The sequence below is a fragment of the Peromyscus eremicus genome, chromosome 19 (genome assembly GCF_949786415.1).
Source record: "Peromyscus eremicus chromosome 19, PerEre_H2_v1, whole genome shotgun sequence".
NCBI classification, from domain to species: Eukaryota; Metazoa; Chordata; class Mammalia; order Rodentia; family Cricetidae; genus Peromyscus; species Peromyscus eremicus.
The window spans coordinates 21,647,891-21,719,979 of NC_081435.1; the positions used below are offsets into that span (position 1 = coordinate 21,647,891).

At 47.4% G+C, this 72,089-nt stretch overlaps 1 protein-coding gene across 1 annotated transcript; it reads right to left on the reverse strand.

Moving 5' to 3' along the window:
- Positions 1–14,129: 14,129 nt before the first annotated feature.
- Positions 14,130–57,848, reverse strand: Gypc (glycophorin C (Gerbich blood group)). Its single transcript, XM_059246241.1, has 3 exons — positions 57,596–57,848; positions 18,110–18,160; positions 14,130–15,054 (listed from the first exon to the last, which is right to left on the reverse strand). The coding sequence occupies exons 1-3, from the start codon at positions 57,633–57,635 to the stop codon at positions 14,858–14,860; spliced, it is 288 nt and encodes a 95-aa protein (XP_059102224.1). The 5' UTR covers positions 57,636–57,848; the 3' UTR covers positions 14,130–14,857.
- Positions 57,849–72,089: the final 14,241 nt, after the last annotated feature.

The window sequence follows — 72,089 nt, forward strand, 5'->3', positions numbered from 1 at the left end:
GGAGGCAGAGGCAGGCGGATCTCTGTGAGTTCAAGGCCAGCCTGGTCTACAAAATGAGTTCCAGGAAAGGCACAAAACAAGAAACCCTGTCTTGAAAACAACGAACAAACAAACAAACAACAACAAAAAAGAAAATGTCCTACAGCTGGATCTTCTGGAGGCATTTCCTCAATTAAGGTTCCCTCCTTTCAGATAACTCTAGCTTGTGCCAAGTTGACATAAAACTCTGCAGCACACATTGGTATCTGAGATGCCATATTGGATATCTTATTTTTATCTCCCCTTGGGGATTCTAGTCATTTCTTCTGTCCCAGAGGAGCTGCTTGTGCATGTAGGCCAGTGATTCTCAACCTGTGGGTTGTGATACCTTTTGGGGGTCAAATGACCCTTTCACAGGGGTCACCTAAGGCCATCGGAAAACATAGATATTTATATTATGATTTGTAACAGTAGCAAAATTACAGTTATGTTTTTGTTGTGTATCAATGAAAATAATTTTGTGGTTGGGGTCACCACAACCTGAGGAACTGTACTAAAGGGTCAAAGCATTAGGAAGGTTGAGAACCACTGATCTATGTGATCACAAAGAACTTGACTCGCTTTATATAGGATTTAGTGTCAAAGGAACAGTCTTTGTTCAACCCACAAAGTTCATTTTTATCTTTTGCCCTGAGGGTTGTAGTGATCTGCATATGTGGTGCCTAGCAGCTGATAGAGATTCAAGTGGATTCTTGGTCCTGCATCCATCTGATACACTTCCAATAAGGTGTTTCACATCTGCCCAAGAGCAAGCCAGTTAAGAAGTCCAGCTCAGCATGGAGAGGCTCCTGAGGCTCCACCCTTAGCTGAGGGGCTATTGGCACTTAGTGGATGGCTGCTGGGGAAGAGATAGTCACTTTTCTTTGGGAGGTGGCTACTGGTAGATTGCTCACGTGCCTATAGGTGACTCAACACCCATGAGTATATATTGGCGGCACTAGTTGGACTCAATGGGTGTGGTGAGTTTTAATGAAAATGGCCCTCATAAGCTCATATGTTTGGATGCTTGCACCCAGTTGGTGGAACTGTTTGGGAAGGATTTGGAGGTGTGACATTATTGGAAGAGGTATAGCCTTCTTGGAGGAAGTGTGTCACGGGGGTGGGCTTTAACGTCTCAAAAGTCCATATCATTTAATTTGACTCTTTCCCTGCTTTGTGGTTGTTAGCTCAACATATAAGCTCTCAGCTGCTGCTCCAGTACCATGCCTGCTGCCTGATGCCAAGTTTCCCACCATGACAGTCACAGACTCCACTCTGAAACTGTAAGCAATTCCCCAATAAACTCTTTTCTTTAACAAGTTGTCTTGGTCATGATGTCTCTTCACACCCAAACAAAAGTAACTAAGACAATAAGCTGTTGTAGAATATTATTTTAAGGTGTGTTACATGTGTTTATGCTCTGGAATATTTATTTAATGATGCGAAGATGTGTTGCATTCTTTTATGTTGCATTTGTTTAACTCTGTGAAGCTGTGTTACTGTGCCTGTCTAAAATACCTGATGGTCTAATAAAGAGCTGAATGGACAATAGTGAGGCAGGAGAAAGGATAGGTAGGGCTGGCAGGCAGAGAGAATAAATAGAAGGAGAAATCTGGGAGGAAAAGAAGAAAGAGCAAGAGAACAAGGAGAGGAGGATGCTAGGGGCCAGCCACCCAGCTACACAGCCAGTCACGGAGTAAGAGTGAAAGTAAGATTACAGAAATAAGAAAAGGAAAAAGCCCAGAGGCAAAAGGTAGATGGGATAATTTAAGAAAAGCTGGCAAGAAACAAGCCAAGCTAAGGCCGGGCATTCATAAGTAAGAAAAAGCCTCTCTGTGTATTTATTTGGGAGCTGAGTGGTGAGTCACCCCAGAGAGCAAAGAACAAACAAAAACAAACAGCAGCAATAGGCTATTCAAAAAAGAAAAGGACATGAAGTTGGGAGTGAGATATATTGGGAGAGTCCAGAGGGAAACTGGAGGGAAAAAGTCAGGCATAAATATGATGTATGTATGCATAAACATGGATATGTATACATGCATAAACATTTTCAAAGAATAAAATAGTAAGGTGTATTTGGGCCTGAATAACTTCCACTCTGTCTTTCCAAGTACAGCTTCTAACTCATCTTCAGCATCAGCTGCCAAAGTGATTTGGCACACTTGTCCTCTGACATAGACTCCACCCCTGGTCTTAGAAAGGGTTTCTATTGCTGTGAAGGGACACTATGACCACGGTAATGTTTATAAAGGAAAACATTTAATTTGGGCTGGCTTACAGTTTCACAGGCTTAGTCCATTATCATCATGGTGAGAAGCATGGCAGCGTGCAGGCAGACATAATGCTGGAGATGTAGCTGAGAGTTCTACATGCTGATCCACAGGCAACAGGAGGTGAATTGTCCCACTGGGCTTGGCTTGAGTATATATGAGCCCTCAAAGTCCACCTCCACACTGACACACTTTCTCCAACAAGACAATATCTACTCCAACAAGGCCACAGATCCTAATAGTGCCACCCCCTATGGGCCAAGCATTCAAACACATGAGTCTATGGGGGACATACCTATTCAAACCACCACACCCTTCAAGGACTCAATACCTGTGAGACAATATTCAAGATCCCCAACATGGAGGCCCAGGCCCTGATGATCTGGTTCTTTGTGGTCTCTGGCTTCAGCCCATCCTTAGTCACTTCCATGTATGCCTCACATGATGGTTGGTTTTAATGTCAGCTGCCACTAATTAGGATCACCTGAGCAGGGAGTCTTCATTGCTTTCATTGGTCTATGAAGAGCCTTCTCAAACATGGGCAGTGCCTTCTTGTGGCAGCCTGGATGAGAGGGCGTAGCAGAAGGAAGACTATTCACCATCTGCGTGCGTGGCTTCCTTGGCTTTCCTTCTTGCCACTGAGTTGATTTATGCTGCTGCTACTGCTGGTTCCTTTGATGACGTCAGACCCAGTGTTTCCAGCCTTCTACTCACTGAAGACCAGGGCTCTCTAGGAAACCTCCAGGCCTTTGGTGCCAGATTGGAACTGCTGAGCCACCCAGCCTCATGGATTGGGCAACTACTGCCCTCCTGCCTAGTGTGAGGCAGCCCAGTGAGAGGACTCTGACCGCTGAGGGAGCTAGCCGCAAGGACAGAGCAGCTACAAGGTTCTCAGCCTCTCACGTGTGCTTCAGCTGTTGTGACTGTTTCTCTCCAGTGGGTGTGTTCCTCACTCTAGACTCTAGAGTCCAGAGAACCCTGACACACCTCATGTCCTGGGAAGAACAGCGCAATGTCAACTTCCAGCCTCACACCCACTTCTCTGCATTCAACATTCTCTCCTAATATAACTCATACAGAACTCGGCTTAGAAATTCCTCTTCAGGGGTGCCTGAGCTGGCCTAGCCAGGTGATCAGATTGGTGAATACCCTGTCATCATAGAGCCTTCATCCAGTAACTGATGGAAGCAGATGCAAAGGTCCACAATCAATCTACAGGATGAGCTCCAGAAGTCTAGTCGAAGAGAGGGAAGAGGAATTCTATGAGCAAGGGGCATCAAGATCATAATGGGGAAACCTACAGAGACAACCAACCCAAACTAGTGGGAACACATGAACTTTAGACCAGCAGCTGTGGAGCCTGCATGGGAGTGGACTAGGCCTTCTGCACAAGCAAGACAGTTGTGTAGCTTGATCTGCTTAAGGGACCCTCTGGCAGTAGGATCAGGATCTATCCCTGGTGCATGAGCTGGCTTTCTGGAGCCCATTCCCTATGGTGGGACACCTCACACAACCTTGATACAGGGGAAGGGGCTTGGACCCGCCTCAATTGAGTGTACCAGTCTTTGCCGACATGCTATGGGAGGCCTTACCCTTTTGGAGGAGGGATTCGGGGGGGTGGGTGGATGGGAAGGCTAGAGGGGGAGCGGGAGGAGGGAAGAGAGGGGGATCTGTGGTTGGTATGTAAAATGAATAAAAAATTTCTTAATAAAGAAAAAAAAAAGAAATCCCTCTTCAAACATCCTCCCCTGCCCTTCTCAGGATGTTGGGTTCTCTTGGCCCCCAGCATTGCAGCCATTTTAGCGCATTAACTACCGTAGTGAATACTCTTCAGCTACCATGCTTGCCACACAGCGTAAACTCGGACCGCAGATACAGAATGAATGATAGAGTTTCACTGTGTGGGTACATATTCACCATCCTTTTATCCTACCATCCCCCTATCATTTAAAAAACATACAGCTTATCTTAACAGCTCTAAGTTTGTGGCCCTTCTGGGGATGAGGGAGAATACTGGGCATCTGCAGACTGAGGGGGCTTGATCTTAAAAGGACTGAGTGTAAAAATACTTCCTAAGTGCCACTTCAAAAAAGTACCTGTCTTTGTATGGGAATGAAGAGTTTATTTGGGGTTACTTAAAAGTGTATGGGTAAGGAGCTCTTCAGAGAAGCGTGGGTAATTTACCCCTCTTTATCCCCTAGTAACCCTTAACTACCAGTGAATACTCAGGAAGGGGTTGACCTTGCGAGACCGTCCCCCTCACTACGAATGTTGATGAGTAAATCTTACACAAGTCTTGAGCAGGCAATCACAGCTGTTGGGAGCCCAGGAGTGCAACAGGCACGCCGTGCCTGGAAGACAGCTTCCTGCAGACCCTCACCCCTTCCTCAGACTCTCATGGTCTTTCCACGCCCCCTCTTCTGCTGAGTTCCCTGAGCCGTGGAGGGAGTTATATGAATGCCTACTTTAGGGCTGGCCATGACTCAGAGAGAAAAAGAATCATAATTTCAGCTACTTGAAAACAGGAGTCGGCCCGAGGGTTCAGTTTTAAGTTGAAGTCCAGGGAATCTGAGTGTGAAGTATGGCTCTTTCTCTCAACCACAAGGTGATCTCAGACACAGAGGCTGGCAGGGTATTCTCAGCTTCACTGGGATCTATGGATCCATGCAGGGGCTGGCATTTCTGCCTGCTTCCATGTGTTCCAGTGATAGCAAACCTGTCAAAGCAACTGAAAGCATGGCCATATTCCTCACATACTAGCAAGAGAATGGAGAAAGCTTTCTCCTTGAAAACACCCCGTGGGGCTTACAAATCAGATGTTTTGGTTTTCCAATGAAGAGGCTGAGGACTGTCACCTAGTTATTTATAATACTGTAGGGCTCACCATATGTGCTGTCTTCACCAGATATGAAGCACTTACAGGGTATCATCAGGCACTGGGTAAGGTGGTGCCTGCTTTGTTGGGAGGGCATTCTTCATGAATCTCACATTTTTGACATCTGAAGCAGGAAGGACACTTTTTTCTGGCCCATCTTTCACATTTGCATATATTCATATTTGCATAATCTTTATATATGCACACACATACACGTGTGTGTGTGTGTGTGTGTGTGTGTGTTCATGCACTTAGATGAGCATGCAAGATTGTGTTGCTGCACGCCTGTACATATGTGTGGGTAGATCAGCAGTCAGCCTTGGGTGTCATTCCTCAGGCACTCTATACTATAGTGATATTTTATTTGTATTAAAATGTTATTTGTATGTTAATAAATAAAGTTGCCCGGGGGTCAGAGCTATTAGCAAGCCATAGGAAAGCAGGGCAGTGGTGGTGTACACTTGTAATCCCAGCACTTGGTAGGCAGAGCTAGGTAAGTCTCTGTGTGTTCAGGGATACAGCCATTATTGGACACACATGCCTTTAATCTCAATACCAAGCATGGAAAACCTGGAGGCCTATACAGATAGGCTGTGACGAGGCGGTCATGTGGTTGGGTTTACAACCAATGAGAAGGCAGAACAGGAACTCTATATAAAGACTTTAACACAGGGGTGGTTCTAGTTCGGAGAGGTAGGACCACTGCAGGAGGAAGGGTAAGGTTTTAGCTCTTAGCTCTGACCTCTTGGCTTTCTTCTTTGCATTGGTTCTGTGTTTCTTATTTAATAAGAAGGTTGGTTACATCTACAGTATACATTGTCTTTTTTTCCTGAAACAAGGTCTTACTGTAGTTTTGAGTGGCCTGGAACTTGGTAGGTAGACTGGGCTAGCCTTGAACTTACAGACATCTGCATGTCTCCGCCTCCCCAGTGCTGGGATCAAAGATGTGTGCCACCATACCCAATTCTACCTTGTTTTTTTCAGTGTGTCTCACTGGCCTATAGTTCTGCAGATGGGCTAGGCTGGCTGTTCACAAAGTCCCAGGTTCTCCTTTTTCTGAATCCTCCATGCTAGGACTACAGGCATGCACCACCATATACAGAGGATTTTTTTTTTTAAATAGAAATTGAACTCGGGTGTTATGCTGGTGTCGCAAGTGCTTACTGACTGAGCTTTCTCCCCAGCCCTCCAACATGGAAGGCAGAGACAGTGCTTCCTCAAGGACAAAGGGCAGATATGCTTCCAGCCCAACACACAGGAGTCTACCTTTCATAGTATCACGTTTCTCTTCTCATCCTCCTGTGTGGGAAAGCATGGTCTGGCACCAGTTACACCAGCCACACGGGATCTCTGAGCTCAGTCTGCTGATGCTCTACTGTTCACTGGGCTGGTAGTCAACTCTTACCTTTGTCTGGAATCTCCTGTCATCTACCTGTGTCCATGCAACTGTTATGGGATAACTGTAAAAGTTGCCCGGAAAACAGGTAAAATTCCAAGCTCTTCACAACTCTTGACGCACATCTTGACACAAAGACACGTTAGGCTGGGGACATATCTCAGTCTATAAAAATATTTTCTGTGCAGGCACGAGGACCTGAATTTGGTCCCCATCATCCGTATAACAAGCTGGGCATGGTGACATACCTTTTTAATTTCAGTGCTGGTGAGGTGGAGGGTCCTAGGCAGACAGCCTACCGTAATTGGTGAACCTCAAGCCAAAGACAAACTCCGTCTTAGCAAAGCAAGGTGTATGGCCCGTGAGGAAGGACATCCAAGGTTGTCTGTCCTCTGATCTCCACACATACCTGCACCCTTGGTCATGCATCTTCCCACACATGTGCACTTCACCCCTACTTCCCCCATGAAATAAAGTTCCAACATGTTGATTTGTTCTTGAGAACCTGGAGTGTGGAGGAGTCCGCTAACTCCCCCTAAGTTGTAGAGAGTCAGAGCTTGAGGTGAGGTTTCTGTCTGAGTCTAGCCTACTTCAGAACAGTTCTCCTGCATGAAGCTTTAACACTACATCGATATGCTAAGCTGCAAACTTGCAGTTGTCTGCAGGTCTATCCCTGGCACTGAGCCAGCTAAAATCTGGTTGGCCCCAAGGCATTCCGATGCTCTGATGAGAAAATGTTCAGGAAAGAAATGGAAAACAATCGAGCCGTTTAAATAAGATAAAAGTGTCAGGAGTTCTTTCCAAGGAGATAAAGTTCTCCTCTGGGATTTACACAGTGCTTGGCTCTGAGCCCTGACCCACTGCCCCGCCTTCTGGAGAGCCTCAAGTCTACACCTCACTTGACAGGATGGATGAATACTGTGGAATCCAGCCCCACCAATGGGATCATGGGAGCAGAGTGTGAGCCTTGTTCAGCCTCTCTCTCTCTCTCTCTCTCTCTCTCTCTCTCTCTCTCTCTCTCTCTCTCTCTCTCTGTAAGTGTAAGTACATGGCATGAGTGTGTGGGGTCAGGGGTGAACCTGCAGTGTCTTGTTTCTTCAGCGTTTAGTTTTAAACTCCTTTATAACTCTCCTCTACACAGGCAAGGAGGAGAAAGAGAACCAATAGTGACTGCTCTTTGGAAAGTTGACTGGTTCAGTTCTGTGTGGGCTCCACTTCCCCAGGCAACGTCTACATAAGCCTGGCGGCATAGTTCTGGACTCTCCTGTGTCTAGGTTCAAGAGTAGATGTCCTCCTGCCTTTCAGGGATGAGGTGGTGGTGAGGGAAGGTGAAGGAGAATGCATTGTCTGGGGCTGTTAGGAAGAGCCGGCTGAGTTCAGCTTTCCTGCAGTTTTAGTTAATGCCTTTGCTTTTAGCGTGGACCTCACTCCTTGTCTGTGGGATTCGCACACTCCAAAGCTGGGTCTTTCTAGGGTCCACAAGGCCACAGCTGTGGTTTTACAACAGCGTCTTCCCTCGCAGGCCCTCCTCTCCATGATTTACCTCATCTATCAGGTCTGTCCTTAGCCCTAACTCTGACCTCTGTCTTTAAAGACCTCTTGAAATCTCTCGATAGCAGTGGATTGAGCACACAGAGCCATTTCTTCTCTGCCCTGGAATCTCACCTCCCAAATATAAATTTAGGGGTGAGAAAGGATGAGCTACAGAGAGAAATAAGACACCACACCTTGTGTTTTTGAGACTGACTCTCTTTCTAGCTTACCACTCAGGCTGGCCTAGGGGTCTATCTGTTTCCACCTCCCGACCCTTAGGACCACAAGTGTGCTCACTATTATGTCTGGCTTTGCTTTTTAAAATGTATTTTTATTTATTCTTTGAAAATTGCATTTACATATACAAGGCATTTTGATTGCACCCAACTTTATGTTCTCTCTTTTCTTTAGACTCAGCCCTGAGTTCAAGTCCAGCAGCCTGTATATGCGTAGGGTGTGAGCCCACCCACAGGAACATAGGCAGCTTACCTGGGAGTGGGGGGGGGCCTTATCCTTGAAAAAGCCTGACTCTCCCTCCCCCAGCAGCCTTCAACTAGGAACAGCTCCTCAGCTTGGGCAGGGCCTCAGGAGTCCCTCCCCAGCCAGCGCTACAAAGCTGACTGGCTGGATCTTACGCAGGCTTTGTTCAGACAGCTACAGAAGCCGCTACAGAGGGTGTTCAGAAGATACTATGTCACAGTCGTCTTCTCTGAACACTGTCTCTTTTTCTTTTCATTTTATTTTTTATTATTAAGAAATTTTCTATTCATTTTACATACCAACCACAGATTCCCCCTCCTTCTTCCCACCCCCCAGCCTTCCCTCACAACCCACCCCCCCCATTCCCACCTCCTCCAAGTCAAGGTCTCCCATGGGGAGTCAGCAGAGCCTGGCACATTCAGCTGAGGCAGGTCCAAGCCCCTCCCCTCTGCACCAAGGCTGCACAAGGTGTCACACCTTAGGCACTGGGCTCCAAAAAGCCTGCTCATGTACCAGGGATGGATCCCGATCCCCCTGCCTGGGGGCCCCCCAAACAGTTCAAGCTAAACAACTGTCTCACATATTCAGAGGGCCTAGTTCAGTCCTATGGGAGCTCCACAGCTATTGGTCCAGAGTTCATGGATTTCCACTAGAGTGGCTGGTTGTCTCTGTACGTTTTCCCATCATGATCTCGATGTAGAATCCAATCGATGAACACAATCTCTTACAGTCTTTCACCCCATCTTTCTACCACATTCTTTGAGCCCCGGGGATTGGGGAGTATGGCACACATGCTTCATTTCAGGGCTGCACAACAAAGCTTCATCCAGCCTTTTACCTGGATTCTGGAGGTCGAACTTCAGTCTATGCTTGCAAGGCAAGTATTTCACTGACTGAGCTATTTTCCCAACCCCCTGCCCTCTGTAGATTTCCACGGTCTATTCTGAGTCCTATGTGATCTGGTCACTGCCTTTACCTTATGATAGATGTCGCCCGTTATTTCAGTGGCTCCTGATTCACGTGTGAGAAACTCCAGTTTTCTTAGCTTGAGGCCTCGGCTCCTCTACGGCCCAGCTCTTACCTACTGTTCTACTGACCCAATCTCCTTCCTCTCCGGGGCTCTTCCTAAGTCTGCCTTAGTCTTAGATTAAACTGTCTCTCTCTCTCTCTCTTTTTTTTCCAGCTTTCAAGTTTATCTGCCATCTCTTTGCTTTCAGTCTTTGTGATGATACTTGAGAGCTATGAACATTTGCATATGTATTTATATATCTTCTTTACTAAGCCTCAGACTCTTGAAGGCAGAAATAGTATTTCCAGCTATGTAGTCGCCACAATTACACAAGTACCTAGTAAATGTGTGGCTGTCTCTGTACACACATGCGTGTGAGCACACGTGTGCACACACACACACACACACACACAGGTGCACACCTCTGAAGTTCCTTACTAAATACAGATGACTCCTGACCCTGGAAAGCTCTAGCTCAGTGGTTTTTTGCTGTATGGCAGGGTGAAAGTGTACACACACACAATCCTATTTTTCTCTATTCTTTGCTTTCACTACAACAGTCAAGAAATTACACACGATGGTCAACACTTCATTATATGAAGGCACTGGGTCCGGTGATTTTGCCCAGCTCTACTGGCAAGAGGTGGAAATATTCTGAGTGCCTGTAAGATACAGTAGGGTCAGCTGAGTTTGAGACCAGGTGTTTAAATTACGTGTGTGTGTGAGTGCACGCATGTCATTATAGAAAAGGAAAGGAGAGAAGACCAGCAGTTTCGACAGAGGAAGTGAGACCAGTCACCCTTCGGAATGAGCTTTATTAGGAGAGGGTTCTTTGCAACCAAGGGGCCATGATGAGGCCTTGAGGTGGGAGAGAATTGTGACTATTATGAGAAACCGCTTAAAGTAAAAGGTAAGAAAGGTATCTGTTGTGTAAAATGTGATGGGGGCGGGTGTAAGAGACAGAAAAGGAGGGGGAGGGGAGGAGGAGAGGGAGAGGGAGAGGGAGGGGGAGGGGAAAAAGCGAGAGGGAGAGAGAGCTACTTCAGAGAAATCCTCTTCAGAACCAAGGGGATAGATGACTTTTTAAGGTTTTAGGGAATAGTGGGTAATTTTACACAGTGTGACTCCTATGTGGCTCCTGGCACATGTGGAGCCAGGTACTTGATGGGACCACAAATTTGTGTTGAAGCCACTAAAGGAAGGAGCTTCAAGGCTACCACGTAACTTCTTAACTACCTGTCCCAGAGAAAGAAAGAAAGAAAGAAAGCTAGAGGGGGCGTGGCCTGGTTTCTGAGAGAGTGGTGATAGTAAGTCATTTGAAGAGCCCGTGATAGAATGTGTGTTCACATACATGTATGCATGTATGCATGCATTCTCTGTGTGTGTTGTTCATTGGTTGCTGTCCAAGTTGCTATTTGAGACACAGTCTCTTCTTGGCCTGGGGTCTACCCAAATAGTCTAGGGTTGGTGGTGAGCAAGCTCACCTCTCTGCCTCACCATCACCGGGATTATCAATGTATGCCACCAAGTGTAGCTTTTTAAAATGTGGGTTGTGGGGATTGAACTCAGGTCTTCATGCCTGCAGGACAAGTGCTTTACCAATGAAACTTTCAATTGATGATGGGTTTACAGGACCAGATCATGCAGTCACAGGGCAAGGAGCAGCTCTGGTTTCATTGCAGGATGATTGGTTTTCTAGAAAGCAGCACAAGCTATTTCAAGGGTTGGCATGGTTGCTTTGTCACGTTGCTATCCAGTGGTCTATTTTCCTTTGAATGTGAAAGTGGGCTGGGCTGTCCTCAAGCCCTGAGGCATGGATGGGGAGTTACTGACCCAATAGACATTGCTGCCTCTTAATTATACTCTCAGTGATGGGCCAGCTGCCCCACGTGATGCTCTCCCTCACAGAAAGGTCTGTCACACTAGGTCAGCTCTCACCAGAGATGGGAATGGTGTCCTAGGATGACAGATTTCACTGGCAAAGATGCTGGACAAAGACACCTAGCTCGGGTGCTCGGCTTCTAGAATTCCAAGCCCCACATGCTCCTTGCTCCATTCTTTGTAGAGCCCCAGATGATCATCTTCAACTCGCCAAAAGAACAACAACCGGGTCCCCATGTTCCTCTATGGTTGGAAGCAGCCTGACCTCCAGCAGCCCCCAGCCTTTCTCAGTCTCTGTAGATCTAAGGGGCAGGAGAGGATCTGCACCGGCCGGGGTTACTGTGGGGGTTAAAGGAGGCCTTCATGCTACGGAGCCGGAGCCGGGACTTCTTACTGTGTGCTCAGACCTCCGCTCTCTTCCTCCAGCCTTCCTTTCCAAGGCCCCCTTTTCTTCCTATCTCCCTTCTCTTCTTCTTCACCTCCTCTTCCTTCCTTTCCCTCTTACTAGCTTATGAAGACTTCAGTGTGTGCAACTGCACATACATTCCCAGCAACATTCCCTGAAGGAATGATGGCGCTATGCGCGCACAGCCCAGCAACATTCCCTGCAGGCGCAATGCGTCACTTCCTTGCAGTGCCGAGGGAGAGATAAAAAAAGCTCTCTGATTTATGGAGGCATAAGGTGTGTGTGTGTGTGTGTGTGTGTGTGTGTGTGTGTGTGTGTGTGTGTGCATACTCATATGTGGTCATGCATGTGTATAGGCACTACTTCATTTATTCATTTTACCCTTTGACACAGCCTTCTGGTTTCTGCAGTCACCAGAGATGGCATCTTTATCGGTGGCATCCTGACTGAGCCGCCTTCAATGAGCCAGTCCTGTGGTCCTCACTGCCGCTGTTGGAACTGACCCAGGCTGGGCTGCACATTGGACTGTTCTGGTAGGTTTTTCTAGGCACTGGGCAGTTATGAGGTTGACAGGAGAGGGCAGACATGTATGAGCACAGGAGACTGCTTCTCAGTGCTCACAGACAACACAGATGCCTTTGGGCCACCTAGGGGAAGGAAGGACAGATGGCCAGATAGGAACGTCAGCCCTCTTGGAGGCCCAGGGGCACTAGGACCATCCTATACCAGGAGGCATGTGCCTGTGGTGGCATGGGTGCCTCTCCTGTGCCTACTGAACAGCCACGTGTGCTTACATTCATGAAGACAAAGCCCGAAGCGGTGTACGCTGAAAAACTGGAAGTGACGTCACCGCCGGAGGAAATTAGAAGTCCTTTAGTGTTTCCTAGACATGTTCTCGGGAACCCACACAATAGGAGAGAAGCAACTCCCTCAAGTTTTCCCTTGGCTGACACATGTGTGCAACAGCCCCAGCCACACACATTAAGTACACATTATGAGAAACCACAAATATTCTGGCCAAGCCCATTTGCAAGTGTAACATTTCTCAGCTCTCCTTCCTCAGGAGCCACGGGATACCAGGCTTGGTGGAGATTTAGAGACACCTCATCCGGTTTCAACTCTGCTCCATTATGGTGCTTTCTACGCCCCTCTACACCTGACTGCACCTTCTGTTTGCTTTGCCCTACAGTCGTTTGCCCAGGCTGCTGCTGTTGTGTGGCACAGTCTCAGGTGTGGGCAGATGACAGCAGCTGCCCCCACCCATTGGTGCTTTCTGAGGTTGTAATTACTCATGGCCAACTGTCATCGGAGAGTATTCAATCAGAAATTCCAGAAATAAACAAGTCATAGTCTCAAGAATCTTTTATTACAGCTTATGGTTATAATTACACCATTTTACTGTGAGTTACTGCAGTTAATTTCTTACTGTGCCTAATTTAAAAATTACATCTTAACATAAGTGTGTGCAGAAAAGCCAAATATAAGGGGTTTAATATTGCCTTTGGTTTCAAGCATCCGCTAGGGTTTTAGACCAGGTCTCTTTAGATGAATGGGTGACAGCTGTAGCCAGCCTTTTATTTCATAGATGAGAACATAGACATCCATCAATCTGGGGTCATCTGGCACTTGACCAATCCCTTGATATAATTAAATCCCTGCTTCTCTTCCATACAGCATTCCCAGGACTTCCAGCTCCTTTGGCTGGTGGCCACACTTGTCTGTCTGGGCTTATATCCTTATTAGCTACCCAGGGAATATGATATGGATCGTTTTCTTGATGGAGTCTAGTTGGAGATAACACAGCTGGGGGGCTCCTGAGAGGACCTGGGTACATTAGGGGGCAGCCTGTGAACTCAGCAATGCTGGTTTCAGAGTGACCGCAGAACCACTGGAAATCCTACCTGGAAGGGGGTGGTTAATTAGCTAATCTTCTCCCTATTACTCATTTTAAATTGGTGGCTTCTCAGGACATTTAGAGGTGATGCAATGATGAATTCTCATTAGCCAACACAATGAATTCAGTGACCCAGGAACACAGTGATAACCTAGTATCTGATATTCTGTTCCTGCCCACAATGCTGGGAGTTAGGAACCAGGGGGTAACACAATTAGCACTATTTCCACTTGAAAAAAATGCCAACATTAAGGCCAGAGGGGTCAATTGCATGGCTTAAGGTCCTGAGACCAGTACAGAGGAGCTAGGACCCAAACCCAGGGCTGATGGAGTTCACTCATGGTTGTTGAACACAACTCTCATTATTTATCAAAAAATCAGTGCATCAGCCAGCAGCCCAATCTCTGTGTTTCGTCCTTCCATTTGTTTTACATAGCTGGTACCAGTGAGGGCAAAGGTCATTCTTCCTTCTGCCAGAACTGGATAATTCTTGCCCCATGCACACAGACACAATGTTATACAAGAGAAAAGCCAACAGTAATGGGTGGCATTCACTGTTTCCTAGACACTTAGAGTAGTGCCATTAGATAAAGAATGCTCAGTTACATTCCAAATTTATTTGTCATCATTTTGAGCTGGGTTGATGGGAGACGAAGGTGACTTTTAGCTCAGGCACCCGCTGTTCTCCCCAAATATCAAGGACTGACATTTGATGCCAGTATCCCCAGTCAGCTTATAGATGTCACACTTCTATACATCCCCATTCCCAGGCCCAACCACCCTATGCACACTGAAGAGAACTTTCATGCTAGTGAGATGAGACCTGCACTGTACAGGGAGACCTGTGTATCCAGATGTTCTCTATTCCTTGTAGAGCCAATGCTGGCCTCTGGGTGGCCAAGTCCCTGGAAGAGGTGCTGTGTATCTTGATTCCTCCCACCTGTATCAGTTTCCTGGCAGGCACCCAGTGTTCTGCAGTAAGAGTCTTGGGGTGCCCTTGAGGGCTTCCTGGTGTTGATAATGGTGGCACATAGTGGGTGTGCTTTCTCTCCCGCAGCCAGAAACATCTTGCAGGGAGGTGAAATCTGCTACCCCTCAGATGAAGTATTCCTTCTTGCTGTTGTCCCCGGCGTCCTGGAGAGCAGGGTCACATTGCAGGGCTGCATCGGCACTCTCGGCGAACTCTGTACCTTTGGCCTCATTGGTGTGGTAGGTGCCCTTGTGCCTGTACATGTACCGGAGCATGAGGAAGAGGAGGCAGACCAGGACCAAGGCCACTGCAGTGATCACAGCTGCAAGAGGGAGACAGGATGCAGGTCAGGTTGGGGCAGTGCAGCAGTATGACTTTTTCCACTGGGCATAACGTCATGCCATCTTGGAGTAGAGTGCACCTTGGCAAGGCCAGGTAGCCATGGCCAATCAGCGAAATAATACAGCGGTATCTGGGTCTATGGAACTACTAACCTTCCCTAGTTGATAGAGGATCACCTGGGGAAAAATAATCTCTATTTGTTATCTTATGTCTATGCACGATTGAGCATGAATGTTATTAAAATCAGATTCATCATAGGAAAGGCCATGTGTAGTATACAAAGGCTCACACAACCCCAGTCCATCAGTCAACATGAACATTCACCCAGTGACTGACCAAAGGTGAGCTGAACAAGGATGACTCCAATGAATGTGCCAAACCGGACTTTAAAAAATCCTGTGAGGTCTTAATCCTACACAAAGAACTACAGGTAATGGAAGAAAGCTGGTAATGGGAGAGGTGGCCTTTTCCAAGGAAAAGTACACTAATTGGTTGGCTGGTGCCCAACGGTCAGCCCTGGAAACATACATACAGGTAACATTGTATGAACTAAACAGGTTATATTTAGGAATATACATACATATATATGTACAAATACATATACACAGGCAATAAAAATGAGTAAAAATAGAGGCCACGAATTTAAAGGAGAAGGGGGAAGGATATATAGGAGGATTTGGAGGAAAGAAAGGGAAGGAGGAAATGTTGTAATTAAATTATAATCTCAAAACAATTCACCCACACATTCCTAGCATCCAATTCCCCTTCCTCCTATATCCACAAAAGGAAGACTCAGGCAGCAGCCGGGCACCCTTGTACAAATCTTGCTCAGGACTCACTGTTCTCTCATGGAATTCACACTCTGTAATTTTTACTTTGCCTTGGAATAAAAACCCTTGTGGGTGCTTATCAACTCTCCCAATACCTTATTTCTACAGAGACCACCAGCAACACAAGTTCTTATATTAGCTTGAGGTTGAAGGGCCCATAGAATGTCAGGCTTCACTTCTTCAGGCAATCCCATTTCCATATAGGAATTTCTGCGTCCAGACTAAAAGTCCCAGAAAACTAGGAAGAACTGGTTACTCTCCACAGAGTCCACAGCGGGAAGAGACAAGGGTGACTGGGTATGGTATGATATGGAGGGGGGAGGTGCTCTTTGGAGACCTGTCCCTATCCAGCCTGAACCATTCATTCTTGGGAGGTGAGGATTTCCAGGTCTCCAGGAAGAGGTAGACTTGGCCAATCAGTGGATGACATGCCCCGGTCAATGTCAAAGATGCATTAGGTCCCAGGAAGCACCCAAGTAGAGCAGAACTGGGGGAAGGAGGGGTCAGATCACTTAGGGTCTGGAAAAGGGAAATAATTCAGAAGGGTCAAGGGCAGTAATCCCATAGGAGTTTCAGATTTGCTCATTAGGTCTGAAGCTGTAGAGTCAAACTATCTTCACTTAGAACGCAGGGTTATTGGAGTAGTCTCATTTGTATGGAACGATTTCCTAAGCTCCTTATGACTGTCGCAGGAACACTGTGCCTGTTAATACTTCCTGAGAAGAGGAAAATCTTGGGGTCCAAATGACAACAGAATGATCAGCTAGATGAAATCGTCAGGTGTCTTTGATGGCTTCCCGTGGCTTCTTTATTTTTAACTGAAGATGATTTCTGAGCTAGGTGCCAGCTAGTGAGAAGAGTGGGTCACGAAAAAGGGAGCAGGGCAGGACACCTCCCAAGCTTGGTTGCTCTGGAGCCACCTGCCCAGGGTCCAACCTTTAGGATGGAGGTGTGAGTCAGGGCGGTGTGAGATGAGGGAGATGTGAAGTCCTCGAAGCCTAGGTTAGCCTGTCTACTTGTACCGCAAGCCTGCTTTACAGAGTTAGGACACATCTGTTAGCTGCTGCTTTTCTTTTCTCCTAAAAACCAGGCAACCCTCCTGTAGTCTCTCTCAAATCCAGCCATGGGGAGGAGTAAGACCTCGAAATCCTCACTAGCAGTTGAGTCCTCCCCACTCCCCATTTGCCTCTGGGAGCAAGCCCAGCTGATGCCCAGAACTCTGACAACCTTGGATTATAACCCTACTTTTATCTAACGCCCTCCCGCTTTGTAACTCGTAGCACACAGACTAGGTCACATGGTATGAACTTATCTCTACCTCCTATCATCAACCCCCAAACTATAAGAGTCAGAAACTGCTTGTTTTCTGGAACTGAAGGCTCTCTCCCTTCAGAACCCCTATCACACTATACATGGCACCTCTCTCCCAATGCCTTCCCACTCCAGGGCCTCTCATGCCACGGTGCTCTGACTACCCTACCCTAAATAAAGCTCTTCTTTAGAGGACTTTGTCCTAATTTCCTTTTCTACTAATCTGTTTTTATCATTTTTTTTTAATTTATAACACACAGGTGACTCATTCTCCAGCCTGAGCCACTGGGGATCCAAGGTCCAGAGAACGGATGTCTTTTGACATGTGTAACAAGCCCCTTTTTGTCCCTACTACCTCAGGCACCATATGTGACATTCCAGCCAGGATGGGAGTGTTCCTTTCCATCCTCAAAGTCCCCTCCGGGGGCAGAGACATACAGTTTTTGTCAACTAGGCACATGCCTACACACACACTCTCATCTGAAGAACTGCCTTAACCAGACTGGCCTATGGACATGTCTATGGGGCATTTTCTTGGCTTCTGCTACCCCGAGGGTGGTTCCATCCCATGGTAGGTGGCCCTGGTCTCTACAAGAAACAGCTGAGCAAGCCAGAGGAGACATGCTGGTCAGCAGCTTTTATCCGTGGCTCCTGCCTCTGGCCCTGCTGGAGTTCCTGCCCTGGCTCCTCAGTGATGGACATGGAAATATAAGCTACATAAACCCTTTCCTCCCCAGGGTTCTTTTGGTCAAGGTGTTTATCACAGCAACAAGAGGTAAACTAGGATAGGAGAGAAGCACCAGCCACAGCCGCCCCCTTTCCACCCAGCGCCTCAAGCCAGTTCTGGTCAGGGTCTTTCTTGGCTTCCAGAAGGGCATGCCATGCCAAGCTCACCTGCAATGATGGCAATCTCCATTACGCTGTAGGACATCCCTGGGTCAGGCTCTGCGGACAAAAGTGAAAATGTATGGTGAGAAAGGAAGACTCCCCACAATCAGAAGCACCTTGGCCAGGACGCACCCCATGACCACTTCTGAGCAGCTTGGTGATTGCCTGCATGGGGAACAGCACAGTGCACACAGACCTCTCCTGGAAGGCACAGACCCCGCTCTGCCTGGCTACTGAACTAGGCTGAGAACACCCCGTGAATCCCAGGGCACTCCAGAACCTTGTCAGTTCCCCATTAAATTCCAGCACAGAAGCCCACGCCCACACCTTATAGATGCGTGGTTGACTTTTCCCCCCTGGATATAATATGTTCACCGTCTTGGAGTGGAGACTACCTTGGCCAGGTATCCATGGCAACTCAATGAGCAGAAAAATACAGAGGTGGCCACATTTGTTTATGATAATGGCAATGGAGCTTTTGACATCCCCTAATAGAAGGAGGGAACAGGTCTTAGGACCCTCAACTGAGATAGCCGCCATGACTCTCTTCCGGCTTCTCCCAGCTACAAGTGATTGTTGGAGATACTAGACCACACAGGACACAGAAGGTTAACCGAAAGTGGACTCCATGATACAGTTCACCATCCAAGACGTGGTGCTACAACTGATGCACGCGCATGCGTGCGTGCGTGCGTGCGTGCGTGTGTGTGTTTGGTATATTATATGTTTGTATGGGTATGTACATGTTTGTAGGTGGGTGCCTGTGTACTTTGTGTGTGTGTAGGCCACAGTTCTTTCTTGGCGACTTCTCACTGTATTTTTTGGGACAGCATCCATCAGAGAACCTAGAGCCCACTGACTCTGCTAGGGTGGCTGACCACTTAGTTGCGTGGCTCCTCTTCACCCTGCCTCTCTAGTGTTAGGGTTGTAGACACATCCTAGCACACCTGCCCATTTAACATGAATTCTATGGGTGCAAATTCAAGTCCTCAGGCTTGCACAGTGGGCCCTTTCCAGCTGAGCCATCTCCCCAGCCTCGGATGTGTCTGTTTTGGGGTTATCCACACTCCTGTAAGTAAACTTTCACCTATGCGCTAGATAAGAAAACCCCCCAAAAAGTCACTGGTTGGCCAAGTTGGACTTGGATAGAATCATTACTTTGGTCTGCCATTGGAGCCATATCTGAGGCAAATAGACAATTGTTCATTATCTCCTCAGGAAAAGTAAATGCAATGCCACTGCATCCAATCACAGAGGCCCACATTGGCCAGACACTCAGTCGGTTATCTGTGATGGGATGAAGATCTGCACCACTGTCTTTAACATGGACCATTTGATGGTCTGCTCATCCCAAGTCTGGCTTTGTTGTTGGCTCACACCTACTACCGCAATGGCCTTCCTGAGAGATGCTGGCCATCATCAGCCATTTCACAGGTTAAACACTCAAGCTCAGGCATGTGATGGTCACACAGCTCATTCAGTGGCAGGCTGGCGCTTCATTACTCAATTGGGGGTATACTTTCTCTCAGCTTTTCCCTGTGAGCACTCTCCCCCAATCCAGATCTTCATATTCACTGTCCAGTGGGGAAGGCCCATCCTATGGAGCTGTCCAAGTTACTGAAGTTGCTGCTAGTGTTTTTCTGCGGCTTTTGGATCTGGCAGAAGGGAACTTCCTTTAGTGGTACCTCTAGCTACTACAAATGATACCTCCTCTTCTTGGAGACACGGGAATAGATGATTTGTTAGACTATGGATATAGCAGTACTAAATTAGAAATCTCACTACACATTGAAGCAGAGACATTCACACCAGGCTCAGGTAATCATGGCAATTAAAGTGCAATGAGATCTTTCTCCCTGGGCAGTTTCCATGTACATGCCTCGATCTGATAAAACACTGGCTGCTAGAGTCTGGCGGGGCAGTGGGTAGCACAGAGCCAGGAAAGCAGCCTGGGGTCAGCGCTGACCTCCAGGGTGGGAGGATAAAACCAGACATTACAGATATCGAATTAGTAAATGGACAGAGTACATACCCAGGGGTAGGGCGGGGCTACCAGAGCCCTAAATTTAGTTCAAAGTACTCACAGCCCACAAGCAGGAAGAAACAAGTTCAATTGGATGCTGGACTCTGGCCCAACATTGACAATAGAAGCCTGAGACTGAATATGGAGCACAGAGTAGGTTCTGAATAAATATTCACCCAACACATGAATGAGTCCACGGACACATGAGTGGATGGTATGTGTAGCTGGATTTTGGACTATTCTTGATTACCAGTGCCTCACAGATCAGTAAGCAAGAACAACATTTGCTTAAGACGGCATAGATGGCTAAAATGCTCCAAGACCGGGTTCTCAGCACTCAGTGGATTTGCTGATCTAGAGTTCAAATGCCTGCACAATCCTTCCCAGAACACACAGTCAGATCTGTCACAGCAATACTCCATGAACCTGATTTCTGTCTTAGGGTTTCTATTGCCGTGGATGGTCTGAGACTGGGTGCTGCCCACTTGGTAAATACTGAATAAACATCCAACTAAGGTGTGAATGAATGCATGCACATAAGAGCAAATGGATTTAGCAGCTGGAGTTCTGTGTGATGTAAAGAATATATATATATATATATATATATATATATATATATATATATATATATATATTTAGCTCACAGTTCTGGAGGCTGGGAAGTTCAAGAGCTTGGTGCTAACATCTGCTGAGGATCTTTTTATTGCGTCATTAAACAGCAGCAGGAATCGTATGGTATCCTGCAATGTTATCCTCCACACAGCACAGCCACCACTATGGAAGCTGTGACTAATTGCAAGGGACCCCCAAGATTGGGCTTGTTGACATTTCCTCATAGAAGTAAGGAATGGGGAGGGTCATTGGAGTCTCACCTGGATTCCAGCCATTCCCTCCTGCACCCCTACACTATCTATATGAATTTTCTAAGTTCATGGTGAGAGCCTGGGACTCTGCAAAGCCAGACTGCCAAGACAGGTATCTCTGTCATGGAAAGACATAGTCCTGTTACAAGAAGACACAGGACATCATGGAGGAGGTAGACTTGGGTTCCAAAGGTCATGTCTGGAAGGGCATCCTTCCCTGTGCACCTGTTGTGGTTTGAATGAGAAATGTCCCCCATAGGTTCATGTACTTAAATCCTTAGCCCCCTGCTGGTGGCACTGTTTGGGGACATTATGGAACTTTAAGGATATGGAGCTGGTGCTGGAGGAGTGCTTCAGTGGGGCAGGCTTAGAGAGTTTACAGCTCCACCCCTCTTCCAGTTCTTACTGTCTGCTTCCTGTGTGCTGTTCAGATATGGTCTCTCAGCTTCTTGCTCCAACATGCTGGTCTGCTGCCATGCCTCCCCAACCACTGTGGACTAGAACTGTAAGCCAGAATAAACTCTTCCCTCTATAAGTTGCTTTTGGATATGATATTTTAATCACAACAGAAAAGTAACTAATGAGTGCCACTTGAAGTCTTGCTCAGAAGGTTCTTTGTCAAGGATTTGTTCCCAGGAGGAACAGGTAAGAAAGGCCATGATGTCATAACTCACAACTCAAGATTTAGGTGCCCAGGCTCTTCACGTTTTTCTGCCATTATCCTTGTATCCTCTTCAGAAATATTTTTACACCACACACACAAAAGGCACTCACTTTTACCTTACAACCGATCAGCTCCCTTGAGCTATAGTGTATACAGAAAAGGAAGAAGGCTTTGTGGCTATTCTTCTGACAAAGAATAAAACAGGATCCCCTTATCCCAAGTCCAGGATGACAGCCTTATTAAAAAAAAGTGAAGGATGGGCAATGTGGAGTCACTTCTATTGAATAGGGTTCTCCTCTAGGGAGGAGACTGTGTTAACTGCGGACTGGGAGGCAGGCAGGCAGTTATTAAAGGCAGTAAGGGCTAGGGTGACAGTTCAGTCAGTGAAATCCTGGCCTCAAAAGCATGAGGACCTGAGTTCAATCCTCATCAGCTGTATTAAAAAAATAAACACCCTAAACCAACCAACCAACCAACCAACCAACCAACCAACCAACCAAAAACAAACAACCCAGGTGTAATGGCATCTGCTCATAATCCCAATGTTGGGAAAATGGAGACAGCTGGATTCCTAGGGCTCTTTCCTGGTCATTCAGCTTAATGCACTTGGCTGCAGACCAATGAGAGACCGTGTCTTGAAAACAAACAAGCAATGCCAGGTACCCAAGGAATGACAGCCAGAGTTGTCTTTTGGCCTCCACATGCATACATTCACATGTGTATACCTACACATGCATGAACACACACACATACAAAGAAGGTGCCAAGTGTTGTCTTACACTCATGGAGTACTGTAAACAAAGAAGGAAGATGCTGTATGCCCCAGCTCCAACCCCAACAGACATGTCCTGCATAGCATTTCTAGGAACTCAAATTTAAAACGACGGAAGGAGTGAGAGGATTCCAGTAAAGCTTTGATGGATGTCCGGCTCCTGGTGAACTGGGGGACCAGGAAGCTGCTGGAGCTAGATCAACACTACACTGTTTATGCTTGTGGAAAGCGGGCTAGTATTATCAGATAACTGAATAGATTAGATATCTGGACAATGCCAAGGCCACCAAGGAGCTTGGTATATTTGCTCTCCTTTGGAGAAGGAGGAAGCCCACTTGAGGAGCAGCTGGTGTGGCTTTGACACACAGGAATCGGGGACCTGGTGGCTTCTCATGTGTCTCTCTGTCAAGCTGACTGATGACTACAGTGAAAGGGAACCAGATTGTCAGGTGGGAGCTGAAGCCAAGGACAGCAGATGGCATGTTACAGGGAGTGATCCAGTGTCCGTGCTTAGGAGAAGCCAACCTCCCTGGACACAACCAAAAAAGGCTGAGCGCCTGGCAGTGAGCAGGATGGAAAGTGGGGAATGGCCAGTGAGATGGCTCAGTGGGTAAAAGTGCTTGCCACCACCAAGCCTGATGACCTGAGTTCAATCCCTGGGAACCACATGGTGGAAGAAGCAAACTGGCTCCTGCAAGCTGTCCTCCTGCCTCCACATGTGCTCCAAGGTATGTGTGTACACACACACACACACACACACACACACACCCCACACACACCCCACACACACCACACACACACACACACACATACACACACACACCACACACACACATACACACACACACACATACACATACACACATACACACGCATACACACACACATACACACACATATACAGAGTAAACCACAAAATAAATAAATAAAACTCAATAATTAAAAAAAAAAAGAAATTCAGGGCATGTTTTGGGACTATGAGAAAAGAGATGGACCTCTCACTCTGGAATCCAGCAGAAGCTTTGCATCAACAAAACAAGAATTATAGCACAGTTGCTAACTTCTTACAGCCTTTCTCTTTCCCTGCTATAAGCCTGTAATTCTTTAGAAATCTCACGGGAAAGGCCACCTACAAGCAAAGGAAATGTATCAAACTATTTGTGCAACCCTAGTGGTCACTGGTGTGTAGCTAGAGTTTTCCTGCAGGGCAAATCTCTATCACCTGCCAGTCCCGCAGCCACTCAGACCCAACCAAGTAAACACAGAGACTTATATTGGTTACAAACTGTATGGCCGTGGCAGGCTTCTTGCTAACTTTTCTTACAGCTTAAATTAATCCATTTCCATAAATCTATACCTTGCCACGTGGCTCGTGACTTACCGGCATCTTCACATGCTGTTTGTCATCATGGCGGCTGGCAGTGTCTCTCTGACTCAGCCTTCCACTTCCCAGCTTTATTCTCTTCCTTGTCCCGCCTATACTTCCTGCCTAGCCAATGGCCAATCAGTGTTTTATTTATTGACCAATCAGAGCAACACACTTGACATACAGACCATCCCACAGCACTGGTGTGTACCTTAGGAGTTTACAATTCCATCCAAGACATCTCCAGACCAGCTCACTGGTCTCTCTTAGCAAAAGACCAAGAAGGAAAAAAAGAGTTTCTTAGCAATCTTTAGAGATTAACTTGAGATCCAGTAAAAGGATATGTATAGTACGATAGCTAAACTTGGTTCTCAATTCTCGACTTGACTGCATCTGAAATTAACTAAAACTCAAGCAGCTGCACACATCTGTGAGGGACCTTCTTAATAAGACTAGGCAGGAAGACCCGCCCAAAATCTACACCTTGTGGCATCCAGGAGGAAAGGGCATGGAAGAAGGAAGCTATGCCATTCACCCACTTGCCATCACTCTTGCTGGCAAGTCTATCTATTCTGTTGCTGCAGCATCCTTCACCAACATTAGAACCTACTTCCTTGGGATTCCAGTGTAGACTAAAGATCAGCAGCTTTACAGGAATCCTCTAGGACTCCAGTGCCAGATCGGAACTCCTGAGATATTCAGTCCTAAGCGACTACAGGATTTTTAGCCTCTCCAGTGTGAGATAGTAATTATTGGGACTACCAATGGAAAAGGAAAAACCCTTTAAATATACATATTCCTGCTATCAGTTCAGTTCCTTTAGAGACCCTGACTAATACAAGTAGATAACACTACAACAATGAATCATGACTCACCCTTGAGAGATTTGAGAGACTTGGGAATCATCTTACTTCTTGTGCATCTTTGAGAAGCCCACACTGAGTGGGCTCTCGGGTGTGTGTTCTTCTTGAGTACCCTCTTTTCTTCTAATCTCTATGCTTAAGCCTATATAAAAATACCTTTAATAAAATCTCCTCTTCATTATCAGCTACTCCTGAAATTCTTTTTAGTGTCAACAATGTGAGTCCGGGTTTTGTCTTAATCAAGGACCAGAAAGATATAGGGGATTTCCTTAGGCTGACGAGGGTGGCAATGTGGGACAATGTTGCCCTCCCCCACTGTTTCACTATGAGAATTGGTTGGGTTGTGAATAGCAAAGGAAGAGATTACTGCTTTCATCATCTGTAGAGCATGACATCTAAGCCCTATGCAGGGAAGTGTATTAGAATAGTTTAAGGTGTGTTACTTTTGTTTATGTTGCATTTGTTTAACTCTGTGAAGCTGTGTTACTGTGCCTCTCTAAAACACCTGATGATCTAATAAAAAACTGGCCAATAGCATGGCAGGAGAAAGGATAGGTGGGGCTGGCAGGCAGAGAGAATATATAGAAGGAGAAAACTGGGAGAAGAGAGGAGGAGGACTCCAGGGACCAGCCACCCAGCTACACAGCAAGCCATGGAGTAAGAGTAAGATTTTTGGAAATAAGAGAACGGGAAAAGCCCAGATGTGGTGGTATTGTGTTTCCCAAAATATTGTGCACCTTAATAAACTTATCTGAGGTCAGAGAACAGACAGCCACTAGATATAGAGGCCAGAAAATGGTGGCACTCATGCCTTTAATCCTAGCATTCCAGAGGCAGAAATCCGTCTGGATCTCTATGAGTTCAAGGCCACATTGGAAACCACCAGGCATGGTGACACACGCCTTTAATCCCAGAAAGTGAGCCTTTAATCCCAGGAAGTGAGGGCAGAAAGCAGAAAGGTATATAAGGCGTGAGGACCAGAAACTAGAAGCTTTAGGCTGGTTAAGCTTTTAGGCTTTTGAGCAACAGTTCAGCTGAGATCCATTTGGATAAGGACTCAGAGGCTTCCAGTCTGAGGAAACAGAAACAGCTGAGGAACTGGTGAGGTGAGGTGGCTGTGGCTTGTTCTGCTTCTCTGATCTTCCAGCATTCACCCGAATAACTGGCCTCAGGTTTGATTTTATTATTAAGACCCTTTAAGATTCCTGCTATACCCAGAGGCAAAAGGTAGATGGAATAAGTTAAGGAAAGCTGGCAAGAAAGAAGCCTCATAAGTATTATTAAGCCTCTGTGTGTGAATTTATTTGGGAGCTGGGCGGCAGGCCCCTGCAAAAAGAGAAAAAACAACAACAGGAAAGGAGTTAAATACTCTTGGATGTTGGTGTCCTTCTCCAGTGCCCCCACCTTGTCTTTCTTGAGGTGGGATCACACCCTGGGGTGGTATAAAACTGTTCCTGTCAGTGTGCTCTCCTCTCGGAGGCTCCGCTCCTTCTTTGCAAAGCGAAGGTAGGAAATCCTGAAGGGCAGGTAATGATGCGGCAGGTAACGATGTGGGAGATAGCTACTTCTCACCCCCCAGGTCAAGTGTGCACACACAAGAACACCCGGGGGGGACCTGGAGAACCTCAGATCATTGCTGCCTCCACCCCAAGACCCTAGGTAGTCAGTGATGGGGGGCAGAGGACTTGCAATTCCTTATGAGTGTGGGGGGGTATGGGGGAGGGGCACAGCAGAGGGCAACCTAAGCTGTCATTTTCCAGGATCCATCCACCTTGCTTTCTGAAACAGGGTCTTTCATTGACTTGTTTAGGCTAGGCTAGCTGGTTAGTGAGCCCTGGAGGTTCTCTAGTCTTCTCCTCTCTGCTTCTCTGGTGCTAAGACGACAACCATGTGGCACCATACGTGGCTGTTTTTAAACATGGACTCTAGGGGGACCAAATTCAGGTCCTCATCTTTCAAGGCAAGCACTTCACGGACTGTACCCTATCCCCACCTGATCCGAGAACTCACAATTCTCATATATTCTCAGGTGCTGCTGCTGCTGCTGCTGCTGCTGGTGTTGAAGCCCCAATCTAAGGACCACCGAGCTCATGACTGTGCATCTATAGACCGCAGGGCACAGTCCAAGAGGGTGACATTTACCTTCAGTAAATAGGCCCGAAGGTCCCCATACTCTCTTATCAAACAAATATAAGATCATATCACACCTCTCTCCACCACAACTCTTGGCTAGTGTCTCCTTTTCAGGAACCAGCTAATGTCACTGAAAACCTAGCACAACTGAGGACTGAGAACCTGTCACCTGCCTGTTCCTCTACCTGCCCCTGTAACTGTGGCTGGGGGCCAGCGAGAGGGGACTCTTGTGCCTGACTCTGGTAATGCATGTATCCTTCTGATCTTATGAGATCACAATGTTTTCAGCCTTGTTCTCTGGAGGCCCAACAAGTCCTCAGCTGAGTACAGATGCTAAGGGACTGCTGTGAGACCAATGAAGGAAACCACCACTGCTGATTACAATGAGACCAATGAAGGAAACCACCACTGCTGATTACAGTGAGATCAATGAAGGAAACCACCACTGTGATTGCAGTGAGATCAATGAAGGAAACCACCACTGCAGATTACAGTGAGACCAGTGAAGGAGATCACCACTGCTGACTACAATGAGACCAATGAAGGAAACCACCACTGTGATTACAGTGAGATCAATGAAGGAAACCACCACTGCAGATTACAGTGAGATCAATGAAGGAAATCACCACTGCTGATTACAATGAGACCAATGAAGGAAACCACCACTGCAGATTACAGTGAGATCAATGAAGGAGACCACCACTGCAGATTACAGTGAAACCAATGAAGGAGACCACCACTGCAGATTACAGTGAGATCAATGAAGGAGACCACCACTGCAGATTACAGTGAGGCCAGTGAAGGAAATCACCACTGCTGACTACAGTGAGATCAATGAAGGAGACCACCACTGTGATTACAGTGAGACCAGTGAAGGAGACCACCACTTCTGATTAATTTGAGGGCAGTTGAGCTATGATGATGAGGTGGGGAAATGCTTCCCAAATGACAAAGGAGACAGATATCCCTGGATGTTATAAGGAGCCAGGAGGGTATTATTCATCTCTGTCAGCATTAGCCTCACAGTTCTGAGCTTCTTAAGAGATGGAAGACCTAGACACACATGTTACAGCTCCATCTAGGCTTCCAGAGAGAGAAGATACTCAGGATGCCATGAGATGCTCTTAGAGACTCCACCTGCTCAGCCCACATCCTTGCAAGGTCAGCACACTTACCACACACAGGACAGACTAGTGAGTGAGTAGCAACTCAGCTCTGGCACTTAGACCTGTCTTTGGGGAGTGATGAGGTGTTTATATTTTTTTCCCACATTAAAGATGGTTGTTCAGCCACGTAGGATTATTGTTAGTATGTGCTAAGGACCAAGCTCAGTGCCTAGCATAGGTCAGATCATTTGGATATTAGTTATTACCTCTGGCAATAGTGCTGTCATGACTTGGGTTAAGATGGTATGTTGGTTTGAATGAGAATGGCTCCCGTAGGCTTATATATTTGAATGCTTAGACACTAGGGAGTTGAACTGCTTAGGAAGGATTAGGAGGTTTGGCTTTGTTGGAGTGGGTGTGGCCTTGTTTATGTCACTGGGGGAGGACCTTGAGGTTTCAAAAGCCTGCAACCAGGCCCAGTCTGTCTGTCTGTCTGTCTATCTGTCTGTCTGTCTGCCTCCTCTCATTTGCTGCCCGTGATGCAGGATGTAAAGCTCTCAGCTACTGCTTCAGTACTATGCCTGTCTGCCTCCCACCACAATGGTCATAGTCCAACCCTCTAAAACTATAAGAAAGCCCTCAATTAAACACTTTATTTCATGAGTTGCCTTGGTCATGGTATCTCTTCAAAGCAATAGGACAATAATTAAGCCAGATGAGATTCTGAAAAAATAGGCAAAATCAGTATTTTTACACAGCATATGGCAAATCTGTTGCCCAAATGATGAAATATATCACTCGAGTTATTGATTCTAGAGAAATCATTTGGAATGGAGAAAAAGATCCATGTTCAGGGAAGTGTGCTGCGGTATGGTTTGGAAACAGAAAATTGGGCACTGAGGAGATACATCAGTTGGTAAAGTACTTGCCATGCAATCATGAGAATCTTAGTTTGATCCCCAAAACCCAAGGGAAAAAAAGCCGGATGTGGTAGTGTTAGCATGTAGTTGTAATCTCAGTGCTAGGGAGGCAGAGACAGGCAAATCCTTGAGACTTGCTGGCTGGACATCCAGGGCAGCAAGAGACCCTGTTTTTAAAAACAAGGTAGACAGCAAAATGTTAAAAGAGAGAGGCAAAACAACAGCTGTGTTAGGGGAAGATAAAACACTCCACCCCGCAGGGAAGCTCGTTAAGCTCAGGGTGTCCACTACTCAAAAATACTTAAGAAAGTCCTAGAAACTGACCAGATTCTCTAAGCCCCTCTCTCCCCAGGTGTATATAAGCAATAAGGACCTGTTAAAGGGTACTATTGGGCCAGCCGAGCTGCCATGAAGAGCTGACCCACCTGGAAGAGGCAGAGATCAGGCCAGATGTCTGGAAGAGGCCCAACCAACTGAGGCACCTGTAAGGGACTCTTCCAACCTGTTGAACTTCCTGCAGGCTGAGCAGTGGGCTCCAGGTTTCCGATTTTCATGAGCTGTCACCCATGCTGGTGTGGGCTTTTAGTGATATAGCTGTCTGTAAGTCATTTCTGCTCCTGTAGGTAACCTCTCACCCACATTCATGTGAGTAATCCCAGTAACACTCATTCGTTCACCAAACTGGACTTGGGTGGTATCCTTACTTTGGTCTGTTGTTGGTTTCCTGTCTGGGGTAAGTAGACTTCTATTCAAGTCTCCCCAGGATTAGTGTCACACAGCAACATGCATGTGCATGTGCATCTCCCACATGCGCGCGCGCACACACACACACACACACACACACATATAGACACACAAAAATAAAGTGTGTGTGTGCATGTGTGCGTGCGTGTGCGTGTGTGTGTGTGTGCGCACGTGTGCGTGTGTGTGCGTGTATAAGTGATCAGAGTGCAGGTACCTGCAGAGGCTGAGAATGAAAGATCAGAGCTAGAGCTGTAAGTGGTTGTGAGCCACCCAACAAGGGTGCTGAGAACCAAATGTAGACGAATTTCTAAACAGTCTTATTAAATAAAAAACTCAGAGCCAGAAATTGGGGTTAAAGCCTGAAAGAGATCAGAGGAATAGGAAAAGCCACAGCTAACCTCACCTCACCAACTCCGCAGCTTCCAAAAGCGACCTACTTCCTGTCTACCCACGCCTATATACCTTTCTGTTATGTTCTCTCATTTGCTCTCTCAATCCAGCTACATTACTTCCTCTTCCTGCCCAGCTCTGTCACTTCCTGTCTGTCTGTACAGACCTCCAGACTTCTATGGTTAGTACTGGGATTTAAAGGCATGTATCACCATGCCTGGCTCTGTTCCCAGTGTGGCCTTGAACTCACAGAGATCCAGACAGATCCCTGCCTCCCAAGTGATAGGACTAAAGGTGTGTACTACCATTGCCTGACTTCTATATAGTAGTTGGCTTTTTCCTCTAATCTCCAGGCAAATTTTACTGGGAGACACAGTATATTGGGGAACACAATATATCACCACAACCAAACTCAGGTCCTGTGTAAGAGCAATACATGTTTTTAAATGCTGAACTATCTCCCCAGATCACCATGTGCTACTTACTTTTAAGGTCAAGAAATGGGGCTATATTCTCAGAACTGGCCATGATATCTCAGGGTCTTGATAGTCACTGACCAGATGCCAGCCTACTCACCTTCCTCTGTGCCCACACTGCAGCTCATGCAGTACCTCCAGACCATGCCAACTGCTGTTGGACAGCAAGCCCTTGGCCCCCATCCCTGAAAGGCCCTCTACGTGTTCATATACCCTTGACACAGAGTAAGGAGGTGCTGAGAACAGACATTCTCACTTTCCATGGGTAAGCAGTGATGGAATGCTGGCATGTGAGCACCCAATGCTCCTCTTACTCTTTCCCTGGTTTCAGGTGTAGACTGAGGGTCATGAATGCGGCTGGCATCCAAGCACACAGGGATGGAGCCTGCTGGAGGGGATAAAGGTCAGCTGTGGCCCTTCAAGGAAGCATATCAAGATGCACAAGCTGCAGTGTTTCCTTTCGGTCTCCTGCGTCCCCCTCCCCCATCTCCCTTTATCTCCACCCCTGAGGCCAACTTCAGACTCTTCACTTTATCCGCATCTCCTGCTTCCTCTTCCAGGGTGCAGCATCTCATCAATGGGTTTGTATCACACTTTGGTTCTATATGTTCTTATTTTTCTGCCAGCATGTGTGTGTGTGTGTGTGTGTGCACTGTGCATATGAGATATGAGTGTGTACTTGTGTGTGTGTAGTGGTACATCTCTCTCTCTCTCTCTCTCTCTCTCTCTCTCTCTCTCTGCATTTAGAGGCCTCATCACTTTCCATTTTATTTATAGAGGCAGAATGCCTTATAGCACCCAGAGCTTTCTCTATCTAGTCACCTAGTCCCAGGAATCCCCTATGTCTGCATCCTAGGTGCTGGTATTACAGGTAGCTGTCACATCTTCTCAGCATGACTTCTGGGGATCTAAATTCCCAGCAAGCACTTTACCAATCATCTCCTTAGTTCTTGGCCTCCAACTTTTAAATACATGGCAGGATTTGGGCTCTAGGAAAATGATTTTCTGGAAATCCTTCCATGATGACAGCCTGTGTTGATAGCCCATGGACTCTAAGCTACACAGGGTAGAAGTGAGCAAAGAGAAGATACGGCAGTGTCATGGAGCCAGGCTGGCTGGGTCATTACTCTGGAGGTGCCCATGGGCCTGAGAAGCTATTGGGTGGAGAGATGTGAAATGGAGGAGTATAAGCTAGAGAATTAGCCAAGGTTGCCAGACAGCAGGGTGAGGGAAATGAAGACTCACTGGGCGGAGTCCTCACTGGTAACGTCATTTAGCACAAGAGCCAACACTATGTGGCTGAAGCCAAATGAAAGCTATGGTCATAATGGAGGAATCCCACCTATGTGTGCTTACAGGAGTCACATGTCGGGGAGAGAGTGCATGGCAGCCTTAGGGGCCACTTTGTGCTCTGTGGAAGGATGGTGCTTTGAGAGAGGAGGAAAGCGTTCTACTTCAAAGAGACCAGGAAGAGCAAGAAAAGGTCCCAGCTCTGTCAAGAGATGTAAGTGTGGGGGATACTCACAATGGCCACTCGTGTCCTTATGGGAGTCCAGGATCCCATGGGCAGAATGAGGGCAAGCTATGTTAAAGAGGATGAGTTAAGACTTGGGTGTGGCAAGCTGGGTATGTAGGGTACAGGGGATGTATGAGCCACTGGGCATGGAGTTACACAAAACCACATGGAGAGGTGTGGGTAGAGGTAGTGGTCTGGGGTGTAGTACCTGACTCTCTCTAGTGATTGTTCAGAAGGCCTGGGCTTCTAACAGACATTGCTTGTCTGCTCTTACCCCTCAGCTGCCTCCCCCAGCACCACTCAGGCCCAGGACCAGACCCTTTGTTTCTTCAAGGGCTAAAGTCAAGTGTAGTTCAGACGAGTCTGGATGTCATCTGAGAAACTAGCTGTCCATCTCTGGCCCTACTAGCTTCCTGTTGAGTGACAGGTCAAATATGGATGGATGAGTGAGGGTGACTTTTGCTGAAGGCGTGGTCCAAGTTCTTCTGCCAACCTGTGAGGAGGTTTGAACCCCTTGCCCCTCAATTTAGGTAAGATTCCGCTGTATTTGCTTTTGCCCCTCATTTCTTGTGGGTGGCACCTGAGGTGGTCCAGCTGGAAGGGAACCCTGGGAAGGCAGAGTATCCATTCCATTTATGAAGAACCCAGTCCACTATTTCATACTCTTATATGGTTAACTCTGTCCTGAAAAGGCGAAGTTCCGAGTGACCTAACGTTAGTGACCACAACCCCAAGAGCTCAACGAGACAAGGAATCTATGTGACAGATCAGAAATGGAACTGGACAGCTGATGTTCTCAGCCGGCTTGACACTGAGTAGAGGGTGTGCTGTGGGATGGTCTGTTTGTCAAGTGTGTTGCTGATTGGTCAGTAAATAAATCACTGATTGGCCAGTGGCTAGGCAGGAAGTATAGGCAGGACAAGGAGGAGAATAAAGCTGGGAAGTGGAAGGCTGAGTCAGAGAGACACTGCCAGCTGCCACTACAAACAGCATGTGAAGATGCCGGTAAGCCACGAGCCACGAGCCATGTGGCAAGGTATAGATTAATGGAAATGGATTAATTTAAGCTGTAAGAACAGTTAGCAAGAAGCCTGCCACGGCCATACAGTTTGTAAGCAATATAAGTCTCTGTGTTTACTTGGTTGAGTCTGAGCGGCTGTGGGACTGGCAGGTGAGAGAGATTTGTCCTGACTGTGGGCCAGGCAGGAAAACTTTAGCAACAAGGGTGCTGTGCTGATAATGATGGGGAGAACATATGATGGGCAGCAGGGAAAGAGCGCGCTCACTGCCGGAAGACCCCCATAAAGTCCCCGCTGTACACGCACAGCTGAAAATAAGGAAGTGAAATTACAACCACAATTGGTTTAGACAGCAGATCTGGATTTTTACGTATTAAGAAACCTACAGAATCTGTATCTATATGAAGAAAATTATACTGAGAAACACCAAAGAATCAGGTGGATAGGCAAAACTCGCTCTTAGCAAGGCTGAATGTTTAAAGTATAGCGTTTTCTACATTATTTTAATTATATAATTAATTTTTAAAAAAAATTTTTGTGTTCTTCTTAATTTTTGGGTTTTGTGTCAGTATCACCAGAGGAAGATGGCTACGTGAGAGTAGGAATCGCTGGGTCCCTGTATCTTTCATCACAGAAATTGCCTTTTTTTCTGTCCTTACTGTTCATTTGCCTCTTTAATTGGCTTATTGAGGACGGGCAGAGCCTGGTGTAGTAGAGCTGCTGAGACCCAGTCTCTGACCTAGAAACTCCTGTGATGAACTTTTGAAGGTTATGGCCAGTCTCAGCTTCCTGGTCATATGGACAAACCTCCACTTCACAGATCAGCTGCTATCCTGCCTCCCCACCATGGGCCACTCCCTCTGAAACCACCAGGGAAAAGAAACTTTGCGTCCCTTAAGTTGTGTCTCTCAAGTATTTTGTTACAGAGATGTGAGAGTAACGAATACAGGAACATTTCAGAAGGGAAAGCCCGTTCTTGGTGGGTTGACTGTACAAACCCAGGCCACAGACCGCAGCTTGCTGAGTGACTCATTTATATAAAACCCTTTGTAGGGATGGAGGAGGTAACTTTGTTGGTAAAACTTGCCTTGCAAATGTAAGGACCTGAGTTCAAGCACCAGAATCTATGTGTAAAAGAAAAAGGAGCCTGATGCACACCTGTAACTCTAGCATAGGAGTCCCCAGGGTTCACTGGCCAGCCAGCCTAGTCTACCAAAGCGTGACACCTTAAGCTGTCCTCTGGCTTCTGCAAGCACATGCTATATGGGTACGTTCACTTCACAGTAAGCCTCTGTGCCTTTTGGAGCTCCTGTGAGCACAACAGCAGCGTTTCGTGGCTTAGCCTGACACTGGCCAGGTAAGCAAATGACTACTGCTGCACGCTCTGCCTCTGATGGTTCCCAGTGACTCTCTTATCAATATCGCCTTCTGTATAACTACTCAGCACAGACTGAGATTCACTAAACAGAGAGTCCACAGAGGAACATCAAGCTTCCAGGGACACTAATGGCTGCCACTTTTTAAATTTCTGGCACGGACACTGGCTGGGGGGTATGTCTTTTTCATGTACGTGGGCCCCTGTGAGCCTTACACACACATACATGTGACTCAAGTATAAATCAGCAGCCCCGAGGCAGCCCGGAGTCACATCACACAGATGGGCCAGCCCCTGCTTCCGGCTCTTACACTCTCGCTCATGTCTTCCTCTTCTCTAAAGGCCTTAATTCACTTAAGAATATAATTGCATTTTCAGCATAATTAGGCACCTAATTACCTGGTTAAGGGACTTGATGTCCTTGATCAGATTGCATGCGTAAATAATGATGATTTAGTTAGCCAGGCTAACTAACTCTAGGAGGCTCATTTTCTGCACACGGATGGGGAGGTGTTCTTTCCTTTCTGGACAGCAGCAGATCCTGTGTCTCTAACAAGCAGGACAGCTGGGCAGGAGGAAGGGGAAAGGAGTTTTGCAGTCTTCACTTTGACAGTCTCTGTGTATGTGTATGTGTGTGTAAGTGTGTGTATGTGTGCACACACACGTGCGCGTAGGCGTGCATGTGGGTGGGCTATAGGCCAGAGGTTATTCTCAGGTTTTATTCCTCAGTACACTGTCCATCTTGACTTTTGAGCCAGGGTCTCTCACCAAGACCTAGGGCTCTGCAATCAGCTAGGTTACTAACTGGTAAGTGAGCCTCGAGGATCCTCCTGTCTGTCCTCCACCTCCCGGGCTGGAATTCTAAGTGCACACCAAGCCTGCCAGTTTCTCTACGTGGCTTCTGAGGATCAGATGCAGGTCTTCAAGCTCCTTAGTAAGTAAACACTTTGCTAACAGTGACCTCCCTAGCCCTTGGATGGCGTCATGACAAGAGGCTGAGCGTCCACGGTCCAAAGCAGACAGCAGAGCTCCTTCAGGCAGGGTGAGCAAAGGAGAAGCTGAGTGCCCCGGGGGCAGCAGGACAGAGTGTGGCCCAAAAGAGGAAAGTGCACTGGGAAGGAAGAATCCTGGAGGGAAGGAAGGGCTGGGGAGCAGGAAGTGGGTGTCCTTCCTGTGACCCGGAGGCTCTGAGAGAGCTTCGGGGCAACAGGGCTGGTGCTGAGTGTGCCAAGGAGAACCTCCCTCTCAGGGTCGTAGCCTGGCTCTCAGGAAACCCTACTGATAAGGACCATGTGGGAGTGATACACGCTGTTCCCGATGCTGCAAAGTGCTTAGACCCCCACACACTGGATGTAAATTCCTCCGCTAACAAAGATTCCTAAATTGAACTTAGCATTCCTGAAAGACTTTAGGAAAAGCCTCCTTTTAGAACTGAATTTTCAAGATGGACATTCTTTTTGCAAAACCCCAATGCTTTCCGTCATGCTGGCTTCCCTGAGCAACGCCACAGTTTGGCTTACATAGGAGGCTTGCATTTGGAAAGGGTATGGCAGAAGGCAGAGTGCATTTGGGTTTAAATACTGGGAGCACATTGGCTGGGTAGGGGGTAAAGCAGAAGTATGCAAATAAAATAAAATCGCCCTTTCCAAAAGTCACCTCACAGTTCTTCAAGAGGCCATTGCAGTGGGTGACACAGAGAGCCTGGAATTTGGTGTCAGAGGTTTGGCAGGAGTCTTGACTCCCTATGCATCCCAGCTACATGGGCTCTGGTTTGTAGAGAAGGACATGAGACTATCCTGGATGGCTTCCTTGGGGTGGCTCCTCCTCCATGAGATCTCTTCTTATTATCCTGTGTGCCCATGTGGTCATAAGTGTGTACACATATGTGTACACACAGGGCTTTGGAAACCAGCAGCCTGGACTTTTGCTGTGGAGGATGAGATGGCAGGATGCTCAGGGCCAGCGCTTCCTTATCATCTGGGTCAGTCGGCTTTGGCTTTCCTGAGTGTTTCCCATGCTGCTATTTACCCTTCTTTGCCCCTCCAAATCCTGTCTGCTAAGTATCGGGGCAGGAAAAACACCCATGTGAGTCACCAGTTTACTTCCTCTCTGTATCTAGAATGGAATCAGGAAGCTACCAGGCCATGGTCCCACCCCTGACCTGTCTTTTGTCTGTGCTTGGGGGAGGACAGGCCATTTCTCCCACCATTCCTGTCACACTACTCCTTCACTCCCTCTTCCCGCTGGTTCCCTTGCTAGGAATGCTCTCTGAATGCCTCAATCTGTCACTCCGGTGAGCTCCTGATCCATCTTCCCCATTCCTGTCTAGGCCATTTGATTTGTATTTACCCACATTAATTTTTTAAAACCAAAGAAACCACAAACACATATGTAACTCTTCCTCCTGCCAGCTGAAGTCCCAGAACACAAACCAGTTGCCATCTAAATTATTTCTCTCCTAGAAAGGGATAAAAGCCCCTGCCCCAGACTAATCAGAGGAAAGCCAACAAACTTAGACCCACTTTCACTTTAGGGATTTAGAGGAGGTGTGTTTGAAATCTGAACCCCGGTAAACAGGCAGACTGATTCAGTTTCCTGCTGCAATGACGCATCCCTCACCACTTATCAGGGACCTCACTCCTCAAAAGCAGATTTGAGTCTGGACACATTTGCTCTGGGGAAGGAGGGTCGTGGAAACATGGTCTCTTGACAGACTGCTGTGATTATTCTTTATTAAATGTGAGGAGATTTTGTTTAATCAAATCGAATAACAGAATAAAATAAGTTACCAAGAAAGCCACTAGGCAGCTCCAGGATTGGGTTCATTGTTCAATCAAGATTAAAGACTCCTGCTGGGAGAGGAGCTAAAGCAGGACAGATTTCACATTCTCACATTGTTTTAAAGTATGGATATTGTCACACGGAAACAAATACAATTGTCTGTCTTATACCTTTCAAATGATTACTTTTGAATTTGCTTTGGGAATCAAAAAGCTGACACTTCAGGAGAAAAGAATAAGAAAATATGAACGGCAAGCCCCATAACTATCCTGAGCTCATTTTTCTCCCTTCTTTGTCCTTGTCTTATTACTTATTCCACTATCGCTATCACGTTTGGTGTTATTAATACATTTTTATCATTTGTCTGCCTGGGTGAGTGATAGACAATGAAACATCCTGAAGGGTAGGAAAGCTGAGTCTTTTCATGTGAGCAGTGAGTAGATGCTGTGGAAGAGAGGTTCTAGAAAGAGGGTATGGTGATTTGAGTATGAATGGCCCCCATAAACTCATATTTGAATGGAGTGGCACTATTAGGAGGTGTGGCCTTGTTGGAGGAAGTGTGTCACTGGGGGTGGGCTTTGAAGTTTCAAATGCTCAAGCCAGGCTCAGTGTCTCTCTCTTCCTGCTGCCTACAGATCCAGATGTAGAACTCTCAGCTACCTCTACAGTACCATGTATGCCTGGGTGCTGCCATGCTTCCCATCATGACAATAATGGACTAAACCTCTGAACCTGTAAGCCAGCCCTGATTAATTGTTTTCCTTTATAAGATTTGCCACAGTCATGGTGTCTCTTCATAGCAATAGAAACCCTAAAACAAAAGAATTCCTTATAAATGCTGGAGAAGGGGTAACTACAATTAGGAAGAATATTTCCAGGGTCAAGCAAGATGGTTCAGTAGATAAAGGCATTGCTACCAAGCTTGACAACCTGATTTCAACCCTCAGGACCCACATGGTGAGGTCAAGGCCACAGGAAGGAAAACTTTAACACCACTGCAAGGCCATGGGTCTAGACCAGGGGTTACGGCAGGATGGTGACTAGAAGTTAATGAAGGGAATGTCCATGAGGAGGGAGAGAGAGGCAAGAGGGTCACGAATAACTTCTATATTTCTGTAAGTGAGATTATTACATCACAGTAATCACTTCAAGTATTAAAAGTGAAGGTGTGTTTCAGATTTCCAAATTCACATAAGATATGTTACTATGGATGGGGGTGTAGCTAAGTGAGAATTTTGGTTAAGTGTATATGAGGCCCTGGGCTCCATCCCTGGAATGGACTAAACTGATGAGTAAGACATTCTCCCCAGAGACTTGGGGATGCTCCCTTGACCTGGAGGCTCTGTGCCTGGTGACCTGGCCTGGGGTCCATGGACGACACACTCGGAGGGGCAGCCTCTTTACTCCTGGCTCTCAACTCTGGTTCCACACATGTCACCTAGAATTCTTCCATAAACAACTGTGTTGGGCTGTGTATGTAGCGTAGTGGTAGAACACATGTTTGGTGCAAGGCTCTGGGTTCAAGCCCTGGCACTACCACAACAAAAACAAAACAAAGCACCGTTGTCTAGGTCCTATCCTCTTAGGATTATTAGCTAGAGCTGCAAGATCCCTGATAAGCTTACTTTTAAATAGACAACAGGACTATTTTGGTGTAAATGCATCCCAAGTACTGTCTGCTGGACCCACAGATGCTCATCTGAAATCTCTAGATGTGCTGTCAGAGAAGGTTGGAAGCTAATGTGGAATTTGAAGGTAGAATATGATGTTGTCAAGCAAGGTGTGTGTGTGAGCACACACATGCATGTGTGGCCAATGAAAAATCTAGTTGGCCCTCTATGCAGGGGAAGGCAGCCTGGGGGCCAGCCAACATGGCATATAATCTGACTATACCTTAGGTGAAATACCTTGACACCTCTGCAGGAATCTAATGTCTCAGCATTAAAATGGGGACGGCAGTGCCAGCTTCACAAGGAATTATGAACAGTACACACTTCACAAACAACCCTACGATCCACTGGTGCCCCGTATCTATAACGCTATGCTGGCACCCGTGGGACCCTCAGTAGCTCTGCTCCACCAAGGCTCCCGGCCAAGTCTTTATATGTTCCTAAGCATGCTCTGCAGCCAAGGCCATCAGCAGCTTGGCCTGCTGTGGTGTGCAGGAAATGAATGAGATTTCCTGGGTCTCAGTCTCCTGTTTCTGAGAACCGTGGCTCTAGGGACAGGCCCAAGACAGCAGCTGCTGAGTGTCTGGCCCAGGCCCAATTTATCAGCACCAAGTGCCCAGTGCAGAGTCTCTATATCCCCCTGGCAGCTGCCTGATAAGGGGCTCAGCTACTGTTTCAGGCTTATCAGAGGCAGACCTGGGTGGAGGGGCCACTTCCATCAGCATAAAGAGGAGGAAAAAGGGCTCTATAAGGAAATATAAAGCCCTCATACTCACACACAGTCATGGAAGCTGTCTGTCTCTTCAGGTACCCTCTGCACCTGGCTGGCGCGTGCATGACCCATCTTACCTTTCCCACAGATATAGATCACTCCAGACCCTTTATGATGAAGTGACAAGATGCCGCCTGCATCCCTACTCAAGAAGTAACTGGGGTTCCGAGCTGCTTGGGGTCTGAGGCACAGCCGAGGCTGGACACAATATTCAAGAGGCCAAGCCCTGCAGGTGGAGCCAGCTGGATCTCCTTAACAGTGTGCACGTGTGGGCATGCATGAGCGTGCACTAATATGTATAGTGGGGATACGTATGTGGTACTTGCCATGAAGTCATTTGCCCCTTTAGACAAGATCACCTAAAGTACGCTGTGACCCAAGGGAAAGATAACACAGGCTGTGGTCAACCTGTGGGTGACCTACTTTATGGAAAACATACGCATTTCTGTCTTAGGTCTGCCACTCACTACTGCTTGTGGCCCTGACACAGTTACTCTCTACTTCTCCCATGTGGCACCAAAGTTCTGAGTACCTGTAGGAGTCAGCCTTTCATCCATACCACAAATCCATGGAGGGTGAATTTAGCTGGCTCACGGGTTTAGAAAGAACTAGTCTTCCCTCAGTTGTCTCATTGCGCTGTGCCATGCTGTAGCAACCTGTCGATCTATACAAGAGCACCCCTCCCCACGAGGACGTGCTGTATCGCTCAGAGACCCAGCGCATGGCTCTTTTGCATCCTTCAGCTCTTTCTCAAACATCATCTCCCCAGTGACATAGCCCCTGGCTGTACTCTGTAAAATGGCACTCCTTTGGGCGGGGAGAGGGCTCCGTTGGTAGAGTTCTGGCTTTCCAAGCATAAGGACCCGAGTTGGATCCCTGGAACTCACATTTAAAGACAAGTATGGTGGTGTTCCCATAATCTCAGTGCTTGGGGAGGAAGCAGCAGATCCTTAGGGCTCTCTGGTCAGGCAGCCTAGTCTACTTGGTGAGATCCAGGTCAGTGAGAGACTCTGTCCTACCCAACCAACCAAAAACCTAAGGTGGATGGTGCCTGAGGGATGACAGCTGAGGTTACCCTGTGACCTCCACATGCACATACATACACATTCACACACACACACACACACACACACACACACACACACACACACACGCATCCCTTTTCTCCTCCATTTCCCTCTTCCTTTTGGATTGAATGTTCTCTCTAACCCTTAGCACTGTCTGATGGACTGAGCCCTCCACTGTGTGTCTGTCCATTCTCACCAGAACGTCGGCTCTTCTTGAGGACCACTGCTGGTCTGCTCATTGTCACATCCTTGGGGCCTAGAACACAGCTGGTGCTCAATATGTGACTTCTGGGCCACAGGCTTACTGGTGCTGGTCGAAGAGGCAGAAAGGGAAACTGAGGGCAGACCTGAAGAGATTACCTGCTCTTCCTTCCTAAGCCATCCTTCTGCACTTAACTCACTCACTGCAAGGACTGCTCTTAGGTGACTCTGAAATTGTTGATAACCAATCATCTATCAATCATCTATCTGTCTGTCAGTCTGTCTGTCTGTCTGTCTGTCTATCTAACATTTATGTATCTACCTGTGTGTGTGTGTGTGTGTGTATGTGTGTGTGTGTGTGTGTGTGTGTGTGTGCGCGCGCAGGTATGCACATGCTACAGAACACATGTGGAGGTCAGGAAAACCTGTGGGAGTTTGTCCTCTTCTTCTACCATGTGGGTCCCAGGGATTGAACTCAGGTTACCAGGCTTCACTTTACGGTAAGTGCCTTTACCAACCGAGTCATCTCACCAGCCCTTAAGTGACTTTATAAGCCATCCGTCTCGGGAGCGGGGAGATGGATCCGTGGTAAGAGCACTCGCTGTGCGAGCCTGCAGACCTGAGATTGGCTCCTAGCTTCCACGTCAAGAGCCAAGTGTGGCTACTCCTGTACCTGTACCCACGGTTACGCTGCTGTCCGCCACGGTAACTCCAGGCTTAGTGAGAGACCCTGCCTCGAAGGAGTAAAGGCAGAGAGAATTAGAACAGGTAGCTGTCATGTTCCTAGCCTCCAGGCATGCGCAGGTGCACACACCTGCATACAAGTGTGCATGCGTCCACACATCTCAGATGGACACCTCTAATGTGTGATTCAGGGTAGTACCTGTAGATGAAGTTCTATGACACATGCACAGGCCATCAGTGACTTCCAAACCTCCAATGGCCTGTCCTCACTCTTTCCTCAGCCCCAAAGTATCACCCTACTCTACCCTTGGTAGTCACATTTCAGACTGCTCTCCTGTCTCCAGGCATGGACCTCATGAATAAACTTGTGACACTGGTCACATTAGTGATGACACACTGTGTCACAGGCATAATTGGCAAGACAAGCCCAGTTCAGGGTCGGGGAGAATCCTGCCTGTGCTTGGAAACCATCAGGTATTTATAACCGGCAGATACAGGCACACTTGACCTCAGAGTCTCCATCTCCAAGTCGGAGGACGGCTTCCTGAGTGGGCATCCCTTTCAGTAGGAAACGAAATAAGCTTGGTGTGGCACCTCCCATGTGGAAAGTTTGCCCACATCGGGGTGACAGGTACCATTTTGTACATGGGAGAGGAATGTCAGAGCCCAGCTTTAGGGTCAGGGGGAACCTGTCTGACATGCAGTAACCCACTCCCCAGTTCCTCCTGAACCTGCTCAGGTGAGGTGAGGCTTCTCTGAAAGACAGTGGCAGAGCCTAAGGTGCCTGTTTTGGCAGAGGAAGTGATGGGATGGCCAGGAGTATCTATAAGAAGGTGGCCCTTGGCTGGCAGCCTGGGCAGTGGAGGTCAGGGAAAAGCATCAAAGTGTTTTGGGCGACCAGTTAGAGGGACATGGCCTGGGCAGCCTTATGTTGCTGCTTGTAGCCTGATCTTAGCTGCAGAGCTCCTTCCATAGTTACCCACCCTGAAGCTGGTCTCCATAGTTACTCATCTCTGAAGCTGGCCTCCTTGTTACCCACCCCTGAAGCTGGCCTCCTTGTTACCCACCCCTGAAGCTGGTCTCCTTAGCTACCCATCCCTGAAGCTGGTCTCCTTGGAGAGCTGTAATGGGCTAGGCTGCACCTAGACTTGGAAGCTACAGCCCTCTGTTGGTTTAAGTGAGGGGTTGGCAGGGTTTTTTTTTTTTTCTACAGAGTCAGAGAATGAACAGTTTAGGCTAGGTCAGTGTGTGGGCAAGGGTTCAACTCAGCCACCACAGTGACGCTATGTTCTAATAATACTTTACAAAGCCAGGCAGCATGGCTAGGAGGATGTCTCAGGGGGCAACGGCTTACCTTGCATACACAAGGACCTGAGTTTAACCCTAGAGCCCATGCAAAAATTGTAGTACGTGCTTGTGATCCCAGAGCCAGGAAGTGGGGTGGGGAGATCCCTGAGGCTCTCTGACCAGCTGGCTTCCAAATTGGTGAAAGGCAGATCAAGGAGATGCCTTGTTTCAAAGGAGGTGCATGGCATTGTCAAGGATGAAACCCAAGACATGCACCCTCCCACAGGAACGTGCATGCAAACCTGCCCACACACATACATTAAAAACACAAACAAAAGAAAGAAGGCAGTAGTGGCTGGATTTGGGCCCTGGCCCACAGTCTACAGAGTTCTGGTTTCAGGCCCACATTGCCTTGTCTTTTGCCTGTCATCGTAACACCCATTGAGTACGTGCCGTGGGGTAGGCCTGGCCACTCACCTATGTCTTCAGCACAGAGTGCTCACACTGCACCTTTAACCCAGGTCTGTCTTACTCAGCGCCTGAGGTGCTACAGCCTGGGGTCCCAAGCGGGAGTTGCTGCCTCAGAAAAGGCTACCACGTACTGCAGGGCAAAGAATTTGTCTGTGGGGAGCTCTTAGAAGAGCCATATTCCGGGTATCACCAGGGCTTCCCAGAGCAAAAGGCAGGGTGGAAGAAACCAGACTTTCTTCAGCCCAGAGAGCCACGCCTCTGTTCTTACGGCCTTGGTGACTTGGCGGGTGAGATGTGGCCAGGGATGTTTCCATCAGAGACAGCTATTTATTGAGAGGCACCGCCCAGCCTGGCGCTCAGTGGATAAAGAGCTCGCCATGCAGACCAGATGACCTGAGTTAGGGTCCCCAGAACCATAGAAAGCCAGACAGGGCAATGCACATGTGTGGCCCCGGTGTTCTTAAGGTGAGAGTCGGGATAAAGACAAGAGAATCCCGGGAAACCCGAACACTAGGTAGCCCGCTGTATGCAGAAGGGAAACAACATGGTGGGTGGGGGGTGTGGGGAGGAGGCACCAGCCTGGATACAGAGGGAGTGAAGAATGTTAGCTGTCTCCAAGGAAACACTAAATTCTGATATGAAGGCTCTGGGGTGCTGCTCATGAGCAGGAAACATGGGCTCCCAGGGCATCTGCGTGTTTAAGAATGCCACCAGCCTCACCCGCCTCCGACTGTGGTGTCCTCGAAGATGCCTTTCGCTTCCTTCAGCATTGTCTGTTTTCTCTGTGGGCAGCAAGCATCATTTCACCCAAATGCTTAAAAATAGGCTGTTTTCAGCCAGCTCTAAAGGATCTGGGATTCTTAAGTAGGAAACGACCCAAGGGTAATTACCAAAGCCTGACACAAACAAACTACTTGGCTCATGTGAAGGAACTTTTTCTTTCACTCTTGTGAATGAAAACTCTTTTTCTGTAACTCCTCATTTCCTGCACATGCGAGGGCTGGTGTTAGGGAGGGGTTCAAAGACAGCCGGGGAGTTGTGCTGAGTTCAGAGGTGTTCTGTGCTCCATGATAGGGCACCATATAAAGCACCCACCCACTGCACAGGAAGATGGGCATTGCTTCGCTGCTTTGGAGGCCAAGCCGCTTCTGCACAGTGCAAGGACTTGGCACACCAATCCTCCCTTTCCTGTTTGGCATCCTTCCCACTCATCCTGACTTGAGTAATTCTCCAAGTTACAACATCAACCAACATAGAAACATGGACAGCTGGCTTCTTCAAGCACAAAGGAATTTGTGTGTGTGTGTGTGTGTGTGTGTGTGTGTGTGTGTGTGTGTGTGTGTTCATACACATGTGTGTAGGTGTGTGGTGTGTACATGCTAGGGTATGTGTTCAGGTCAGAGGTGAACCTTAGATGTTGTTCCTCAGCTGTTGTTCATCTTATTCTTTGAGACTGAGTCTCTCCTTGGCCTGGGACTCTCTTCTCAAGTCTGTGAGGCTAGCTGGCCAGCAAGCCCCGAAGAATCACTAGTCTCTGCCTCCCCAGGACAGGGATTACAAATGTGTGCCACCATGCCATGCTTTCCTAAGTGTTAAAGTCAGGTCCTCCTGGTTGCATAGAAAGCACTTTACCTAGTGATCTATCTCCCCAGCCTACACACACCAAGTTTTGATTCAACTAGACAAAACTATATCATGTCAAGAAGAAATTCAATATAACCTAGTATTAGCTAAAGAGCTGGTTGAGACCAGGGTGAGCACACTGCATGGAGCTACTCTTCAAATATCCCGGTTCCTGTTTAGCTATTAACTCAGCCACAAGGAAGACATTAAGCATTTTGATCCCAAAGCTGAATCTGTGACAAAACGCTCTTCAACAGAACTGGATGGTTAGTCTTCCAGTCGTGACTTGTACCTGCTGCTGTGTGGGTGGGGATATTAATTATCTTCACTTCTCAGCCTGAAGAACCATGACAGGGTGGCCCACCATAACTGTGCATATTCTGAGGTAGGAATGCAGGAGCTAGGTCACCAACGTTTGTGGATAAATGGTTACCACCCTAGAATTCTCTAGCTAGCTCCTCTTTCAACTTCCCAGATTTTCTTTTAAAATCTATGCATTTTATTTGATTTATGTGTGGATGTGTGCGTGTGTGTCTGTATGAGTGCATGTGCCCATGTGTGCGCAGGTACCTGCAGAGGTCAGAAGAGGGCATCAGATATTCTGGAGCTGGAGTTACAGGCTGTTAAGAGCTACCTGATGTAGGTTCTAGGATCTGAACTCAGATCCTCATGAATGAACAGCAAGCACTCTTAACCACTAATCAATCTCACCAGCCCCGCGCTTTTCAAATTTTCTACATGGTACTGACCTAGGATTACTGAGGCGAGATTAAAAATCTTCATAAACTGGGAAGTGGTGGTGCACACCTTTAATCCCAGCACTTGGGGGGCAGAGGTAATCAGATCTCTGAGTTTGGGGCCAGCCTGGTCTATGGAGTGGGTTCCAGGACACCCAGGGCTACACAGAGAAACCATGTCTTGGAAAAACAAAAACAAACAAACTTTAAAAAAATGAATTTTCTTCATGGGATTAATTGGCAAAATGACGCACTGGGGTCTGGTTAAAGGCAAACAATGAACCACAATGAGAGCATTTTACAAGTTCACATGGTAGAAATCAGTTCTCTACCCAGAAGGCTCCACTGGGATCCAAGCACATGGTATCTTCATGGAGAGCAAAGCATGTAGTGGGTGACTGCTCTGGCTCGGAGAGGCATGGGGATACAGGATCGTCTGTCTCAGGATCGAGCCTCCACAAGGGTCCCACGGAGGCGTGGTTCCCAGTTACCTCACTTCCCACTCAGCGGTCTCACACGGAGAGTCCGTCTTTTGTATTTCCCTACTTCCACTAAGACTATTTCAGAATTGTGACTGTTGGTGCTGTAAGGATGACTGAAAATAAAAACAACCACAGTGGAGGTTTGAGGGAAGACCATCATTTTTGTGAGTGTGATTTGGAGTTGGAGACCTCAGGTGGGAAGACATTTCTTCTGAAACTGCAGGGACACGTGGCCAGGAGAGCAACTCTGTTAGATGTGCCTGAATGAGGGGAGCCTGGGCCAGCTGTGCCAGCTGTTCCTGTGTGATACAGACCTGGGTTCTCTGGTGTTTTTAGAGCTTGACCTCCTAACCAGGCTCCAGTCAAGAGTAGCCATGTGGCCTGAGTCTCCTACAGTCTTCACGCAGACAGGACTCACTGGATTAAGGCCTCGTTCACAACCTTGGGAGATGAATCAGTAAATAAATTGCTTGCTAAGGAAGTATGAGAATCTGTGTGTGAATACCCAGCACACACATGAAACTCGGTGTGCTAGCATGTCTGCAATCCCGGCATTCCTACAATGGGAGGACAGGTAGAGACAGGGGAGGCCCTGGAAGCTTGGAGGCTGGCTAGCCTGGCACGCCCTGGGATGAAAAACAAGGGACCTGAACTCTACCAAGGTGGAAGGTGAGGACTGGTACCTGAGGCTGTCCTCTGCCTCACACATCTGTAGCCCCAGCATGCTCTCACACACACTGACACACATACAGTATCACACACAGTGGTTCTGGGGTGGATGCATTCCAGGAACAAGCAGAGGACGCTCATCTCTCTTGACAGCAACCCTAGCAGGTAGCTGCCCCTGCTTCTCCCTTGGGGGATGGAGGGTGGACTGACGGACAGAACCCACACAGCTACAAACTGCCACTGTCTAACTCTCTGCAGACAGGATTGACAGCTGCTGGTCAGAGATGGGCGAGCCAAGGTGGGTGAGGGAACAGAGGCACCTGGGGTAGGTTGAAGGAAGGCTTTTCTTTTTTTTTTCAACTGTGTCTCATAGCACAGGCTTCTTGTCTCAGCTGCCTGGCAGCTTGCAATAGAAGAGTTTCAAGTCCTACCTGGGTGACTTGTTGAGACCTTGTCTTGAAATTTGAAAAAGGAACAAAGAAGGCTGTGTGTCCAGCACATGTTTAACAGGCACAAGATCCCAGTGTCATAAAAAAGAAAAGGGCCCAGGAGTCAGCCGGCTTGGTAAAGAGCTTGCCAGGCAAACACGAGGTCCTGGGGTCGATCCCTAGAACCCACATAAAAAACCAGTTGTACGCTGGGCAGTGGTGGTGCATGCCTTTGGTCCCAGCACTTGGGAGGCAGAGGCAGGTGGATTTCTGTGAGTTCGAGGCCAGCCTGGTCTACAGAGTGAGTTCCAGGACAGCCAGGGCTGTTACACAGAGAAACCCTGTGTTGGGGGGGGGGGGAAGCAGGGGAAGAAAAAAAACAACCAGCGTGGCAGTGCACATCTGTAATCCCAGCACCAGGATGCAGCAGATAGGGATCTCCAGGGATTACAGCAAGCTATTCTAGCCACATCCTTGAATCTGAGTTCAACGAGAGCCACTATCTCCAAAAATAAAGTAGAAAGTGATTGAGGAGAACAGGTAATGTTGACCATTCGGCCTCCACATACATACACATACACACACATGCCCCCATACATGAATACACAAACACATACACACATATGCCCCCACGCATGAATACATAAACACACATACACACACGACCCCACACATGAATACACAAACACACATACACACACATGCCTCCATGCATGAATACATAAACACACATACACACACATACACACATGAATACACAAACACACATACACGCCATACACACACATGCTCCCACACATGAACACATACACACACATGCCCCCATACATGAATACACAAACACATACACACACATGCCTCCACGCATGAATACATAAACACACATATACACACACATGCCCCCACACATTGAATACACAAACACACATACACACACATGCCTCCACGCATGAATACATAAACACACATACACACACATACACACATGAATACACAAACACACATACACGCCATACACACACATGCTCCCACACATGAACACATACACACACATACACCACAACTCATCCAAAGAAAAAAAAAAGGAAATGAAGAAGTAAAGGCCTTTCCTTCTGGGGCTGCAGGACTGACCTTGGGTCTTACTGGAGCCAAGCAGAAGGTCCCAGCCTGGCAGCTGACCAAGTTCTGCGGAAGGGGAGACACATCTGGCATCCAGGCTGGAGTGCTGGTGATACACGGGGGTGGGGGGCTGTGGTCGGGGGGAGATACGGCCTTTTGGGACCCCAGCTGCCACCTTTATAACCTGGAATTAGTAACTTCTCCACAGACAGCGTGGTGGTTGAGTGAAGGACTGCGTGTGTATCCTTGAGTGGGAAGGTGTGGGCCCTTGCCATGTGTCCTCCCTTGAGTGCCTGGGCTAAGGCCCTGGCCTTGGGCTTTGCCCATCTCTGACTGTGGTGGTTAGAATGTGAATGTCCCCCATTGGCTCGTGTGTTGGAAAACTCTTGTCCCCTCATCGGTGGCACTGTTTTAGAAGGTCTGGACCCTTGAAAGACTGCCTAACGTTTATAGGCTAAGTCCCACTAAGGGACAGCCTTGAGGTTTATAGCCCCGCCCTACTTCCTGTTTGTGCTCTGCTTCCTGACTACAGTAACAGTGTGACCAGTCTCCTCCTGCCTCCATGCCTTCCCACCCATGAGGGACTAATTCACCTGAGCGCCAAAATAAAACCTTCCTCCCTCAAGTGACAAGTCAGGTGCAGTCACAGCCCCAGGAAAAGTACCTAACACACCAGACCACACACCAAACGCCAGTGATCAGTACAACCCCTAGACCAGTGGTTCTCTGCTTGTGGGTCACAAACCCTTTAGGGGCCACATATCAGTTATCTTGCATATCCAGTATTTACATTATGATTCACAACAGTAGCAAAATGACAGTTAGGAAGTAGCAATGAAATAATCTTATGGTTGGGGGTCACCAGAACATGAGGAACTGTATTAAAGGGTCATAGCGTTAGGAAAGTTCAGAAGCACTGGTCTAGACGCTCCATCAGGACTCTCTGCTGGTCCTTTCTGCCCATCTCCCTCTTAACCACCGTACAGTGGTCGATTATACGTCTCCTAAGTATTTTCATGCACTGCCTTCCCTAGAGAGAATCCTCTTATGCGGCGTCTTCCATCCACGGACCTACGATTCTTCAGTGAGTATCATTGCTTCTGGAAACATGAACCACAATTCCCAAACCTTGAAATGAGGAGGAACCCAGTTTCGTGCTTTAAGAGGCCGAAGGAGAGGCTGACGGGATGGGCTCTGTGTGTGAAGGTACTTGTAGCACTAGCCTGATGAGGAAAGGTTAGCTCACTGGAATCCACAAAAAAAGACAGATGTGGTGGCTCACATCTGTAACCTCAGCACTCTTACAGTGAAACAGGAGGCAGAATGACAGCTAGTTTGGGGCACAAAGAGCAGCAGAAATAAGAGTCCACGCCTCAACGCAGCGACCGGACAGAACTAACTCTTGAGACTGGTCCTCTGATCTCTACATGTTGTTCCCAAACCTCCACATGTGTGCTGTAACATGTTTCTTCTCCATTCAGTAGTAACAAACAAAACCTTTACAAAAGAAGCCGGAAGAGAAAGAGATAGAGGCAGAGGTACAGAGGGAGGTATACAGGCAGACAGGCGGGCAGACAGACAGACAGCTAGGTGTGGGATGGCAGCCCAGCTTTTGGGCCACAGGGTGCCTTTTATTGGGCCCCAAGTCTTTGATCTTAGGGATACTTTCTTTCTGATGAACATTAAATATTATATTTTACAGCTGTTGATAAGTGCACTCTTTGCCTTTAAAAGATCATCTTCTCCCTTCTGACTTTTGAGCTCCTCTAGCAGTACTGTGTGAATTTTAATCCCCGTGTCCTAGGGGTGGGTGGAGCTGGCCGAAGGCCTCCTCCACACGCTCAGTGTGGTGGGTGAGGAGACAGGAAAAGAGAAGGAGGGGACAGGCAGGGCTGCCTGCAAAGTCCCCTGTCACCTCCATAGTTTCGGTGCCATCACACGCATGCACGCAAAAGGGAGATAAAAATACCTCCCCTGAGGCTGCTCAGGGGTGAAATGAGATAACTCAGGCTGCACACAGGCCACGTCTCCTCTCCGCTTTGAGTCATGGAGCCAGTCACGGTTAGAGCAGGAGGAAGGGTCAAGAGAGGTGCAGAACTGATGAAACAAGAACCCGAAAAGAGATTGTGAAACTCACGGGGAAACAAGGAACACGCACGACTTTCAGTCAGAGCGGACACTCCTTTTCCTAAAAGAGAGGTTCTAAAGAAACAGAAAGGGAGCTATTTAGAGGACAGAGCAGCCCCAGGCCGGGATCCAATAAAGCAAGGGCCTGGCTCTCCTCACAGGACCCCCCAGGAGCCTGGTGTGTGGACCACAGGAGGAGGGGAGGAGATGAGGAAAAGGGGGAAAGGAGGTGTCATTTCTCAGGAAGAAGAGGAGGGGGGAAGGGGAGGAGGGAGGGAGGGAAGAGGCCTGTCTCTGGAGAGAGGGAAGCCAAAGTCTGGGCCGCAGCTGTGGACTGCTCAGAGGGTAACACAGAGCAACAGAGAAATGCTGGTTGAGAGGACACTGGAAGGCAGAGGTCCTCCAGGTCAGGAGCAGGGAGGAGCCTTTAACGTGCACAGGGTAGGAGACACCCTAAATGCTAGATGGCGGGTTAAGAGGCAGAGACAACAGTTGCTCACAGTCTCCTCGGGGCCACCGAGGGGCAGGGTGTTGCACAGGGTTGATGAAAGCCTCCTAAGGAACGACAGTTCCTCCTTACAGAGCTGATTGATAAAAACACGAAGGATCACGCTGGGAGGCTGCTCTCCTGGCTCAGGGGAAATGCTGTGCCGTGCTATGGGAGGAGGGGGACACTGAGGGAAAGCCCTTCCTGTCCTGGGCTCTGCAGGACCCGATAGTCTTTACTCTTCCCTTGGGAGGCAAGATTTCAATCAACTGAAGTCCAGAAGAACAGCTGCAAAGCTAAGGTGGCAGGAGGGTGTGGGGGTGTGGGGAGTGAGTAAGCACTCATTTAGAGCAATCATGAACTTGTACCTGGCATCATTCTGTGTGTGACTGTGTACAGGTACACACGTGCACACATGCACATGGAGGCCAAAAATTAGCTTTACGGTCCTCAGGTACCATCTACTTCGTCTTTTGAGACAGTTTCCCATTGACCTAGAACTATCCAGGAGGCTACACTAGCTGACCAGTGAGGCCCAGGAGAGGCGTGCCCGTCACCACCTCCCTAATGTGAGCCACCACATGTCACTTTTTCTTTTCTTTTTTTTCCTCTTTCTTTCTTTCTTTCTTTCTTTCTTTCTTTCTTTCTTTCTTTCTTTCTTTCTTTCTTTCTTTCTTTCTTTCTTTCTATATGAGTTCTGGGGAATCAAACTTATGCCATTGTACTTTCAGACGAAGCGTTTTAACTGAGTGCTTTATCACCCAGCCCAGGGACTGTTTTATCTGTCAAGAGACACTTGGTACTCAGAATCTACCCTTTACATGGGGAGCACCATCATCCCCTTCACTGGATCAAGATTAGCTATAAAACTTTCGGACTCAAAGTAACATGACGATGTGGACCCCTTGTTAATACATGAAGAAAACAGCAATAGACAAGCAGGAAGTTAGTAGACTGCTCTCTACGTTCAGGTCCTTGTGGTACTGCCAGGGTTACAGAAGGAGGCCCTGCAACTCACCCAAGGTCATTGCTGGTTCACAACAGATCCAGATTCCAAGTCCCACTCACTACTACTGCCAACCTCTTCACACTAGCACATTGATAAAATCTATTTGGGTTGCATGGTGTTTTTAAAATGACCGAAGAGGGCTTGAGAGACGGCCCAGTAAGCAAAGAGCTTGCGTGAGGACCTCAGTGTGACTGTCTCAACCCATGTAAAGAAAAGAAAAATAGGGCATGGTGGCAGGTACTTGTGGTTTCATACCCACACACTTATACCTACACGAACATCCAACCCCTCACACACACGTGCCTCCTCAGTTGCTGAAGAGGAATCTAAATTCGAAGCCTCTAGCTCTGCAAAGCACTACACAAGCCTCTCCAGTGAGAGAGGATCCCCAGCAAGCGAACTCTGCTCTCAGTGGACCCTGAAGTTGCTGACTCGGCCCCCTGCACAGAGGACAGATAGGCGTGACTGCTCTACCAGGTTTGGTGTGGGAAGCCATCCTTCCTTCCCATGGGACAGACGCTAGTACCCATTTGCTACTGCTGAAATGTGATGATGATTCTCCAGGCTAGAGTTCCAGGTGGAGCTGGGGTCACAGGTCAGCCGGAAGAGTGGGCCCTCGGGACCATGCACAGGGCACAAGGAGAAAGGCATGTGGGAGTTTAGGTGATGGCTCTCTGTGAAAGGGGATACCTGGGCAGTACAAGAGTGATTTGAAATAGAAATTCCTTCTCTTAGCCCTGGGAAGGAATCAGCAGCACAAGAGAAGGAGTGTGTGATTTAACGCAGAGGGAGATAAGCAGAGATGAGACTACGAAACAGTGTCCGTGAGGGGCTCAGAAGATGGCTCCAGTGCGTCAAGTGTTTACCACACAGCTGTGATCCCCAGAACCTATGTAAGAGCCACAAAAGTCAGAAGTAGTGGTGTCGGCATCTGTAAATCATCTGTAAATCCACTGAGGCTAGAGAGGTGGAGGCAGAGACAGGAGCATTCCTGGAAGCTCTTGGGCCAGCTAGCATCGCTTAGCAGCTGGTGAACAAGACAGATCACATCTCAACGAAGGTGGAAAGTGAAGACCAACGTTCCACGTTGTCCTCTGACCTCCACAGACACACCAGGGTATGCATGCATGTGTATCACATGCATACACACAGGGAGGAAGGGAGGGAAGGACGGAGGGAAACGGAGAGAAGAGGGAGAGGGAGAGGGAGAGAGAGACTGAGAGGTGACAGAGGTGAGGGTGTGGGGTATCAAGGCAAGAGAAAGAGCAAGGGCCTGGAGGTCAGAGGTCAAGGTGACAGCAAGCCCTTTCCCAAGCTTGGGGACTCCCTGTGGCATGGAGGCAGCTGTGCACAGGACTTTCCAGCAGCTGGTGTGAGGCCTTGTCCAATCCCCACCTACCCCCGGATGGAATCTAGAGGCTCGGGCTGGGCTCTAGCCAGCAGGCGGGAAAGAGGCCTTTGTCCGTTTCCACCACGGGCTAAAGGGTTGTACAAAAAACATTGTTTTGGAAGAATGTACAAAAATTAAAATTTATAAAACTGAGGGCGGTAGCCCGCACTCCCCCAGAAGGTCAGATGATAAAAGGATCTAATGGAGCCACCAAGCCCAGCTGAGAGGTGGTAGCGGTGGGGAGGACGTAAGAGTGAGATTCAGCTGTTGTGTTCTTAGCAAACGCCATGCGTTTGGTGTCCTCTCTGCTTGCTTCAACGGCTCATTTTTTGACCTTCCAGTATATGTCAAGTTCTGGCCTGGGACCTATAGGGGTGACTTCTCAAAGACATGCCCGGCCTTGGTTCCTGGAACGCTGCCACCTTTGAGCTTCAGCATGGCCTATATAATCCCCACCTGTTTCTGAATGGCTCGCTTAATTCTTTGTGCCAGGCCCTAAGCAGGAGACAGGGGGCCGGGGGAGGGTGTGGGCACAGAGCCACTCAGGAGGTCAGATTCTTGAGAAGGGGCAGATGCAGGACCCGCTGGGACTGCCAAGGGTCCTCTTTGTAGGTTTGTTTAGTGGATGACTTCCAAGGCTGGGGGATTTTTTTTAAAAAATGAGTTGGACTACATAAACAAGCCCCTGATAGACAAGCAGATGTGTTCAGGGGAAGGGACCCAGATATCTAGGAGCCAGATACAGGTTGTTAGGAAGGGTGAAGCTGGAAAGGCAGACAGCATGGGCAGATACGTGAGGGCCACCGGGAAGGCCGCAGGAAGAGTGGGGCAGGTGTGACCACAGGAAGGGAGAGAGAGCATTAGTAGGTAGTCTTGGATCATGGTTGGAACACAGGCCTGGAAGGCGCTATGGAATGGCTGGCAGCTGTCACATGGGGCTCTGGTTTGGTGTTAATCAGATACAGCTCTTGCAGTGAACGGAACACCTTGCCTTGCGCATGCCCACTGGCAACAGGCATTTTAGTGCGTTGACATCCCCTTGGGTGGACCTCAGCTGTCTGCATCTGACAGCCTCCGTCACCAGCCTAGCTTAGTAGTTAGCATGTTGGAAGCCTGAGCCAGGCAGTCCTCCCCTCCTTGATCCTCCTGTGTTTCTTTAGCCAGATATCCATTACTTCGAGCATGCTGCAGTGATCCAGGCAAGGTCCATACCAGGGCCTGGCCTAAAAGCACTGATACTATTGTTACACTATCAAAAGCAAGAAATAATAGCCTTGCCACCTGCTGCTGGGAGACTGCCGAGAGTACCCACATCTGCAAGCTGGGTTTGCTTTCTCCTAAACCACCACTGCTAGGCATGGCTCCAGGTCACTTCTGTTCGCCAAGTGGATACTGTGAAGTCGGCTGTTATTCCCACCAACGGAAGAGAAACCTGAGGCACGGAGATATTGTGATTCCCCCCGCCAAAGCCAGTGAACGCCCAGGTCTGACACCACACAAGGACAGATAGACAGACACATGGATGGACTGGGCTCCGGCAGGCACTTCCCCCCAAAGTAATAGCATGTCTTATCAGTCATAAAACATGCTCAGACTCTCTTGTAATTAGAGAGGCATACTCCGAAGTTACCACATCTCCCACCCATCAGTTTAGCTGACATGGTGAGAATGAGCAAGGCTGTGGGTGATTTGCTGTACTCAGAGATGGTCATGGACATTAGAAACTGCTGTAGGACTGGAGAGAGAGAGCTCAGTCCATAAACTACTTGCTGTACAAGAGAGAACCTGAGTATGGTCACCAGGACCCACGTGAAAATGCTGGGTGTGGTGGTACATATTTGTAACCCCAGCCCTGGGGAAATAGAGATAGGCAGATCCCTGAAGCTCACTGGCAAGTCAGCCTGGCCCACTCAGTGAGTTCCGGGACAGCGAGAGGCCCTGCCTGACACGAAAGGTGGAAAGCACCTGAGAAATGACATGGTCCATGGGCCTGCATGCCTGCCCGCACAAATAGGTGCCCCTGCACACTCGTGAACATGAACAAACATGTACACACACACACACATACACAGCTGGCATGACCCTCAGGAGGACAGTTTCTGAGAATTTAAGACTATTTTAAACACATCAAGTATCTGTCTCATAGATTAAATCTTGGTATAGGGCACGTTGTCCGGAGCTCTTACAATCACATGTAGGTAAAATTCCACGTTAAAGATGGCTCCAGCCACCCAGAGAGAAACCCACTTGGTTTTCTTAACCTCTCCCTACTCACTGTGGAAGCAGTTACCCACTTTCCCTGCACACACACAGAATGCCTCTTACTCCATAGCCCTCCGCTTCCCAGAGTGTTTTTGCAAGCCTCTAAAATACTTGCCCAACTGAGGGTACCCTGGGAAAGGGTCAGCTGCTTACTGTGCCAGCCCCACGAGACGTCCAACGTCCCCAACCTCTAGAGGGATTGCACAAGGGTTGAGATGTAATTTCATTTGGCACTTCTGGCCACCCTCTCTGCCTCTGCCAGCGACAGCAAATTCTATATAAAGCTGCCAAACCTGGCATCTGCACGCTAAGCAGTGACCCTTGCAGCCAAGGGCAAGGCACCGGACCGCCCGTGCATAACTTGCTGGTAACAGTGACAATCAGGCCCAGAAGAAGCCCTGAACACTGTTGGGTCCAGGCAGACCCAACACAGGGAAGTTAATTCTCTCTGCTCCGACCTCGGGCACCGAGTAGCTACAGCTTTATCATGGAGACAGGATATAGACACATCCTGTCTGAATTAGCAGCAAGAAATAAGGCCCCGGGGGTGTCCCCTAGCAGGGACCCTGCCACAAATCCAACGGAGACCGGAATCTGGAGAAGTATCCCAGCAAAGGCTGTAACCCCATCAGCCCAGGAAGAGAGGTGTGAGAGGTGTTTGCAGCTGTTGGCCAAGCAAGGTCTGAAACTGAGCACACGTGCCCATGCATCCACACACGAGAACTTGAGTCAGCCACAGACTGAGACCAACGCGTGTGAACCCTGAAGTTGACACTCTCTCATAAAGTTCACCTCGGGGTGCTACACATTTGTAAACATCTGGCACATCTCAGCCTCGACTCTCAAGTATTTATATGCGTCTCATTCTTACAATCCAATGAGAGCTATTCTATGAAGATTTCTCACTTTGTGGATGCCGAAACGCGAGCCGAGACATCACAGTGATGATCCCAATACAGGCAACATACAGGACAGCATGTACCGGTGACGCGGATCGGCACACAGTCACAGACCACACACCATCGATATAAGGTACCTATCCAAGCCACACAAGACTGGGGCTGGAGAGGCCTCCACTGCCTGCATTTACAGGACTTAACAGGACAGACCAGGGGTGTAGTTTAGTGGTAGCATGCTTGCCTAGCACGCATGGAAGAGACCCAAGTTCCCTCTTTAGTATGGCATAAACTCTGTGTTGCCACATGCCTGTAATCACAATACTTTAAGACAGGGGGATCAGAAATTCAAAGTCATCTTTGACTACACGGCCTGGTCCAATCTACGAACTAGCGTGGGTGACATAAAACCCTGCCTCAAAAATAAATATAAAATAAAATAAAATAAGGGGTTTCTGTTTAGAGAACACCATGCAGGCTCTGAGGAATTCCTTTCTGAGGTGAGGGGTAAAATGGATAAACAGTTGTTGTTCTTTTAAAAACAACACTTGAGACTGCAAAAGCCCCAAAGCAGACCAAAGCAGAGTAGGGCCGGGCCGGGAGAGGCCCATCAATGTTTCCTACATCCGGAGACTCACACTGCTCCTGTCACCAAGAAGTTAAAGCGTTTAAAAAGACAGTCGTTTTTGTTTGTTGTTTCATAATCCCCAAGAGTCAGAGAGAGCAGATCCGCAAAGTCTGTGCCTGTCCCAGGGCCACTGGGCCAGAAAGAACTGTTGGAGATTTTTGGAGTTTTCCCGGAGTTGGCCCGGGTTCCCTGGTGCGAACTTGACCGGACCACGGCAACTTGCCTTGGGGGTGGGGTGGGGGGCGCCTGGTTACTGAAGGCTCGGCCTCTCCCTCCCTCCCTCGGGTCCCCGACCCTTCCCAAGTCCCACACAAAGAAACAGCGCGCCACCGCGGGGCTGGTGGCCTCTTTGGGCTGCGGGGACATCCATCCGGCCAGGGCGCCAGGCCTGCGGCTCTCGGGCTCGGACCCCGCGCGCTTGGTGCGCCACAGTGCGGGTCTGGCGGGGATCTGGGACAGTCCCGGTACTCACCGTGGTGCGCGGGAGGCGGCGTGCTCGCCGGGCTGCTCATCGCCACGCGGCGGGGAGACACGCGGTGGACGCACTGCAGCGGCGGGGGTCCCCAGCTCCTGGACGCTGCCTCTCGGTTGTACCTGGGGCTCCCACTCCGCGCGGCCAGCAGAAGGGAGGGGCTCCGCCCCAAGATAGGCACACTTCAACTTTTTTTTTTTTCTACAACTTGGCCATGAGGTTCCCACCCATTTTTTTTTTTTTTTTAAACACACACCCGCCCACTTCCGAACGTTTTCTTCTGCGCTCTAACTTTCTGCTCAAGGCTCACAGTTCTCGGTGTTTCTGTTTCCATCTGCCACTATCAGATAGAAACCTTGTGGTTAGACCCCCCCCCCTCCTCCGCCTCCCCGTGTGAGCGCTGGAAAAAGTCCCACGTGAGACCCAGTGGCCTGGCTGGGTACTGTCCAAATAGGGGCAGACAAGCATTTCAAGCCTGCACAGCTTGGATGCTCTGCAGCCAGAACCAATCTAAACATTTCTTCTTTTTAAAATGATTCCTCTTAATTAACATTGATTGTTGTATATATTTCCAGGGTATGGCACAATATTTCAGGACATACATACACAGGCTTCGTACTGATGGTGTCAATTAGCATTCCTAACGCTTTACCAATCTTTTACTTCTGGAGGCATCCAGCTCAGGGTGTGTGTGTGTGTGTGTGTGTGTGTGTGTGTGTGTCCGTCCCCGCGTGCACGAGCGTGCAGCCACGCTCTGCTTTAGTACCACTTACCTAACCTTGCTCTGTTTTTCCTCCTGTCATTGATCACTAATAACTGCTACTGGACTTTTCTACCAGATGGGTAATGCTTGCATTTGACTCTCTGTGTCTGGCTTAGTTTGCTTGACCAAATGCCCTCCACTTCCACCCTATGTCACTCCACAGGGCTGCCAGCTTATGTCATTAAATGGTGCTGTCACCTTGCAAGCATGAGGAGGACCCGAGTTCAATTCCACTGTCTTAGTTACTTTTCTTGTTACTCTGATAAAATCAGGTTTATTCTGGTTTGTAATTAGAGGGTACGGTCTGTCATTTCAGGGGAGGCACAGCCTCAGGAGCTTGAGACAGCTGGACACATTGGATCTACACTGGAGAAGCAGAAGAGGGGGAGGGGGGGGTGCTGATACTCCCACCAGGCATTCCCAGATGCTAGCCTGAACAATTAAACAGCAGAGGAGCCAGATGCAAGGGCACGCACTTAGAACCTCAGCACGGGCGAAGTGGAAGCAGGTCGATTCCTTGAGTTGGCTGGTCGGCTAGCCCAGGTTGCTTGGTGAGTTCCAGGTTACTGAGACATCTTGTCTTAAAAATCAAGGTAGATAGTACCTAAGGAACAGCAGCAGAGGTTGACCTCTGACCTTCACACACGCATGTGCTGAACTGAAGGACCTTCATCTCACGTTTTTCCTTGATTTGTCATCTCACATGTGACATCGTTGCATCAGGGTTAGAAGGGTGTCTAAGACTTTTGATGTGCTCCGATCTGTTGCTGTAGCTATTCCCATTTCAATCAAGACCATCAGTGGCGGCCCCCAGAATTAAGCACTAAATTTCACACTGGTGTTAGTTAATTCCATCGTGAGAAACAATTGTAGCTGCATTTGTCCCTGTTTCTGTGATAAAACACCCCAACAAGAGCAACTTAAGGAATGAAGGGTTTATTCTGACTCACAGTTCAAAGATGCAACCCATTCCTGAGAAAGCCTTGGTGGCAGGAGCATGGGGCCCCTGGGAAATTGGGTCAGCCGTCCAGAAGCAGAGAGCCATGATATTAGTGCTCAGCTTATGCAAGATTTAGGGTGGATCTTCCACACCACAAACTAACCTAAACTAGGTACTCTATCACAGGCATGCTCAGAAGCCCATCTCCAGATGACTATATGTTCTATCAAGTTGGTGATTAACACTAACCATCCTACATGATAGCTCATCAATAATAGGCAATGCTAGATCCTGACAAAATAAGACTCTAAGTGATGGCCTGGAGGGCAGAGGCGGCAGGTGGAGATGATGTGAAATCTTAAATCTTACATCTGACTAAGAGATAACTTGACTAGGACAGTTGAAGAAAGACATTATTGGAGATGTAAAGATAGACATGTCGGCTTCTGACACTGAGCAAGCTGTTATAGAGTAGTATGCAGTAAAGCTGTAGAGTGTCGGGGTGGGAGGTAGAGTCCCACAATGCAGGCCACGGTGGCCAGGCCTGGAGACAGTGCAGGGGGATGCCAGGGCTTTAATTTAGTACCACAGGCTGGATGACTAGAAGACAGATCAAACCCTAGGAGAAAGTCAAAAGAACACTACATGGATGAGCTAGATGATTGTGAGGCAGGACATGCCTGAAAATGTGATGTCTGTACTGCCTTTCTACAAAAAAATGAAAAAAGAAAAGAAGCAAATAACCAGAAAAGTGTGCAAGGAGCTGGAGGTATTGCTCGGTGGTTGAAACGCTGTGAACTCATGAGTTTGGATCCCAGGACCCACAGAAGAAGTCTGGCACAGTCTTGAATGGACCTGTGACACCAGGGGCAACCCGGATCAGGATGTTAGGAGTGTAGACCTGAGCAACTGGTGAAAGACAAATGTGAAGAGCCCTTCTTTCGGAATTCCCTCCCTCCCTCCCTCCCTCCCTCTCTCCCTCCCTCCCTCTCACTCTCCCTTCCTCTCTCCCTCCCTCCCTCTCTCTCACTCTCCCTCCCTCTCTCCCTCCCTCCCTCCCTCCCTTCCTTCCGTCCTCCCTCCTTCCCGTGTCTGCGTGCACTCATGCAGATAGGAGTGGAGAGCAGAGGTCAACCCTGAGTGTCTTCTCCAGTCACTTTTGAGACAGGGTTTCTCAGTGAATCTCACCGACCCTGGAGATTGCCGATTTGATTAGACTAACTGGCTGAGAAGCCCCAGTGATCCTCCGGTGTTGGATCACCAGCGTGTGGCACTGCACCCTGCTTTTGTGTGGGTGCTGGGTATCAGGCCCAGGCCCTCATGCCTGCTTGGCAAGGAAAGCACCTTACCCACTGATCCATCTCCCCAGCCCCAGGAGAGGCTTTCTGAAGGGGATTTCCACTATTGTTATTTTTGGAAGCAGTGGATTGGCTGGGCAGAAATCCTAAGTTCAACCCTGTTTTGATTAGTGAGTTCATTAGGGTAATTCCAGCTCAGAGTTGTTGCTATAGATACAGCTGAGGCCATTGGGATTTATTAGATAATATCAGACTGTCTTCCAAAATGTATGTTTCTGTTGTCATTAGACGTGCTTGGGGGTTCTCAGTGTTACCTTCCAAATATTTGGTACTTGGGTTCTTTTACAATTCCCGACTGTGTTGGGTGTCAGAGCATCTTACTGTGGTCTTAACTTGGCACCAATTGATACATGTTAGGAAGCATGGCCAATGAGGTTAATGAAGTACTTTAAATCAAAATGGGATGCTGGGCAATTAGATGGACTGGGAAATCTGGGCTTTGGCATTGTGGTGGCTAGTTTAATTGTCAACTTGACAGAACCTAGAATCAAATGGGAAGCAAGTCTCAACGAGCAATTATCTGGATCAGGTTGTCTTGTACACACGTCTGTAGGGAATTGTCTTGATTAACTGACACAGGTAGTATCATTCCCTGACTTGGGGACCTGAACAGTGTAAGAGTAGCATAGTCTAGCTTAGTACCGAGCATGCATACATTCACCCTCTCTCTGTTCTTGGATGTAATATGACTAGTTTTTTTTTTTTAATTCCTGCCTTGACTTCCCTACAATGATGAACTGTAACTGTGATCCAAGTTTAAGTTGATTTTTGTCAGGTTGTTTTAATCACAGCCCAGGAATGAAACCAGAACAGGAATGGACTTACGTGGTAATACTGGATTTGTTTTTCTCTCTTCTGTACACAGTTTTCTTTTTTGGAATGTATCACATAGAAGGTGGCTTGGAAACCGTAGGTACTCAATAAGTGGGGGCTGACTGTTATCTTTACTTTTGCTTGGTATTGTTACTCATGAGGGTAAAAAGGCAGAGTTCTAGGGAGCAGCGAGTGTCTGGCCTACTGGAGAGTTAACTGCTGGATGAACCCCCATAGTGGTTTGTTATGTCATCTAACAAATATGTGCTCTTCCTGCCCTCAGAGTGAGCCCTGCAGTCAGCCAGCCAGCCCTGCCTGAAATCTGCTCTGCTGGGAGGAATGTTAGAGGAGCTCCCTGTGCTGCATCCAGCAGAGGCCTGGAATGTTCTTACTGGGGTGGAGGGGATCTTGGCCTTCTGCTTCAGCCCTCCCCCGTGTGCAGAGCACACTCAGGTGGCCACTGCCTCCCTAGCACTTTGGAGTGTGGATGGCTCTTACTACACTGTTCCGATTTGTGTATAGCTTGGTCAGAACCTGCTGGAGATGAAAACGCTGAAACATTTCATAATTTTATTGTCTACAGCAATAGTAAAATCTAATGAATATGAAGTGGATTTTCTGTTCGGGTAACAATGGATATGACAGTGGACAGGTGCTCAGGCACGCATCCCTATAGTCATGCAGGGCTTCTTTTCTCTGAAGCACGCAACAATTATTACAAAAGGTCTTTCTGCTCTGAAGAGAGAACTTGGTACTTAAAGGAAACAGACTGTGTAAAAGTCATCATTTTCTGGCTACTGGCGCACTTGAAATGTGAAAACTAGACTAGACTCTTGGAGGATGGAAGCAAGCTGGATGTGAATATAGAAATATTTACAAAACAGTAAACTATAGACCGCATTCTTAGTACATATAAGGAAAAGGTTTATAGTAGCTATGAAGAATTCCGTTTTTGTTCCTCCCACTCACCCTCCCACTCACCTATTCCTTCATGTATCCAACACTTACCCAACCCGTCATTTATTCAATAGCTATTCATAGATGACCCAGGGGACTCATTGTGGGGACACAGATGAATAATAGAGAGTTGTGCTTTGAACAAGAACAGAGTCAGCATTGGAGATAACGACTTCTCAGAAAAGAGAGATTATCTTGATTATACTAATTGAAGTGAGAATGTCCATTCTAATGTGGGCTGTATGATCCCATGGGTTGGGGCTGTAGAGTGTTTGAAGTGGGGGTATCCACCCTAATGTGGGCTGTATGATCCCATGGGTTGGGGCTATAGATTACTTGAAGTGGGGGTATCCACGCTAATGTGGGCTGTATGATCCCATGGGTTGGGGGCGTAGAATGTATAGCTGACCACTAGCATCCATCTTTTCTGCTTCTGGGTGTTGATACAGTGTGACCAGCCACTGCCTTCAGGCTGCCATGCCTTCCTTGCCTTGACAGACTGTGTGCGCCCTGGAGTGTAAGCCAAAATACGCCTCTCCCTTATGTTGTTTTTGTTGGTATTTTGTTGCAGCAACAACAGAATTAACTAAGCCACCAATTCTCTGAACTATCTGGTCCATATCCAACTGTTACATTAAAAAAAAGAAAAGCTGAAAGCTATCTCTGCTAATGAGTATCTGAGGCAATAGCAGATTGTCCCCTAAACCTAGTCCTCTTCTGGATTTGCCTCCTACCTTCAATGCAGTCCACAATGAATATGTCTATTGTCTCCATGTCACCGTGAGAATGAACGAGGTAATGCATACAAAAATACTAAGAAATATATCTGGCAAATAATGGAATCTCAACAATGTTTTCAGTAGTGGCACATCTTCACGTACCTCTGTGAAGACTTCAGGAAGGCAGTTGAACATGGAATTGCTAGGGGAAGGGGTAGATAATTTTGAAATAGCTGAGAGCTATCAGACAACTGGTAATTTTCATGTGGGCTTTTCTAGCACATGGAATTCCCAGTTTGAGGGACTGGGGAGATGGCTCTGTGGGTAAAACAGTCGCTCAGTGTGAGGACTTGTGTTCATAGTCTCGGAAGTCACACAAAGCCAGAAGCAGCAGCAAGTGCACACGCAATCCAGGGGCTTCTGTGGGGAGAAGGAAGGCCTCAGGAGACGCCTCAGGAGCTTGTGGACCAGTTAGCCTGGTGTACGGAACTTGTCTCAAAGGAGGTAGGAAGTGAAGACCTATACCTGAGGTTGTCCTCTGACCTCTATACATGTGCTATGGTATGCACATGCCTGCGCACATACAAGCGTGCACAGCATATGCATACACCACATACATACACATACGTGAAGTGTACAAAATTATGACATTCAGACACAGCATTAAGAAAACTGGCTTGACGTTATGGAGAATTATTAAAGCAGGCAATTTTGAGGGGCCCAGTTCTGGAGAAAGAAAGGACAGACGACAGGGAGAGCTGACATTTGGCATCCATTTTTCCGCTGAGGCTTTTGCTCGTGGACCGTCACAGCTGAGGGGCCTGAAAAGAGTTAACAGCATTCTTTTGAGGCTGAGGAAAAAATGGAATTCAGGGCCGGGGGGCGGGGGTAGGGGCTCTGGTAAGACTCCAGTCTGTGTGTGCTTTCATACCTGTTGTGTGCATTAGTTTGCTGTGTGTGCTCTCTGACTGGTTAGTGTGCATTAGTGTGCTGTGTGTGCTCTCTGACTGGTTAGTGTGCATTAGTTTGCTGTGTGTGCTCTCTGACTGGTTAGTGTGCATTAGTGTGCTGTGTGTGCTCTCTGACTGGTTAGTGTGGTGTGTGTGCTCTCTGACTGGTTAGTGTGCATTAGTGTGCTGTGTGTGCTCTCTGACTGGTTAGTGTGCATTAGTGTGCTGTGTGTGCTCTCTGACTGGTTAGTGTGCATTAGTTTGCTGTGTGTGCTCTCTGACTGGTTAGTGTGCATTAGTGTGCTGTGTGTGCTCTCTGACTGGTTAGTGTGCATTAGTTTGCTGTGTGTGCTCTCTGACTGGTTAGTGTGCATTAGTTTGCTGTGTGTGCTCTCTGACTGGTTAGTGTGCATTAGTGTGCTGTGTGTGCTCTCTGACTGGTTAGTGTGCATTAGTTTGCTGTGTGTGCTCTCTGACTGGTTAGTGTGCACTAGTGTGCCGTGTGTGCTCTCTGACTGGTTAGTGTGCATTAGTGTGCTGTGTGTGCTCTCTGACTGGTTAGTGTGCACTAGTGTGCCGTGTGTGCTCTTTGACTGGTTAGTGTGCACTAGTGTGCTGTGTGTGATCTCTGACTGGTTAGTGTGCCGTGTGTGCTCTCTGACTGGTTAGTGTGCATTAGTGTGCTGTGTGTGCTCTCTGACTGGTTAGTGTGCATTAGTGTGGTGTGTGTGCTCTCTGACTGGTTAGTGCGCATTAGTGTGCTGTGTGTGCTCTCTGACTTGTTAGTGTGCATTAGTGTGCTGTGTGTGCTTTTATACTGGTTCGTGTGCTGACTTGTTAGTTATTTTTCTCTGTGTACATGCCTGTGTATGTGTGTGTTTGTTGGTGTCCAGGTCCATATGGACATGTTTGTGGAGACCAGAGGACAACTTCAGCTGACATTCTTCAGCTTCTGTCCACCTGTGTTTTGAGACAAGGTCTTCCACTGACCTTAAACGCATCAAGTAGGCTTGACTGGGTGATTAGCCAGTCCTAGGGATCTGCCTGCCCACCTCCCCAGAACTGGCATTACAGATGTGTCCCACCACACCTGGTCTTTTAAGATGTATGTTCTGGGGATCAACCTGAGGTCCTTATGTTTACTAAACAAATGCTTTACTGACTAAGGCGTACCCAGCATAAATGCATTGTTATTAGCTAAAGTATAGTTTTCTTGAAGGTAAATGGTAAGAGAAGGTGAACCACCAACTTGTGTCATGAGGTTCTACAGGTTTTGATGAATACAGTGTCATGTATCTCTGATGACAATAGTCTCACTATGGGCCTGCCATTTTTTTTTTACCTGTTCCTCCCTCTTTAGGAGCTGTTAGCAGTCACTTATTTTTCTCCAATTCTTTGACTTTCTGTGTAGCTGGAGTTTTCTTGTGTCCACCCAGCTCCTACAGCCGCTCAGACCCAAGTAGACACACAGAAACTTATATTACTTATAAACTGTATGGCCACGGCAGGCTTCTTGCTAGCTAGATCTTACATCTTAAATTAACCCATTTCTATAAATCTATACCTTGTCACATGGCTTGTGGCTTACCAGTATCTTTACATCTTACCTCTCATGGCAGCAGCAGCTGGCAGCATCTCCTGATTCAGCCTTCCATTTCCCAGAATTCTCCTCTCTGTTTATCCCACCTATACTATACTTCCTGCTTGACTACTGGCCAATCAGTGTTTTATTTATCAATCAATTAGAGCAACACATTCACAGCATACAGAAAGACATCCCCAGCATTTCTGTAATTGAGATAGAGTCCCACTGTGAGGCTAAGGATAACGTGGAACTTTCCTCAAAGCCCAGGCTGTCTCCAAATTCCCTATCTTCTTTTTTTCAACCTTCCCATGCTAGGGTTACAGTACTGTACCAATGTGCCTGGATGGCTGATTGCTGAGTGTTATGACGATGTCTGAATGTCTGCAAGCTACTTTGGCAAATAATGAAACCCAAGAGAGAATTATGGAAACCTCTGATTCACAAGTAGTTTGGATAGAAATGGTGGGTAATCTCCAGACCTCCTAAGATCAGTATCTGAAATGGATACATCCTGTGAGATACTGCTATGGGATCTGTACTAACCAGGAAGTAGCAGAATCAAGCCAAATTTGGGACAACTAGCTGTAGTCTGCAGGAAGTTGGAGAATTACTTGTTTCTGTGTTGAATGTGAATATAAAGAAAACACCCTTTTCGTTCTCAATTCCCTTCTCTAACACTCTTCCAAAAAATATTTTTGTTTTCAATTTATTTATGTGTTGATGTGTATGTACATGGCTCATGGGGGCCAGAAGAAAGTCTCCTGCAGCAGGAGTTAAAGGTAGTTGTTATACACCCTGTGGGTACTGGGAACTGAACAGCCAGTGCTCTTAACTTCTGAGACATCTTTTTATCTATGACACTACTGTGGTGATACTTTGTTTGGAGACCAGAGTACAGAGCTATCCACTAGTTAACCATAGAGGCCAAGCAGTGGCACACACCTTTAATCCCAGCACTTGGAAGGAGGAAGCAGGAAGATCAGGAGTTCAAGGGCACTCTGGGCTACATGAGATTGAACCAGTCTAAAAGAGAAACCGAACCAGGTGGTGGAAGCTCACACCTTTAATCCCAGCACCAGGGAGGTGGAGACAGTAATGTAAGGCTGGAGGAGACAGGAGATCACTCCTTCAGTCTGAGGATAGGTAGAGGTAAGAAATCTCTCTAGTGGCTGGCTCCTTTACTTCTCTGATCTTTCAGCATTCACCCTGATATCTGGGTTTTTATTGTTAAGACCAGTTAGAATTCTGGCTACACTCTACCAAATTTCTGATCTAATTTTCCTTATTCTGAATAGCTTAAAATTTTTCTCTTGTTTTTCTGTGATACCTTCCTTCAGTCTTTGTTTATGTGAGAGATATCCTTTACTCCTTTGCGTTTGTAAGACGGTCTTATCAGATGGAAGAGTTGCTTCAGCTGGCTTAGCATCTTAACTCTTACCTCACACCCCCTAGATTATTTCATTACAACACAGAAGCCTATATTATTCTGATCTTTGTTCCTGTCCAGACAAGGTGTTCTCCTGTGTCCTCCTCTTTGAAGAGTTAGTAACCTGGCCAGAAATCTCATCTACTCTGGAGCCTGAGACAGGGTAACTCTGAGCTGCAAGGGGAGAGTTTAAGGGCAGTTCAAGCCATTTAGCAAAATCTATCTCAAAATAAAAATAAAAATAGGACTGGAGATGTAGCTTGGTGATGCAGAGTACCTCAGATTCAGTCTCAGTAGTTTATCTTGGCTTTAATGTAGATTGACTTTTTTTTTTTTTGGTTTTTTTCAAGACAGGGTTTCTCTGTGTAGCTTTGCGCCTTTCCTGGAACTCACTTGGTAGCCCAGACTGGCCTCGAACTCACAGAGATCCACTTGTCTCTGCCTCCCGAGTGCTGGGATTAAAGGCGTGCGCCACCACCGCCCGGCTTAGATTGACTTTTATAGACCTTTATCTGTATGTAATGCATCTATCCTTCTTGCTGTTCTCTTGCTTTACTAGACCAATGGCTTGATGCCAATTCATATTTTTAAAATTTGTCAGGCATTATTATTTCACATGACCCCTCCATTCTTTTCTGAAGAATAGTTTAAAGGATAAACTATTCTTCAGAAAAGGGCAGGAATGAAAAGAGTCAAGGGCAAACCAGACCCCATACTCACAAAGCAGAACTGTATCTGCCTCCTTGAACACATGACAGTGACTAGACTGTCCCCTTACCCACAACATCCTGCACATTCACTCGATGAAGCCTGTGACAGTGAAGAGCTATTGTCAACTTGACAGGATCCAGACTCACCTAAGGGACAACAGTCTGGGCATGTCTATGACGTGACCACATCTTTCAAGTTCCTGTTGTCTCAGTTTCCCCACCATGATGAACTGTGACCTGGAGTTGTGAGCTAAAAGAAACCACATCTTCCTTAAGTTGCTCCTGTCAAGATATTTTGTTTCAGCAACAGGGAATGAAACCAGGGTTCTGGATTGAATGAAGAGGGGAAAGTGAGCATTATCTCTCTCTGATTCTTGATTGTGGAGGCTATGTGACCAGCTCCCTTTTGCCCTGCATTTCTTTCCACAATGGATGGACTGGATTCTTAAACTGTGAGCTAAAATAATTCCTTCCTTCCTTCAGCTGCGTTTTTCAGGTATTTTACCACAGCGACAAGAAGAGCAGTTGATTCAAAGCCCTGACTAAATGCAATTGCCTTTGGAGTAGGTGAGTGAGGTTGAGAGAGGTACTGTCATTAGGGGAAGGTCTTAGGTGTGATAGCTGCATAAAAAGAAGAGAAACAAAGTTATGTCTTTTTCTATTATGTCAGGACAACAGGAGACAGCTGCTGTCTGTAAGCCAGGAGAGATCTCATCAGCAACTGAACATGTTAACTCTCTGACCCTGGATACCCAGCTTCCAGAACAGAGAAATAATTACAGTCACTTCAGCCACCCAGTTGATAACATTTTGGTATGGCAGCCAGAAATGATTAGAACACGCAGTGATCTTTACAGTGTGAGTGACGGTCAGGTCATGCTGATTTACCTCACCATGTGACTGCATGCCCACATGGCCTAGGATTGACAGCAGATGAGAAGGTCCCGGGCACGAGCTGGTCAAGCTCCAGGCCTGGCTGCTGCTCTCTCCAGCGAGAGCATCATTGGGTCCACAGTAAATGCCAGTTCTAACAACCCCAGGAGATGCTGAGTGCGTAGACAACACACTTTCACCTTCATCTTCAAAACATACAAAATGCTCTTGCGCACCTCCCTGTGCGTGTGTGCGTGTGTGTGTGTGTGTGTGTGTGTGTGTGAGTTGCACACGTGCATGTTCATGAGTATGCAGGTTCACATGTGTGTATGTACATGTGGAGGTCAGAGGATGAACTTGACTTGTGTTCTTCAGGTGCTGTTCACCTGTTTTTGAGACAGGGTCTCTCACTTGCCTGAAAATTGCCGAATAGGCTGGACTGGCTGGCTAATAAATGCCAGGGACGCAGCTGTTTCTTCTAGGGTTACAAATGCCCACTGCTGAGTCTGGCTTTTCCTTAAAATAAACAAACAAACAAAAAAACTGTGGCTTCTGGGGATGGAACTGAGAACCTTGCACTTGCAGGAGGCTAATCAACTCCGCTATCATACAATATAAAGACAATACACATTGCGACAGAAAGGAAGAAATATAATTTATGTTTTTACATTGAACCCTTATGATGTGTATTTTGTAAATTGGCTTATTTAAATTTTGGTAAATTTTTAGACTTCTTTTTTTCTTTAAACTTCCTTTTTAAAAATTAAAAAAAGATTTTTATTTTATTTTTCTCTCATACATTGCATCCAGACCACAGTTTCCCACCCTCTACTCCTCCCAGTCCCTTTCCCCACCTCCCCTCTCCTCCAGATCCATTCCTCATCCTCCCCACCAAAACAAAAACAAAAACAAAAACAAAAACAAGGCTGCTGGAGAGATGGCTCAGTGGTTAAGAGCACCGACTGCTCTTCCAGAGGTCCTGAGTTCAATTCCCAGCAACCACATGGTGGCTCCCAACCACTTGTAATGAGATCTGGTGCCCTCTTCTGGCCTGCAGAGACATATGCAGGCAGAATACTGTATACATAATAAATAAATAAATCTTTAAAACAAAAACAAAAACAAACAAACAAAAAAAGAGCAGGACTCCCAGGGATATCCAGCAAACATGGCCTAACAAGCTACAATAAGACTAGTCACAAACCCTTTTATCAGGATTCATTGAGAAAACCTAGTAGGAGGAAAAGGGTCTCAAATGCAGGCAAAAGAATCAGAGATACCCCTCCCATACACTCCCACACACTCTCACTATTGAGAGTCCCACAAGAACACCAAGCTACACCATCATAAGGTATATGAAGAGGACCTAGCTCAGACCCATACAGAATCCGTAATTGTTGCTTCAGTCTCTGTGAGTCCCTAGGAGCCCTGCTTAGTTGATTCTGTGGACTGTGTTCTCTAGTTGTCCTTGACCACTCTGGCTCCTACAATCCTTCCTCCCTATCTTCTGCAGGGTTCTCTTGGCTCCACCTAGTGTTTGACTGTGGGTCTCTGCATCTGTTCCCATTGGTTGCTGGATGAAGCCTCTCTAATGACAATTGGGCTAGGAACCAATCTATGAGTTATAACAATATCATTAGGAATCATTTCATTGACTTCCTTCCTTCCTTCCTTCCTTCCTTCCTTCCTTCCTTCCTTCCTTCCTTCCTTTTTTTCCCTTCCCTTCCCTTTTCTTTCTTTCTTTCTTTCTTTCTTTCTTTCTTTCTTTCTTTCTTTCTTTCTTTCTTTCTCTCTCTCTCTCTCTCTCTCTCTCTTTCTTTCTTTCTTCCTTTCTTTCCTTCTTTCAGCCAATCTTGTTTGTTCTATTCTGAGTCTCTGGGCCATCTTGCTCCTGGTTCCTGGCAATCCAGGAAGTGTCAGGCCTGGGCTTCTTCTGTGGCATGAGCCTCAAGCTGGACTAGTTTTTGGTTGGCCACGCCCACAAGTTCTGTGCCACCATTACTCTAGCCATCTTGTAGGCAGGAACGATTGTAGGTCAAAGGTTTTGTGGCTGGGTCAATGTCCCAGGAGCCTTGCCTAGTTATAGAAGATGGTCAGTTCTGGCTCCATATGCCCCATTACTAGACTTTGCTAGGGTCATTCTCATAGATTCCAGGGAGCTCCCACTGTACTAGGTTTATACGTTGCCCCCCCAATTCCAGTTATCTCTGCTAGTACTCTCTCCCTCTGTTCCTTCCACATTCCACCTGATCCTTCTTGTTCTTATCTCCACCCACCCCCAGCCCACTCACAAAATCTATTCTATTTCCCCTATCCAGGGAGATCCATGCATCCCCCTTTAAGCCCTCCTTGTTATTTAGCCTCTCTGGGTCTGTGGATTGTAGCATAATTATCCTTTACTTAACAGTTAATGGCCACTTGTAAGTGAATACATACCATGCTTATCTTTCTGGGTTTGGGTTACCTCACTCAGGATGGTCTTTTGTAGTTCCATCCATTTGCCTGCAGATTTCATGATGTCATTATTTTTAATACCTGAGTAATATTCCATTGTGTAAACATACCACATTTTCTTTATCCATTCTTCAGCTGAGGGACATCTATGCTGCTTCCAGTTTCTGGCTATTGTGAATAAAGCTGCAATGAACGTGGTTCAGCAAGTGTCCTTATGGTAGGATGGAGTGTCCTTTGGGTATATGCCCAAGAGTGTCATAGCTGGGTTTTGAGGTAGATCAATTCCCAATTTTCTGAGGAACAGTGATATTGATTTCCATAGTGGCTGTACAAGTTTGCTCTCCCACCAGCAGTGGAGGAGTGTTCCCCTTGCTCTACATCCTCTCCAGCATGAGCTGTCACTTGTATTTTTTTATCTTAACCATTCTGACAGGTGTAAGATGGAATCTCAAAGTAGTTTTGATGCATTTACCTAATGGCCAAGGATGTTGAATATTTCTTTAAATGTTTCTCAGTTATTTGAGATGCCTCTGTCGAGAATTCTTTGTTTAGATCTGTACCCCATTTTTAAATGGGATTATTTGGTTTGTTGATAACTAGTTTCTTGAGTTCTTTATATATTTTGGATATTAGCCCTCTGTCAGATGTGCACTTGGTGAAAATATTTTCCATGTAGGCTGCTGTTTTGTCCTATTGACAGTGTCCTTTGTTTTACAGAAACTTTGCAGTTTTATGAGGTCCCATTTATTGATTGTTAATCTTAGTGCCTGCACTATTGGTGTTCTGTTCAGGAAATTGTCTCCTGTGCTAATTCATTCAAGGTTGTCCTTTACTTTCTCTTCCATCAGGTTCAGTGTATCTGGTTTTATGTTGAGGTCTTTGATCCACTTGGACTTGAGTTTTGTGCAGGGTAATAGATATGGATCTATTTACATTTTTGTACAAG

What these genes read in the sequence shown, in the direction of transcription:
- Gypc (XM_059246241.1), bottom strand. Translation starts at nt 57,635, where the DNA reads ATGAGCAGCCCGGCGAGCACGCCGCCTCCCGCGCACCACG. An exon ending in GCCGCCTCCCGCGCACCACG is followed by an intron (nt 18,161 to 57,595) that starts GTGAGTACCGGG and finishes TTTTGTCCGCAG; the next exon opens with AGCCTGACCCAGGGATGTCC. An exon ending in GGAGATTGCCATCATTGCAG is followed by an intron (nt 15,055 to 18,109) that starts GTGAGCTTGGCA and finishes TCCCTCTTGCAG; the next exon opens with CTGTGATCACTGCAGTGGCC.